The 72089-nt window shown below is 43.8% G+C and overlaps 1 protein-coding gene across 1 annotated transcript; it reads right to left on the reverse strand.

Annotated features, from left to right (window-relative positions):
* Positions 1-14600: 14600 nt before the first annotated feature.
* Positions 14601-55266, reverse strand: LOC145403322 (uncharacterized). Its single transcript, XM_080275116.1, has 2 exons — positions 55071-55266; positions 14601-15220 (listed from the first exon to the last, which is right to left on the reverse strand). The coding sequence occupies exons 1-2, from the start codon at positions 55264-55266 to the stop codon at positions 14601-14603; spliced, it is 816 nt and encodes a 271-aa protein (XP_080131242.1).
* Between the last annotated feature and the right edge of the window lie 16823 nt (positions 55267-72089).

The following is a 72089-nucleotide window of genomic DNA, read 5'->3' on the forward strand; positions in this document are numbered from 1 at the left end:
CAACAGTGGTAGTGTGATTGCAATTTTTTGTTGGTCATTTTCAAAGCCAATATCCTGTAAGGGTAGCCAGATATGGGTGTATATCATACTGGTCGGGGTCAAACTTGGGTAACTGAACGTGCGGTTTAGTTGCCATTTCGCCAAATATTTCCTGATTACCTCTCTTCTACGCCCGGGTCTAGAACCACCGCTGGCCACCAGTGTAATGCTAGGTGAAATTAGGCTCGACTTCTCGTTCCTATTTCACCTAACGTGGAGCGGGGTCCTCTTTCGAGACCGGAGCTAGTGCAATAAAGAGAGGCAGGACACAAAAACTCTAGGCAACAACCTTTACACGTATATTACCACAGTCAGACACAGGACAAATCAGCAGATATTACAGCACAATATATAGCAATATAAAACCTTATCTAGGATATGTGTATCTCGCAGGATACAATGCTTCTCTGATAGTAATGACAACACAAACAATCCTAGTGTATCAGAAGAGCAGTAAATATAGGCACGCGCGGGGGCGCGGGAGGGGGGTTGAGTCTCACTAGGAGGAGAGAGGGGAGGTGTGGGGAGTGACTTGTGGCGGCTAAGGGAAAGTTATGGTAATACTGGAGGGCGGCAGATATTAGCCGTGAAGTTTATGTGGTTTCCACTAGCCAAAAGACTTTGGTAATTGATTTTATTCTTGATTTACACTTACTCGAGATATTGGAGTGAGAGAGGGTGGTAGACAAGATTTATGAGTAGTGTGGGGGAGGGAGAGAATACCATTAATACTTCCTTTCACAATATTCCTTCACAGTAATGGGGGTATGTCTTTATAGGGGAATCTCTCAGCGGCACAGGCTTATTAATTGTATAACAGGGATGTCACTCACACGTACAGTCAATCAGATCTTGTTCCACACTCTCGTCCTTTAACTTCGCACTGTGATCTGATTTACCCCGATATTCACTATATGAAACCACTGCACAATACTTACATTAGGGGAAATCACACTTAACCTAAATCACTCGTGTTACAATATCACACGTATTTATCAGGGGGATAGGCAGGAACATGTCGTCAGTGATCCTGCTGGGCTAGGGGCACCGCCAATGCGAGGCGTGCCGAGAGGGCACGGGATAACTCGTAAGGGCGTCCTCTCGATTCCTGGGCTTCCCGTGGCTTCCGGGCTTGGCTCAGGCGTGTGGCCCTCGGGACTGGGGCTGAATAGCTCCAGGAACCTCTGTGATAAGTCCCGGCGTCGTGGGGGCATAGAGAGATCATGCCCGGGTGTCCTGGGGAGAACCGAGAGAGACTGTGGGCTGCGGTCTCCAGCGTCTAGGGGCGCCGACAGGGGAGGGCTGCGGCAGCGACTTCCGCTGAGGTCCGTCAGGTGCGTCTGCTCTAGAGCCCAGCGTAAGGAACAGAGACCAGGGGAGGCTGGGAGGCCTGTCTGCGTCACTCTGGGACAGGAAGCCTGGGCTCCAGTCTCCTGTCATGGGGACATCTCTCTACTCACCACTCTCTGGACACCCGCGGAGCGACCGTAGATCATCTCACAAGGATGGGAGCGACAATAGGTCGTCTCTACCAAGACACTCTCGGAGCGACCATAGATCGTCTCATGAGGATGGGAGCGACCATGGATTGTCTCTACCGGAGCACTTTCGGAGCAACCATAGATCGTCTCACGAGGATGGGAGCGACCATAGATCGTCTCTACCGGAGCACTTTCGGAGCGACCATAGATCGTCTCATGAGGATGGGAGCGACCATAGATCGTCTCTACCGGAGCACTTTCGGAGCAACCATAGATCGTCTCATGAGGATGGAAGCGACCTTAGATTGTCTCTACCGGAGCACTTTCGGAGCTACCATAGATCGTCTCATGAGGATGGGAGTGACCATAGATCGTCTCATGAGGATGGGAGTGACCATAGATCGTCTCTACTGGAGCACTTTCGGAGCGACCATAGATCGTCGCACGAGGATGGGAGCAACCATAGATCGTCTCTACCGGAACACTTTGGGAGCGACCATAGATCGTCTCTACCGGAACACTTTGGGAGCGACCATAGATCGTCTCTACCGGAACACTTTGGGAGGGACCATAGATCGTCTCTACCAGAAGGGCGCCGTCTGGAGTATATTTTCTAACTCCACCCCTAGCTGGCTCAGCATTTCTACTCCGCGAATGTAATGTCCTTCTCCTACGGTGGCGGCGGCGTGGTGGCTGCATGTCACAGGGGCGCACGGCCCAGGCTGACATGTGTTGCTGTTGCTGGGAGTGGTGGTGGCTGGTGGCGGCTAACCCGTGGGGTCCATGTGGGGGTGTCGGCGCATCTGTGGGCATACTAAGCTGTTTTTGGCTTCCCTGTCGTCGGGGGTACTATGGTATTCTTCGGGGGCTCTGTTTTTCAAGCCACGCATTTTAGTGACCATTTCCAACCCTCTAACTATCGTCCAATTGCTTTAACATCCTTTGTTTCAAAAGTTTTCGAGTCAATTCTTAATAGAAAAATTTTAAAGCATCTTTCCTATCACAAACTTCTTTCTGATCGTCAGTATGGGTTCCGTCAGGAACGCTCCACTGGCAATCATCTCACCTACCTTTCAGACTCCTGGTCATCCTCCTTTCAGGACTTTCGCGAATGCTTTGCCATTACACTTGACATCTCAAAGGCTATCAATCGAGTCTGGCATAAATCTACAATTTCCAAACAGCCTTCATACGGTTTCTATCGTTCTATCTGTGCCTTCAACTATAGCTTTCTTTCTGGTCATTCTATACCTGCTCTTGTAGACGGCCATCGTTCTTCTACTAGATCTATCAACAGTGGTGTTCCTCAGGGTTCTGTCCTATCACCAACTCTCTTCCTTTTATTCTTCAATGACATTCTAAACTGTGCATCTAATCCTATTCATTCGTACACTGATGTTTCCACCCTTCACCTTTCCATTCGGTTCCCGGAACGTCAATCTCAGCAGTTACTTCAGCAAACAAGGGATGATGCTATAGCACACCTAATGTCTGACTTGGCTCGTATCTCTGACTGAGGTAAAAATAATCTTGTTGTTTTTAAATGCATCAAAAACTCAGTTTATACACATATCAACCCGACACAATCTTCTGCAGTAGTACCCTCTAAGGTTTAATATTATCCAGCTCAATGCTGCATCATCCTTGAACATGCTAGGGGTTTCATTCACTCGGAATTTATCTTGGAAAATTCATATTGGATCTCTTGTAAAATCTGCTTCCAAGAGATTAAATGTGCTAAGCCGACTCCATTCCTTCTTTACCCCAGCACATTTGTAGACTCTATACACAAGTTTTATCTGCTACTTCAATGGTCACTGCTCCTCTGAACTGTCTGCTTGCATTCCTCCACCTCAACAGGCGCGTAGCACCCATCTAGTAGCAAACTCTCATCCCTTTTCTGTCCAACTCTCTAATGCAAGAGTTAACTATTACTCCCAGTCCTTCATTTATACAACAGGTAAACTCTGGAACTATCTCCCTCTGTCTGTATTTCCTGCTAGCCATGATCTCCTGTCTTTCAAACACAGTGTGTCCAGGCATCTTGAAATGATCAGATCTTGAATTTGGCTTTCTCTTATATTTTGTTTTTCTCTTGGAAGGAACAGTTATTGCGGGCTCATGGCCTTTGGTTCCTTCTTCCTAGCATTAAAAAAAGTATATAAGACATCGACAGAGGGGGTAGGCAGAGGGAGAGACAGGGCAGGGATGGGCTCACCCCCCACTCTGTTGGTTGGCTGGAGCCCTCCTCCCTCCCCCTCAACTCATAGCTGGAATGCTCTTAGAGTAGGTTACATCAAGAAGTGGGAAAATTTTAATGTAGTTTTCTATTGCATTTGCTCTACCAGGCTTTTAGGCCAGGGTGTCAAACAAATGCAAACCCCCACAGGGCCGTCTAGGACCTTAGGGGTTAAGCAACATCTTGTGGGTGTGTTCTTTGATCTTGAGAAGGCTTATGATGCAGTCTGGTGCCATGGCATCCTGCAACAACTTCATGCCTTTGGTTTACGTGGTCGCCTGCTTGTGTTGCTTGAAGACTTCCTGACTGATCCTGTGTTTCGTGTCCATGTGAGTTCTACCCTCTCTGCATCACTGTGCCAGGAGGAAGGTGTCCCACAGGGGAGTGTCCTAAGAGTTTCCCTGTTTGTGGTAGCTATCAATGGTGTTCTCGACACTGTGCCTGCCAGGGTATCTCATCCCTTTATGTTGATAACTTAGCTACATGGTTTTCTGGCTCCTGCATGTCTGCTATTGAGCAGCGCATGCAACTTGCCTTGGACAAGATACCTGCCTGGGCCACTTCCAAGGGTTTTCGGTTTTCCCCTTCTAAGACTGTGGCTATGCACTTTTGTAGGATGAGCGAGATACACCCGGACCCTGATCTCCAGCACTGTGGCAGGAGACTCCTTTGTGTGGCAGAGACAAAATACTTGGGCCTGACATTTGACTGCCATGTGACTTGGGTTTCACACTTGGCAGATCTTAAAGTATCTTGTATGAAGGCTCTCAGTCTATTGAGGGTTCTGACCATACCTCTTGGGGTGCCGATCGGAGGACACGCTTGCATTTGTTTCTGATTTTTGTAACCTCCAACCTGTCATATGGCTGCGAGGTCTATTCCTCTGCCACAGAGTCTAGACTAAAACTCTAGATGCCGTCTATCATGCTGGTCTTTGCCTCGCAACCGGGGCTTTTCGATCATCTCCAATTCCCAGCCTGTTGGTGGAAGCTGGTGTGCCTCCCTTAGATTTACTGCGTCAGTTTGTTGCAGCATGGTGCTGCCTTCGGATCTGTCGCCATCTAGACTCACTTGTCCGTGAGTGTGTGATGCAACGGTCTTGTTTATTGAAATATATTGTAAACACCCTCGCATGCCTCGTCCATTTGGCTATAGGGTTCGAGATATCATGGAGGAGTTTGGTTTGTCGGCTGTACCTGTCATTCCTGTTCAGATCCCGAGGGTTGTCCTGTGGATCTTGTCCAAGGTAACATTCTGCATTTTTTTGCAGACTCAAAGGATTCTGTCTCTCCTCAATCTCTTTTGCAGTTACTTTTAGAACATTCTTCTAGTCATGGTGGATCTGTCCATTAGTATACTGATGGCTCTAAATCTGCCTCTGGTGTTGATTTTTGGAGTGATGTTTCTCAGTTTTAGTCGTGGAGGTAGTCTTCCTTTGGCTGCCACAGTTTTTACTGCAGAGTTGTCAGCTATCGTTTTAATTCTGAAGTTGGTGTTAGTTCACCATGGCAATCATTTTACTATTTTTAGTGACTCTCAAGGGGCGCTTTTGGCCCTGGACTCTGTTAACTCTTCCCATCCTATAGTTTAATTATTTTCGAATGGATATTCCTCATTCGTCATCGGGGGAATAGAGTGGATTTCTTATGGGTTCCCACACATGTTGGTGTCATAGGTAATGAAAGGGTAGATGCACTAGCTAAGGCTACGGCTTTGCGACCTGTATGTGCTCCTTGTCCTCTACATGCTACTGATTTACACACTCCACTATTGTCTACTGTTCGTGCTTGTTGGCAGTTGTGGTGGGATAGCGTTCCTGTCAACAATCTAGAGGAATTCACGAAGTTGGTCTCTCAGAGAGTTTGCCCTACAGTGCCGCGTAAGATGGAGACCATTCTGGCTTGCCTTGGCATTGGACATACCAGGCTCACACATCAGTTTCTCATGTGTGGAGGCATAGAGCCATTCTGTGATGACTGTTTGGTTCCCCTTACTGTCAGGCACTTGCTGGTTGAATGTCCCAGTTTGATTGACTTATATCAGAGGCTGCTATCGAGGGGAGGGTGGTGTTTACTGTCTCTCTTCGATGCATGGGGGAGATCCTGGTAACCCTGGAGATCATGCGTTTTAATTTCTGAAGGAGGCTGGCCTCTGCACCTTTTATGATTCCATTGTTTTTACTTTGATCTCTAGTTTTTAATATGAAGCTTTGCTTTTTAATGTTTTTATGTTTCAACTGCCTATATTTTTGCTTATACAACACCATAAGACCTTGCCGTTGCAGTGCCATGTGTTCTATCAATCAGACAATCTATATCTTCACCACATGCATGGACAGACTGAACTGCTTCATCCAACAAGCCACCAAATGTCTGGATCTTGGTCTTGGCTTAAGAGACCTTTAATCTCAATTACTTCGTATTAGTGTGAAATTCCTCGAGGGCAATCAGTAGTGTCTCCAGCTCCTCCACTAGGATAACTGCGTCATCAGCATAGTCAAGGTCAGTAATCCTGAAATTGCCAGTCAATACCTCACAGTGGCTTCAACTCACAACCTGGTCCAGTACCCAATTCATGCATGTGTTGAATAATGCAGGGGAAAGGAACATCCCTGTCTTACACCAGAACTTCCTGGGAAGAAGTCGGACTTTTCCCTTTCTCACTTGACAGAACTCAGTGTCTGAGTACAAGGCAGCAGTCAGTTAGATTATCCCTGTGTTGATCCCATGGAGTCACAGGAATTCCCATAGTACCTCCCAATTTACTAGGTCAAACGCCTTCTTCAGATCCAAAGAGGCTGCTAGCAGACCTTGTCGAACCTCAAGACAGCATTCCACAAGAACCCAAAGAGCTAGAATATGGTCAACAGAAGTCTTCTTTGGCATGAATCCGGAATGCTCAGACCTCTGGAACTTTAGCAAATGGTCCCGTATGTGCATCAGAAGAATGAGAGCAAGGCAAATAAATTGTCCTGTATATGCATCAGGAGAATGTGAGCAAGAACTTTGTCTGGCACACTGAGCACTATTATCTACAGTAGGCTAGTTACTACAGTCATGCTGGTCTCCCTTTCCTTTCCAGGTAGGGGTGACCAAACACTTGTCCAGTCAGAAAGAATAATCCCAGTCTGCCAAACTGCTTCTGTGACTGCATGTAACCCACTGATCAAGGCTTTGCCCCCCAACTTTCATCAATTCTGCTGGAGTGTCACAAACACAAGCTGCTCTACAGCTTTTCAACATAGCCACTGGCTAATTGTTTTCATTCAGAGAAGACACGGGCCTATAAATGGTACCAGAGCCAACCTCTCCTGAACTACATCTTGTTTATCTTTCTGCCCTGAATCGTGCTAAGTCTGTTCTTCGCTCTGCTAAAAGTAATTTCATCCGTACTAAGTGCTCTCAACTGTCCAACTCGAATTCTTCCTGTTCCTTCTGGCACCTTGCCAAAAACCTTTTTAACAACTTTACCTCATCATCCTTCCCTCCTTTTTTCTATTCTGATGGCTCTGTAGCTATTTCTTCTACTGATAAAGCAGATCTCGTTGCTCAGACTTTCTCCTCCAATTCCACCTTAGACGATTCCGATGCTGTTCTTCTATCACTTCCCCCCTCTGACTTCCTCATGGCTGACATTAAAATTTCTTCGGCTGATGTATTATCTGCCATCACAGGCCTCAATTCTAGCAAGGCATATGGGCCTGATAGAGTTCCTCCTGTTGTCCTCAAGAACTGTGATTCAGTGCTTACACCCAGCCTAGGTAAACTCTTTTGCCTTTGTCTTTCAACTTGTACCTTTCCTTCTTGGTGGAAGTTTGCTCTCATTCAGCCAGTCCCAAAGAAGAGTGACCATTTCCAACCCTCTAACTATCGCCCAATTGCTTTAACATCCTTTGTTTCAAAAGTTTTCGAGTCAATTCCTAATAGAAAAATTTTAAAGCATCTTTTCTATAACAAACTTCTTTCTGATCGTCAGTATGGGTTCCGTCAGCAACGATCCACTGGCAATCATCTCACCTACCTTTCAGACTCCTGGTCATCCTCCTTTCGGGACTTTGGCAAATGCTTTGCCATTACACTTGACATCTCAAAGGCTATCAATCGAGTCTGGCATAAATCTTAATTTCCAAACTGCCCTCATACGGTTTCTATCGTTCTATCTGTGCCTTCATCTATAGCTTTCTTTCTGGTCGTTCTATAGCTGCTCTTGTAGACGGCCATCATTCTCCTCCTAGATCTATCAACAGTGGTGTTCCTCAGGGTTCTGTCCTATTACAAACTCTCTTCCTTTTATTCTTCAATGACATTCTAAGCTGTAAATCTAATCCCATTCATTCATACACTGATGTTTCCACCCTTAACCTTTCCATTCGGTTCCCGGAACGTCAATCTCAACTGTTACTTTAGCAAACAAGGGATGATGCTATGGCACACCTAATGTCTGACTTAGCTCGTATCTCTGACTGAGGTAAAAATAATCTTGTTGTTTATAAATGCATCAAAAACTCAGTTTATACACATATCAACCTGACACAATCTTCCGCAGGAGTACCCTCTAAGGTTTAATATTATCCAGCTCAATGCTGCATCATCCTTGAACATGCTAGGGGTTTCATTCACTCGGAATTTATCTGGAAAAATCATATTGCATCTCTTGTAAAATCTACTTCCAAGAGATTAGGTGTGCTAAGCCGTCTCCATTCCTTCTTTACCCCTGCACAGTTGTTGACTCTATACACAGGTTTTATCTGCTACTTCAATGGTCACTGCTCCTCTTAACTGTCTGCTTGCACTCCTCCACCTCTACGACGGGCGCGTAGCACCCATCTAGTAGCAAACACTCATCCCTTTTCAGTCCAATTCTCTATTGCAAGAGTTAACTATTACTCCCAGTCCTTCATTTATACAACAGGTAAACTCTGGAACTGTCTCCCTCTGTCTGTATTTCCTGCTAGCTATGATCTCCTGTCTTTCAAACACAATGTGTCCAGGCATCTTGAAATGATCGGATCTTGAATTTGGCTTTCTCTTGTATTTTGTTTTTCTCTTGGAGGGAACAGTTATTCCGGGCTCATGGCCTTTGGTTCCTTCTTCCTAGCATTAAAAAAAGTATATAATGCATCGACAGAGCTGGTAGCCAGAGGGAGAGACAGGGCAGGGGTGGGCTCACCCCCCACTCTGTTGCTTGGCTGGAGCCCTCCTCCCTCCCCCTCAACTCATAGCTGGAATGCTCTTGGAGTAGGTTACATCAAGTAAGAAGCGGGAAAATTTTAATGTGGTTTCATATTGCATTTTCTCTACCAGGCTTCTAGGCCAGGGTGTCAAAGTAATGCAAACCCCCACAGGGCCGTCTAGGACCTTAGGGGTTAAGCAACATCTTGTGGCTGTGTTCTTTGATCTTGAGAAGGTTTATGATGCAGTCTGGCGCCATGACATCCTCCAACAACTTCATGCCTTTGGTTTACGTGGTCGCCTGCTTGTGTTGCTTGAAGACTTCTTGACTGATCCTGTGTTTCGTGTCCATGTTAGTTTTACCCTCTCTGCATCACTGTGCCAGGAGGAAGGTGTCCCACAGGGGAGTGTCCTAAGAGTTTCCCTGTTTGTGGTAGCTATCAATGGTGTTCTCGACACTGTGCCTGCCAGGGTATCTCATCCCTTTATGTGGATAACTTAGCTACATGGTTTTCTGGCTCCTGCATGTCTGCTATTGAGCAGGGCATGCAACTTGCCTTGGACAAGATATCTGCCTGGGCCACTTCCAAGGGTTTTCAGTTTTCCCCTTCTAAGACTGTGGCTATGAACTTTTGTAGCATGAGAAGGATACACCCGGACCCTGATCTCCAGCACTGTGGTAAGAGACTCCGTTGTGTGGCAGAGACAAAATTGTTGGGCCTGACATTTGACTGCCTTGTGACTTGGGTTTCACACTTGGCAGATCTTAAAGTATCTTGTATGAAGGCTCTCAGTCTATTGAGGGTTCTGACCATACCTCTTGGGGTGCCGATCGGAGGACACACTTGCATTTGTTTCTGATTTTTGTAACCTCCAAGCTGTCGTATGGCTGCAAGGTCTATTCCTCTGCCACAGAGTCTAGATTAAAACTCTAGAGGTCGTCTATCATGCTGGTGATTGCCTCGCAACCGGGGCTTTTCGATCATCTCCAATTCCCAGCCTGTTGGTGGAAGCTGGTGTGTCTCCCTTAGATTTACTGCATAAGTTTGTTGCAGCATGGTGCTGGCTTCGGATCTGTCGCTTTCTAGACTCACCTGTCCGTGAGTGTGTGATGCAACGGTCTTGTTTATTGAAATATAGTAAACTCCCTCGCATGCCTCGTCCATTTGGCTATGGGGTTCGAGATATCATGGAGAAGTTTGGTTTGTCAGCTGTACCTGTCATTCCTGTTCAGATCCCGAGGGTTGTCCTGTGGATCTTGTCCAAGGTAACTTTCTGCAGGTTTTTGCGGGCTCAAAGGATTCTGTCTCTCCTCAGTCTCTTTTGCAGTTACTTTTAGAAAATTCTTCTGTTCATGGTGGGTCTGTCCATTGGTATACTGATGGCTCTAAATCTGCCTCTGGTGTTGGTTTTGGAGTGGTGTTTCCCAGTTTTAGTCGTGGAGGTAGTCTTCCTTTGGCTGCCACAGTTTTTACTGCAGAGTTGTCAGCTATCGTTTTAGTTCTGAAGTTGGTGTTAGTTCACCATGGCAATCATTTTACTATTTTTAGTGACTCTCAAGGGGCGCTTTTGGCCCTGGACTCTGTTAACTCTTCCCATCCTATAGTTTTAGTTATTTTGGAATGGCTATTTCTCATTCGTCATCGGGGGAATAGAGTGGATTTCTGTTGGGTTCCCACACATGTTGGTGTCATAGGTAATGAAAGCTAAGGCTACGGCTTTGCGACCTGTATGTGCTCCTTGTCCTCTACCTGCTACTGATTTACACACTCCACTATTGTCTACTGTTCGTGCTTGGTGGCAGTTGTGGTGGGATAGCGTTCCTGTCAACAAGCTAAAGGAACTCACCAAGTTGGTCTCTCAGAGACTTTGCCCTACAATGCCGTGTAAGATGGAGACCGTTCTGGCTTGCCTTGGCATTGGATATACCAGGCTCACACATGAGTTTCTCATGTGTGGAGGCATACAGCCATTCTGTGATGACTCTTTGGTTTCCCTTACTGTCAGGCACTTGCTGGTTGAATGTCCCAGTTTGACTGACTTACATCAGAGGCTGCTATCGAGGGGAGGGTGGTGTTTACTGTCTCTCTTCGATGCATGGGGGAAGATCCTGGTAATCCTGGAGATGATGTATTTTAATTTCTGAAGGAGGCTGGCCTCCTGCACCTTTTATGATTGCATTATTTTTACTTTGATGTCTAGTTTTTAATATGGAGCTTTGCTTTTAAATGTTTTAATGTTTCATTTGCCTATATTTTTGCTTTTACTGCACCATAAGACCTTGCCGTTGCAGTGCCATGTGTTCTATCAATCAGACAATCTATATCTTCACCACATGCATGGACAGACTGAACTGCTTCATCCAACAAGCCACCAAATGTCTGGATCTTGGTCTTGGCTCAAGAGACCTTTAATCTCAATTACTTCGTATTAGTGTGAAATTCCTCAAGGGCATTCAGTAGTGTCTCCAGCGCCTCCACCAGGATAACTGCATCAGCATATTCAAGGTCAGTAATCCTGAAATTGCCAGTCAATACCTCACAGTGGCTTTAACTCACAGCATGGTCCAGTACCCAATTCATGCATGTGTTTAATAATGCACGGGAAAGGAACATCCCTGTCTTACACCAGAACTTGCTGGGAAGGAGTCGGACGTTTCCCCTTCTCACTTGACAGAACTCAGTGTTTGAGTACAAGGCAGCAGTCAGTTAGATTATCCCTGTGTTGATCCCATGGAGTCACAGGAATTCCCATAGTACCTCCCAATTTACTAAGTGAAACGCCTTCTTCAGATCCAAAGAGGCTGCTAGCAGACCTTCTCGAAACTCAAGACAGCATTCCACAAGAACCCAAAGAGCTAGGATACAGTCAACAGAAGACTTCTTTGGCATGAATCCGGAATGCTCAGACCTCTGGAACTTTAGTAAATGGTCCCGTATGTGCATCAGAAGAATGAAAGCAAGGCAAATTGTCCTGTATATGCATCAGGAGAATGTGAGCAAGAACTCTGTCTGGCACATTGAGCACTATATTTTCCAATAGGCTAGTTACTACAGTCATGCTGGTCTCCCTTTCCTTTCCAGGTAGGGGTGACCAAACACCTGTCCAGTCAGAAGATATAAACCCAGTCTGCCAAACTGCTTCTGTGACTGCATGTAACCCACTGATCAAGGCTTTGCCCCCCAACTTTGATCAATTCTGCTGGAGTGTCACAAACACAAGCTGCTCTACAACTTTTCTACATAGCCACTTGCTTCTTGTTTTCATTTAGAGAAGGCACGGGCCTATAAATGGTACCAGAGCCAACCTCTCCTGAACTACATCTTGTTTATGTTTCTGCCTGGAATCGTGCTAAGTCTGTTCTTCGCTCAGCTAAAAGTAATTTCATCTGTACTAAGTGCTCTCAACTCTCCAACTCGAATTCTTCCCGCTCCTTCTGGCACCTTGCCAAAAACCTTTCTAACAACTTTAGCTCATCATCCTTCCTTCCTCTTTTCTACTCTGATGATTCTGTAGCTATATCTTCTACTGATAAAGCAGATCTCTTTGCTCAGACTTTCTCCTCCAATTCCACCTTAGACGATTCCAGTGCTGTTCTTCTATCACTTCCCCCCTCTGACTTCCGCATGGCTGACATTAAAATTTCTTCAGCTGATGTAATATCTGCCATCACAGGCCTCAATTCTAGCAAGGCATATGGGCCTGATGGAGTCCCTCCTGTTGTCCTCAAGAACTGTGCTTCAGTGCTTACACCTTGCCTAAGTAAACTCTTTTGCCTTTGTCTTTCAACTTGTACCTTTCCTTCTTGCTGGAAGTTTCCTCTCATTCAGCCAGTCCCAAAGAAGAGTGACCATTTCCAACCCTCTAACTATCGTCCAATTGCTTCAACATCCTTTGTTTCAAAAGTTTTCGAGTCAATTCTTAACAGAAAAATTTTAAAGCATCTTTCCTATCACAAACTTCTTTCTGATCGTCAGTATGGGTTCCGTCAGGAACGCTCCACTGGCAATCATCTCACCTACCTTTCAGACTCCTGGTCATCCTCCTTTCAGGACTTTGGCGAATGCTTTGCCATTACACTTGACATCTCAAAGGCTTTCGATCGAGTCTGGCATAAATCTTTAATTTCCAAACTGCCCTCATACGGTTTCTATCCTTCTATCTGTGCCTTCATCTATAGCTTTCTTTCTGGTCTTTCTATAGCCACTGTTGTAGACGGCCATCGTTCTTCTAGATCGATCAACAATGGTGTTCCTCAGGGTTCTGTCCTATCACCAACTCTCTTCCTTTCATTCTTCAGTGACATTCTGAGCTGTACATCTAATCCTATTCATTCGTACTCTGATGTTTGCACCCTTCACCTTTCCATTCGGTTCCTGCAACGTCCTTCTCTGCAGTTACTTTAGCAAACAAGGGATGATGCTACGGCACACCTAATATCTGATTTGGCTCCTATCTCTGACTGAGGTAGAAATAATCTTGTTGTTTTTAATGCATCAAAAACTCAGTTTTTACACATATCAACCCGACACAATCTTCCACAGGAGTACCCTCTAAGGTTTAATATTATCCAGCTCAGTGCTGCATCATCCTTGAACGTGCTAGGGGTTTCATTCACTTGGAACTTATCTTGGAAAAACCATATTGCATCTCTTGTAAAATCTGCTTCCTAGAGATTTGGTGTGCTAAGCCAACTCCGTACTGTCTTTACTCCTGCACAGTTGTTGACATTATACACGGGTTTTATTTTCCCCTGTTTAGAGTACAACTCTCATGTGTGGGGAGGCTCCCCACATACAGCTCTACTCAATAGGGTGAAGTCAAAGGCTTTTCATCTCATCAATTCTCCTCTTACTGGCTCCCTTCAACCTCTGTTCCTTCGCCGCACTGTTGCATCTTTATCTCTTTTCTATCGCTACTTCAATGGTCACTGCTCCTCTGAACTGTCTGCTTGCATCCCTCCACCTCTACTACAGATGCGTAGCACCCGTCTGGCAACAAATTCTCATCCCTTTTCTGCCCAACTCTGTAATGCAAGAGTTAACCATTACTCTCAGTCCTTCATTTATGCAACAGGTCAACTCTGGAACTGTCTCCCTTTGTCTGTATTTCCTACTTCCTATGATCTCCAGTCTTTCAAACGCAGTGTGTCCAGTCATCTCGAAATGAACGGATCTTGAATTTGGTTCTCTTTTGTATTGTTTTTGTTTTTTCTTGGAAGGAACGTTTTGTGGGCTCCTGGCCTTTGGTTTCTTCTTTCTTGCATAAAAAAAAATCAATTGGTGGGACAGCAGTCAATGGTTTTACACTGGGCGACGGAAGGTCTACACTGGGAGGTTCAGCCATATACAGCCGCTCAAAGTACGCAGGCCGACGAGCTCTCTACTCACCCCCGACACGAACCGTCCACCTGCTGTCTGAACAGAGTTAACCTAAGAGGTGGGTTTGAAGTGAAGCTTCTTCAGGGCTTGGTAGGTCATTTGCATGAAGATGTTCTTCCATTTCCCAGACATAACTCCCTTTGTCCCTTCTCAGCGAAACTCATGCCCATCGAGACAGAAGTCTCCACCGTTCTCGATCTCCAGCCAGTCTGGCAGTACGACTCTCTGCAGTTGTGGTCAGCATCCCCTGGGTGATGAGTCCCCTTATTGAACTTGGGCAGTCTCTAGTTCACTCATCGGCTGTTGCCAGGGTAGCACACTTAAAGGTATCCCATTGTTCAACATGATCCTCACTGGTACTGAGCACTTCAAACTGATTTGAGACTGCCACTGTATACTCATATGCACACTCCTCATCCCTGATTTTCTCAAGATTAAACCCTTTTTTGGTTTCATTTTGAGAATCTCTCAGTTTTGATTTATAGCTTTTGAGTTGCAACAACAAGTCTGAGATCAGTAACAAAGAACTCTGCACTCCTAAAAATCCTGCAGTTCTGAAGGATCCTTCATCGAGTACTAACAAGAATGTAATCAATCTCCTCAACAACCCTCCGGTATTGGGATACCAATTCCAGCAGTGAAAATTTGGCTGCTGGAACCAGGATCCAGCAGTTCTTAACTTACAGGATATTGCAAAATCCAGAAGGTAAGAACTATTGGAGTTCCTAGTTCCAGAGCCATGGGGACCTACACAGTCCCTGAGGCCCTCCTTGTTGGTCCCAGTAACTGCATTAAAGTCACTCAAGACCAGGAGTGTATCCTGCGAAAGGCACTGTTCCATAACAGAGTCAAGTTTGGTGTAGAATAGCTCTTTTTCTTCAAGTTTGTTTATCTTAGTTGGAGCATACACTGAAATAAGAGAGATGAAGCCCGAGGAGAGCTTCAGTCACACTAACATTATACTCTCATCAACCGGAGTAACCTTGTCGACACATGAGACAAAGTGAGCAGCAGTTGCCACAGCGACGCCCCTAAAATGGGCACCATCGTCACAGCCAGATCAGCAGTATGTGTAACTGTCGCTATTGATCTCACCATGCCTGGGTCGCCTCACATCAGAGAGCGCAGCTAAGCTGACCCCCAATCACCCCAATTCTCATGACAATGAAGGCATGTGATTATCCTTTGAAAACCTTAGAATATTCGAAGTACACACACACAGTGCCTTCTGAAGGTTAAACCCATCCTTGGGCCTCGGCCTCACGTGTCCTTTTCTCCACCACAATGTGAATCAAAGGAAGGGTATGGGCCAGAGGGTCCCATAGGCTTTAACCAGCAGCCATCACGGTGGATGCCAGCATGACAGGGCCCAAGAAAGCCTTGCCAAGCTGGCACCCGAGGGAGGACCCCCTGGAAAAACTGGGTCAGGGTCAGGCAACTCGCACTGATCCCTATCCCTCTTCCTTCGCTTGTTAAGCACGAGGATTTTTTTTTTTTTTTTTTTTTTTACAGGGAAGGGATACAAACACCACCCCAACCTCGCAAGTCAGGAAAGGGCTCACCAGTAGCCTATGGACAGGGACGTGGAATCCTTGACTATTGCTATCCAAGTTTTACATCAGAGTTTTCTTCTCTTAGGTGGATTGCCAACAAAGGCTAATGAGCTCCACCTACCCTTCTAGATGGCCGTTGGCATAAATTGCTCATCTGCTCATTGACAGGTCTTGTTATTTATCCCGCAGGGTGTCTAGTCACCCTCCTCACTGGCTTAGCAGTAGGGGGTGCCGGTTTATTCGCCAATTATCACACCATGAAACAGGTAGTACTGGATTATATGGTACCAGTAGGAGAACTATAATTGTTTTAAATAACCCTTACTATCACTCTATGTGCTCTGTTTTGTATCGTGCCCCAGAGCCATGTGGCAGCACCAAACACAGCCACACAAGGTGCAGGCCAGGTTAACCCCCCTCCAGAATATACCCGGGTATAAAGTGGCCAAGGCCAGTTTATACCCCAGGTATAAAATGACCAAGGCCAGAACGTACTCCAGGGTATATTTCAGCCTGGGCTATTTTAACCCTCCCAAGGCCAGATTATACCCTCTCTGTTTATTTCTCATAAAAATAAAGTATAGGCAATACTTTATTTTTAAATTTCTCACAAAAAAAAAAAAATTTATGCGAGCAAGAAGGAACCAAAGGCTGAGCCCACATAACAGTTCCTTCCAAGAAAACAAAATACAAAAGAGAGCGAAATTCAAGATTCGTTCATTTCGAGATGCCTGGACACACTGCGTTTGAAAGACTGGAGATTATGGGAAGTAGGAAATACAGACATAGGGAGACAGTTTCAGAGTTGACCTGTTGCATAAATGAAGGACTGGGAGAAAAGGTTAACTCTTGCATTAGAGAGTTGGACAGAAAAGGGATGAGAGTTTCTTGCTAGATGGGTGCTATGCACTCTTTCTGGAGGTGGAGGGATGCAAGCAGACTGTTCAGAGGAGCAGTGACCATTGAAGTATCGATAGAAAAGGAGGCAACAATGCGGTGAAGAGACAGAGGTTCAAGGGAACAAGTAAGAGGAGGAGAGTTGATGAGATGAAAATCCTTTCACTCCACCCTATTGAGAAGAGCTGTATGTGGGGAGCCACCCCACACATGAGAGTTGTACTCTAAACAGGGGCGAATAAAACCTGTGTATAAAGTCAACGACTGTGCAGGGATAAAGAAGGCACACAGTCGGCTTAGCACACCTAATCTCTTGGAAGCAGATGTTACAAGAGATGCAATATGATTTTTCCAAGATAAGTCCAGAGTGAATGAAACCCCAAGCAGGATCGAGCTGGATAATATTAAACTTTAGTGGGTACTCATGTGGAAGATTTTGACGGGTTGATATGTGTAAAAACTGAGTCTTGGATGCATTAAAAACAACAAGATTAGTCTTACCCCAGTCAGAGATACAAGCCAAGTCAGACATAGCCTCATCCCTTGTTTGTTGAAGTAACTGCTGAGATAGACGTTGTGGAAACCGAATGGAAAGGTGAAGGGAGGAATCATCAGCATACGAGTGGGTAGGATTACATGTACAGCTTAGAAGATCGTTGATGAATAAAAAGAAGAGAGTTGGTGATAGGGCAGAGCCCTGAGGAACACCGCTGTTGATAGATCTAGGAGAAGAACCATGGCCGCCCACAACAGCAGCTATAGAACGACCAGAAAGGAAGCTATAGATGAAGGCACAAATAGAAGGGTAGAAACCGTAAGAGGGCAGTTTGGAAATTAAAGATTTATGCCAGACTCGATCGAAAGCCTTTGAGATGTCAAGTGTAATGGCAAAGCTTTCGCCAAAGTCCCGAAAGGAGGTTGACCAGGAGTCTGAAAGGTAGGTGAGATTATCGCCAGTGGAGCATTCCTGATGGAGCCCATACTGACGATCAGAAAGAAGGTTGTGATAGGAAAGATGCTTTAAAATTTGTCTGTTAAGAATAGACTCGAAAACTTTTGAGACACAGGATGTTAAAGCAATTGGATGATAGTTAGATGGTTAGGAATGGTCACCATTCTTTGGGACTGTTGAATGTGAGCAAACTTCCAGCAAGAATCAAAGGTACAAGTTGAAAGACAAAGGCAAAAGAGTTTATCTAGGCAGGGTGTAAGCACAGAAGCACAGTTCTTGAGGACAACAGGAGGGACTCCATCAGGCCCATATGCCTTGTTAGTGTTGAGGCCAATGATGACAGAAAATACATCAGCTGAAGAAATTTTAATGTCAACCATAAGGAAGTCAGAGAGGGGAAGTGATGGAGGAACAGCACTGGAATCGTCTAAGGTCGAATTGGAGGAGAAAGTCAGAGTGAAGAGATCTCCCTTATCAGTAGAGGAAATAGCTACAGAACCATCAGAGTAGAAAAGAGGAGGGAAGGATGATGAGGTAAAGTTATTAGAAAGGTTTTTGGCAAAGTGCCAGAAGGAGAGAAAAATTCGAGTTGGAGAGTTCAGAGCATTTTGTAAGGATGAAATTATTTTTAGTAGAGCGAAGAACAGACTTAGCACGATTCTGGGCAGAAACATAAAAATGATGTGAATCAGGGGTGGGCTGGTTCCAGTACCTTTATAAGTCCTCTCCTAGTTGTGGACAGCATTAGATCAAGCGTGATTAAACCAAGACTTTCTTGCATTAGTCAAAGGTTATGAGAAAGGAATGTATGCTTCCATGCTCGAGAGAATAACCTCCGTAATGCGCAAGGCACACTCACATGGCTCCCGCCCATTGAAGCAATAATCATTCCAGGAAAAATCAAAGAAGTACTGCCTGAGGGCTTCCCAATCCACAGCTCCAAAGTGCCAATGATGACGTTTCTTTGGAGGGTCTGCAGGCTGTACCAGAGCAATAGGAAAGGCTAAGGTAATAAGGTTATGATCGGAGGAGCCCAGCGGAGAGAAAAGGTTGACAGCGTAAGCAGAAGGTTTAGTTGTAAGGAAGAGGTCAAGTATGTTGGAGCTCTCTCCAAGGCGGTCAGGGATACATGTAGGGTGCTGTACAAGCTGCTCTAGGTCATTAAGGAGAGAAAAGATGTAGGCTTGTTCGCCAGGTGGATCAGTGAAAGGAGAGGAGAGCCATAGGTGGTGGTGAACATTGAAATCTCCTAGAATGGAGATTTCAGAGAAAGGAGAAATGGATAGAATGCGTTCCAGCGTAGAAGTAAGATAGTCAAAGAGTTTTTGATAGTCCATAGAATTAGGAGATAAGTAAACAGCGCAGATGCAATTAGTCAGAGAATGACAGGAGAGCCGAAGCCAGAGAGTAGAGAATTCAGAAGAATCGAGTTCAGGAACACGAGAGCAAGATAGGTCGTTGCGTACGTATACACAACAGCCACCTTTGGCTTTGAAATGAGTATAGAGAAAGTAGGAGGATACAGAAAAGGGTTTGCTGTCAGTTGCCTCAGACAGCTGAGTCTCTGTTAAGAAGAGAAGGTGAGGTTTCGAGGAGAGGTGGTGTTCAACAGAGAGAAAGTTAGAGGAAAGGCCATGAATGTAGCAGAAATGAAGAAGTGAGTCAGACAGTGGTTCCAGGCATGTAGAGTCATCACCGGAAGAGGGGCGGATGGTGGGGGCATTTATGCCCCTTCCCCCTGGGGACTCCGAGGCATGGTTTGTTGTCGCCATTTTACATTTTTAATTTTGAAAAAGGTAGTGCAGTGTGCTGTGCTTGTAGACTGGTGTTGACAGGTAGAGAAACTTGTATTGGAGAGCATGCTGGCCTACTCTTTGTGTAACCGAAACACTGAAAAAGTTCAGCAAAAGGGGATGGTCAGGAACTAGTCCCGAGGGCTGATGAAACGGGAGCTCAAACTCTCCCTGTCATCATCTTTCCATCCACCTTGGGAGTACTGCCCTGCTCAACTGGTGCTACAGTCTACTCATGCATGACAAAGGACAAATGACATGCATGACAAATTATGAATTATACAAAAAAAAAAAAAATCCAGTCTATATAGCAATCTAGAGTAAGGTAAAAATTGTGCATAAACAATGGCATGTACTGTACTGTTCTTTCGCTCCAAAGCTATCAATGCACTGTAATTGACAAACCTATATACCAATTTGCAAGAAAGTTCTTTGTATCAATTTGTAAATTTTCCGACACGTGGAGCTAATATCCTAGATCTTGTCTTAGCTACATCAGAAAATGTAGTGAGTAATGTTATTGTAGGAGAAGAATTTAGTACAAGTGATCATCGCATAGTTACATTTAACATTAAATTCAGTGAAGACAGTGTCAAGGCCAGTTGTGAGAAAGTGCCCGGCTTTAAGAGAGCAAATTTTAAGAAATTAAAGGCAATTGCAGGTGCAGCTGACTGGCATCCCATCGTCGAAACTTTAGATATCAATGACGCGTGGAGTTACTTTACAGAAACTCTCAACAGTGCCATCAAATTATGTATTCCTATGTGCAACAGAAGGCCCGCCAAAAATTCTAAATCCAAATGGTGGAACTCCAACATTAAACATTGTCTAGAAGCAAAAAATCATGCATATAAGAATTATAATACCACAAAGAGTCAAAGTGATAAAAATGAATACGATGCCCTTCAACGAAAAGCCAAAAAATTAATTAAATGCAGTAAGAAAAACCTTGAGACACATGTTGCAAGTATCAGTAAATCAAATCCCAAAGAATTTTTCAGTTACATAAGAAGCAAAAAGGTATTAACTCCATCAATCGGTCCCTTAGTCACAGATAACAGAGAGCACACTGATGATGAAACTATGATGGCGAAAATTCTTAACACTTTCTTCGCGTCAGTATTTACAACAGAAAATATACATACAATTCCTACTGTTTCCCCCACTCCTATAGAAGAGGGCAACATAATCACTGACATTATAGTCAGCGATCGCGACGTACTGCTTGCAATAAACAGATTAAAAGAGAATAAAGCACCAGGACCAGACAAAATATCGCCACGTGTATTGAAGGAACTACAGAATGAAATATCAAAGCCTTTAGCTGAACTTTTTAGCTTATCACCTAAGAGCAGTAAGGTGCCACATGAATGGAAGCTTGCTAACGTAACCCCAATATTATAAAAGGGCAACAGTGCCCAACCAGAAAACTACCGCCCAATTAGTTTAACATCGGTGGTTTGCAAATTGCTTGAAACTATTATCAGAGACAAGTTTGTAAAACACTTAGAAACAAACAGTCTCATAAAAGATTCGCAACATGGTTTTCGTAATAATCGCTCTTGCCTCACGAATCTGCTGGACGTTTTCAATGATATACTGAAAATGTATGACGAGACTAAATCTGTTGATGTGGTCTACCTCGATTTTCAAAAGGCTTTTGACAAAGTTCCACACAAAAGACTCCTTCAGAAGCTAAAGGCACATGGTTTCAGTGGCAGTGTTCTCGGATGGGTAGAAGATTGGCTCACCAGACGAAAGCAAAGAGTTGTAATAAATGGAAAAAAGTCAGACTGGATAAACGTTACAAGTGGAGTGCCGTAGGGTTCAGTGTTAGGTCCTATTCTTTTCTTAGTATATGTGAATGATATTGACGAAGGATTGTGTTGTAAGATTTCAAAATTTGCTGCTGATACTAAAATAGGTAAACAGAGCAGATACAGAACTGCAAAGACAGATAATTCAGAGAGATCTTGATCAACTGTTTAACTGGGCCCAAGTCTGGCAAACGGATTTCAATAGTAATAAACGCAAAGTGTTAAACATTGGCAGTAAAAATGTAAGAGCAAGTTATAGCATGAAAAATGTCCAGCTTGATAGGGTAAACCATGAAAAAAATTTAGGAGTTATAATAACAAATGATTTGAAACCAAGTAAACAATGGACAGAAGCTGTGAAAAAAGCCAACAAATTGATTGGGTTCATAGGCAGAATATTTGAATATAAATCCGATAATATCGTCCTCACTTTGTATAATTCCTTAGTACGCCTGCACTTGGAGTATTGCGTTCAGTTTTGGTCACCATATTGTAAAAAGGATATGGAAGAGCTTGAAAGGGTGCAGCGAAGGATGACAAAGATGATACCTAGATTGAGAAATAAACCGTACGAGGAACGTTTAGAAGCCCTGAATCTCTTTACCCTAACAAAATGGAGGATACGAGGAGATTTAATTCAAGTATTCAAGATATTCAAATGTCATGATAACATGGCTGTCGATAAATACTTCACAGTTGATCACTCGAACTACACTAGAGGCAATGGGCATAAAATAATTGACAAACGATTCCAGTCGCATGAAGCTAAGCATATCTTCTTCAACAGAGTTGTAAATATATGGAATAAATTGCCCTCTAATGTAATAGATTGTAATACAGTACAAACCTTTGAAGGTCGCCTGGATAAGTATTTGCCATCCAACCCCCAGCTTAATATGTTTACTCCTGAATAAAACACTTGTGTATGTATAATTTTCTGTTTTATTTTATTTTAGCTTTTTAGAGCCTGGATCAATTTATTAAATGCAAATATAGTATACGCACAGACTAAGATATGCACAGATAGCCCTGAGTTAACGGTCACTACTCATACTTTTGACCTGTGATGGGCTGTGGATCACTGAGGGTCCCTGTTAGTTAACGTGGCCATCCTCGGGATTTTTTTAATGTACCAGGGGTCACTGCTTCAGGAGGTGACTTGTTTGCTTGTCCCGCATGGGAAACTTCCTAGTCTCAGTGGAATGAATGGAGCTGGGGCCTGATTGACTGCTGCCTACCTTAATAGCGCCAGGCAAGGCTGCCACACCACCCCTGAATATCCACACTGTGCACTGTGCAATTTCCACACTGTGTCCGCAGATGCCCCGTCAACTTAACATCGCACAGTGACATGCATTAGTTATTTATTTAGCCTATTCGATTACTCATTGTACTTTACTACTTTCTCTTTCAGGTTACTCATACTGGTAGCTCATAGTGTATTATAGAATGTAGCTTTTCCTTTTCAGTCTTTCCTATGAAATTTCCATGTCAGTTTTTCCATGCTGAATGGTGGTTTTTCTTACTTTTTCTTGCCAGTTTTGGCTGGAGGGTTTGGAGGTGGGGAAAGCCTTCTTGTTTTACTATCCTTATCCTTCAGCATGTAAAGATAGATCTTATAGTCATAGTCTACTATGTACCAAACAGCCTCGAAAGGACCATAAGGTCTGTTGCTGTTTGCTTTCCTTTGTACTCCTTTGTACTCCTTTGTACATAACTTCAAACGGGATTAAATTTTAAAGTTTTATATATATTTCACTTGTGATCTCTATTATTATTTATAGAAAAGGTGGGTATATTTTGGCCCAAGGAGGGCTAAAGTAGCCTAGGCTAAAATATACCCAAGGGTATATTCTGGCACAGGCTATATTGTACCCAGGGTATAACCTGGCCAGGGAATATAAAACGGCCTGTTTCAACGGTAGGTGTGTGGCAGTGACCGTAGGATTATCACCACTCCACTGACAATGATACAACAGGAACAGTTTAACCCGTTCCGGCCTGACACGTATTGTAATTTCATTCATGCTACTTAGACTTTTTTCTTTTCACTGAGAGGAATTTTTTGTACTGAAGGGGTAAATGGAATTTTTTTTTATAAAACCTCCAGTTCGGAATATGCTTCTTAAGCTTGATAAAACTATTTGATGACAGCAAGTATAAAATACAAAATATGCCGTCGGAATAAACAGGATAAGATGTTATTTACATTTTAAGGAAAAGAGGAATAGGGCGAGAAGGGCTGTGCGAGATGCTAGAGTGGCAGCAGATGAGAGGTGGGGTGGACAGTTGACTGAGAATTTTCAACAGAATAAGAAAATGTTTTGGAAGGAGGTGAAAAGGTGCGAAATGGAGAGTCTGGAAAGGAAGAGCAAGTAAAAGCAGAGGATGGATGGATGTTAATTGAGATGGACGCAGTAAGGAAGAGATGGGCACAATATTATGAAAGACTGTTAAATGTAGAGGAGGAAACGAAGGCTGAGACTGGGACAGATGGAAGGATCCAAGGAATAAATGTGTTAGAAGAATTGAATGATTCTTTGATCACGATGGAGGAAGTGCAGGAGGCAGTAAATGAAAACAGGGAAAGCTGCAGGTATGGATGGGTGTGATGTGGAATGGTTGAAAGGTGGTGGAGTGACTATTGCTGGGTGGCTAGTAAGATTGTTGAATGTGTGTTTTGTGAGAGGTATGGTGCCAGTTGACTGGGCAAGTGCTTGTGTGGTTCCGTTGTATAAAGGTAAGAATTTTAAGTATGAATATACTAGCTTTAGGGGTATAAGTCTGTTAAGTGTTGTAAGTAAGGTGTATGGTAGAGTGTTAATTACGAGAGTTAGAGAGGGTACAGAGGGAGTGATTCATTATTAGCAATGTGGCTTTAGGAGAGGGAGGGAATGCATGGATCAGGTGTTTGTTGTGAGACAGGTGTGTGAAAAATATTTAACAAAAGGTAAGGATGTCTTTTGGACGTTCATGGACTTAGAGAAAGTATATGATACAGCAGATAGGGAGGATCTGTGGACTTTTAAGATTGTATAGACTTGATGGTAGGTTGCTAAAAGGAGTGACATGTTTTTATGCAAATAGTAGAGCGTGTGTAAGAGTGGAAACTACTGTGAGTGATTGGTTTCCCGTGAGAGTAGGGCTGCGGCGGGGATGTGTGATGTCGCCTTGGTTGTTTAATATTTAAATGGATGGTGTTGTAAGGGAGGTGAATGCAAGAGTGTTAGGTGGAGATTTGAGTCTGGTGAATGCAAAAGGTAGAGAGTGGAATCTGAATCAGCTGCTGTTTGCGAATGATACTGCACTAGTGGTTGATTCAGAGGAGAGACTGAGACAGCTGGTAGAGGAGTTTGGAATGGTGTGTGAAAGAACTAAATTGAGAGTAAATGAGAATAAGAGTAAAGTGATGAAGTGTACGAGGTTTGTAAATGGTAGGAGGATGAATATTAGTTTTGAATGGTGAGTTGTTTGAGGAGGTAGAGTGTTTTAAGTATATAGTGTCACATGTTGCTGTGCATGGAAGAATAGATGCAGAAACGAAGTTCAGAATGAATGAAGTTGGAAAGGAACTGGGAGGAGTGAAAAAGTGTTTAGATGTCTTTCGCTTAGAATGGATGTAAAAAGAAGGCTGTATGAGGGTGTTGTGGTAGCGACTGCGTTATATGGGGCTGAAACGTGGAATATGGGTGTAGCAGAGAGGAAAAGTTTGAATGTAATGGAGATGAGGTGTCTGAGGAGTATGTGTGGAGTGACACGTATGGATTGATTGAGAAATGATGAAGCGAGAAGGAGAACTGGAGTTGTGGGGGAGATGGCTGATCGAGTTGAGCAGAGGGTGTTGCGATGGTTTGGGCATATGGAGAGAATGGATCATGAGCGATTGGTGAAAAAAGATAACTGGATCGGATGTGAGAGGTGTAGGCTAAGAGGAAGACAAAGAATAGGATGGATGGACAGTGTGAAGAGATCTCTGGATGCGAAAGAGATGTCCGTTGAGCAAGGAAAAGCGGCTGCACATGATAGAAATGACTGGAGAGAAATTATGACTGAATAAATGATGATGCAGCCCTGAGGAGATATTCTCCTGCGTTTGGTCTGATCAATTGATCAGGTCAGGTGCGTGTAAGGGGATGGGTCCATTATGATGTGGCAGGGGTAAACCAGCTGTGCTTTCGGGCCCTGCAGTGGATGTCGCTGATTGCACTGCACAGTTGTCCCTCGAGCGGTGTGGTGCAGTGAGGATCTGTCCTTTCTCCTCTTGGGGCTACGATGCGAATGAATGTGTGTGTGTGTGGATGAGGAAATTGGGAGTGTGTCGTCCTGTCTTGGCAATCTCCCTTTATTTGGGGGAAGCAGCCTAGGTATATAGATAGACAGAGAGAACATTTTAGAGATTATGATCTGCCAATTATTTCTTGAATATAATTAGGAAAGTCTTGAAAATTTCATACCGTAATGATAAACTTCTTTTGATATGAAATTATAAATTACAATTTGCTACTAAGCAGGAAGAAATATATATACGATTTTTTGTACCGCACCACGTGCTTCACCTTTAGAATATTTATTGTTTATCAACAAATTACAGACATGTATTCCTTTTGTAATATGCAAGGACTGAAAACTTTATCATTTAATCCTATCTGAATCAGGGAGTAGCAAGATATCTTCCTTGTGTGCAGCTGCAAAAAAGCTTTTTCTTGTAAGTTATAGCATAATGTTCAATCATTTCATTTTTATTCGTCACACACACACACACACACACACACACACACACACACACACACACACACACACACACACACACACACACACAGGAAAAGCAAATGGTCCTGATGAAATTTCATGTTGAGTGCTACGACAATGTACAAAGGAGTTAAGTAAACCATTATCTTTAATTTTCAAGAAATCCTTGAGTCAAGGTAAACTACCTGATATTTGGAAGAAAGTAAATAGTGTCCCCTTATTCAAGAAAGGGAATAGACAAAATCCACTCAACTACCGACCAGTATCACTAACCAGTGTTGTAAACAAGGTATTAGAAAAGCTTATAAGAAAAGCTTGGGTAAATCATCTAGAAGAACACAATATGATAACAGAAAGACAGTTTGGTTTCAGAAAAGGAAAATCATGTGTTACTACTATGACAGAGTAACAGACACAATACAGGAAAGAGAAGGATGGGTGGACAGTATCTATTTAGATTTCAAGACAGCATTTGACACAGTATCACACCAAAGACTTTTATGGAAACTGTACCATCAAGGAGGAATTCGAGGCAAACTGTTTTGTTGGATGCAAGATTTTCTCAAAAAAAGAGAAATGAGAACAGTACTAAGGGGAAACTACTCATCATGGAAAGAAGTGACTAGTGGAGTACCACAGGGCTCAGTGCTGGCACCAATCATGTTTTTAGTGTATATAAATGATACAGACAGTAACACTGGAAATGAAAGCTATCTAAATATGTTTGCAGATGATGTAAAAATATAAAGGAGAATTACTAACACAGACTCTTGTAAAGAGCTACAAGAAGAATTAAATAAACTTCATGAATGGAGTAATACAAGGCAAATGGAATTCATTGTGGACAAGTGTCATGTAATCAAGTTTGGTAAAAGTGGAAAAAGACCTGATTGGAATTATGCGTTACGAAATAAAACCCTACACACATCAGAAAGAGAGAAGGACCTAGGTGTGATTATCAATAGCAGACTATCTCCGGCTGACCACACCAGTGAGTAAGGTACGGAACATGTATACACTGCTTGCAAATATGAGAATAGCATTCACATACATAAATGAACACATGCTAAGAAGGATAATAACATCATTCATCAGACCAACCCTGGAGTATGCATCAGTAGTCTGGAGTCCTCATCTCAAAAAACACAGACAAGATTGAAAAAGTTCAAAGGGTCGCTACAAGATGGATACCAAGCTTAAGGGATCTAAGCTACGAAGAAAGACTAAATAAACTGAATCTACCAACACTACAGGAGAGAAGGAAAGAGGTGACATGATAATGCTGTATAAATGCATATCAGGGAAGGAGAAAATAGACATAAATGATTACTTAACATATGGGGAAGCATCAGCAAGAGGACACTGCAAAAAACTGCATAAGAATAGAGGTGATAAAGACGTGAGGAAATTCAGTTTCCCAAACAGAGCAATTGATTAGTGGAATGCACTACCGAATGAAATAGTGTGTGCCAAAACAATTTAGAAATTTAAGGATATGTACGATAAATATGCTTTAAGACACGGGACAGTACGAGCTTGACTCATTCCTGTAAAGATACAATTAGGTAAGAACAATTAGGTAAGAACACACACACACACACACACACACACACACACACTACCCCATGCAAACTTTTACTTAACAGTACAGATCAATGACAAACACCATATTCATTCCAATCGGAAAACCACAATTTTGTTTGTTTGTGTCTTGAATTGTTCTTTATTTGTTGTCCTCAGTACTTGCCTTCATAACACAAATAGATGGTAGTCGAGTGGTTACAGGAGTGCGTTGGGAATAGTAGGTTTCCTGATTCAGATCTTGGTTGTTGCAGTGAACAGTTTTTGTTCAGATTAGAAAACAGTTTTCAAACTTCAGGAGTTAGGTACCACATTAATACAAAAGCCTATATCTAAATTGAATAAAATCGTCTTGTAGTGGCAACAGTTCACAATAAGACGCCATCATACTGATGAGGTGAACATGGTCTTAACTCCTCATGCGTAAATGGTTGATCGAAATTAAGGGTTGCTAGTTTATAGAATTTAGAGAGCCCGGGTATGATTTTAGAATATAAAAAAGTTTATCATTTAATTCTATCTAAATCCGGGAGTAGCAAGATATCTTTCCTTTTTTAACAGAAAGAAAAATACACAGCATAGTGAGTGTGTAACCTATTCGTATATCGGTGTTTTGCACAATATATTAATTATAACACAGCGCACGTCAACAGTGATGGCACAGTGCAAAGATTGCTTGGTCTTCAACAGTGTTGTTATAAAGGGTGCTATTGTTACATCTTGGCATATTTATTATACTGTATTTCTCTTGCATTGTTCGCCTTTGACTCTTGCGACAATTTTAGTAGAAAGTGATAGACTTTATTACAAAATGGTATTTCGGTAGTTAGCTTATCAACTTCTGATTGTCGTTTGCAAAAGGAGGGTCCTAAGAAAAAAATGACCGAAATGTGAACGTACTTGGTTCAGTGCGAAAATTTTCTCCTCCACCCATCACCTCATTGTCATCATCACTCCCCTGCGTTCAGTATCTTCTGCTGTTAAACGACAATACTACAAAAAAAAAAAAAGTTCTAGCATATTCTCGTTAATGCTCTGATAATTCATAGAAAAATCCTGCATTTCTTAAAGTTAAGCAGAATTCCTTGATACTTAAAATATGTGATGTTTAATTATAATCCTTGTTTTGCAGTGTGTCTAATATCAAGATAAGAAATGATTTGGTATAGGCCTACGTAGGCCCCTCCCCGTAGCATCCCAGTGTAGAGAGGCACATGGATCTGGAGTAATAGTTTTTAAGATACCGGGTCTGTGAGGTCTGTGGGTGTACTGCACAGTTCTTGTTAGGTTACACGGAACGGTGATTAACCAGTACGATATTAGGAAAGAAGGCGCCAGGTAATAAAAATTCCTACAAAACAACGGATGACATTCATTTGGAAAAGCCATTTACGTCTAACTCATATGACGAATATGACAAGCTAACTAGGAAGACCCACTGTCACGGGGTTTTTATAATATCACGGTGTTTTTTAAAAATAAATGCTTAAATATTATTTAAATTGATAATAATATTCAATAATATTGAAGAGCAGAGACGATGATTGTCTTGCTGCATCAAGCAACGATTACTTTACGCTGGCTTAGCACGATTCTCTGAGAACGAGAATTTATAAACTTTCTCAACAGTACACAGCAGAGACTAATTACTCACAATTGCTGAATTACTGTACTGTTAGCCTCTGGAGAAAGTTACATCACCCCTGACAATAAATAACTAATACTAATAATAATAACATCAGGTTCTTGCTGATGCATTAACTCCTGGCACAACGGATTTTAAGTTAATACAACAAGACTGGTCTAAGTACCAGTTATGAGTAGTAAAACGTCTATGCAAGCTAGGAGCTATACGGAAAATAAGCTTAATTTGGATTAAATGAAACAAGATTTTACTTTACATTGAGCTCAAGGAAAAGAACTGTTAAATTTATTAATCACAAAAAATAAATTTAACGTTACAATTCAAATCAAATTAAATGAGACGCACTCACTCACTCACACGAAAAGCTAAATACTTACGCCTAGGAAAAAACACCTTAACTAAACTCTTATGACTACAAAATACAAAAAGGAAATACTAGTCAATGAATGCTGCGTATCACCCAAGCTGAACTAGGATGGAAGTACTGAAGAACTGTGGAGTTTGGGTACTAGCTGACCTCACACTGCTGGCACAGGACCTCTCTCCGTCTCAACAACAATTGGACTGAATTCAAATACATTGTATGGGCAGGACGCAAGGCGTGGCTAACGGTTGAGGGAAGCAGAGGCGAACGATAAAGAAACAATAGTATCGCTCAGTAGTGCACTTAGTGACGTGCATTAAATCGGTCACTTTTGAAAGTGACGAATGTTTTGAAAAGTATACTCCGAAAGGGAGGGAGAAACGGTTAGCTGAGCGATACACAGTGAGTTTTCCACTAATAGTTCGTGGCTTCTCACAAAAGGGAAATGTCGCGAATTGATTCGTGACATTACGCCCTTACAAAATTAAATTTTTTCCTTATGGGAAAAAATTTGTGGATATATATATATATATGTACACATCCTAAGTCATTCGCACAAGATTCACACTGTGGTGTGTGTGCTATCCTGCTACAGGAGAAAGTCGCAGTCGTCAGTGAGCGAAAAAAAACTCGTATTTACGTTAATAGAAGCAAGCTTGAGGGAAAAACTCCGTGACGACGGTGAAAATCCTGTACTCAGGTCAAACTGAGTGAAAAGACGCTACATTTACACTGACAACTAATTGTTGTGTAGCGTGGTGTATGTAATACACAGTGTAGGTGTGACAGTTGTAGTGTAACTGTACCTACGTGTAAAATGACACAGTAAATAATAATATGGCGACGACGAAGGCAGAGGAGAAGAGGCGGCAGCGTGCGGCAGACGATCAGCTGGTCCGCACAGCAAAACTGCTACACCCATTGCTGAACCTGCAAAACCAATTGAGATGGAGCATCAAAAGTGTCAATGAGACAAAATTTTATTATGTTACAATTACTCTCTCTGCCTAGCAGTCAGTGCTACGACGTACATTCGAGGTCGCCATTAATTATAGCACACGATTATGGTCGGCAAGTTGAGAATCCTTGTGCAAACTCGGGTCTTCCATAGCCTCGAACCGCACACGGGTCCTCAACCTGTGCCTTAACCTACAGTTCTTATATTAATATCGGAGAGCTGAGAATCCTTGTGCAAACTTGGGTCTTCCATAGCCTCAAGTCGCCTCTGCAGAGTTCTCACTTCCCCCTTAACCTACAATACAATACTTATATTAGTACCGGGAAGCTGAGAATCCTTGTGCAAACTTGGGTCTTCCATAGCCTCAAGTCGCCTCTGCGGAGTTCTCTCTCGAACTTCCCCTTAACCTACAGTACTTATATTAGTATCGGGGAGCTGAGAATCCTTATGCAAACTTGGGTCTTCCATAGCCTCAAGTCGCCTCTCAACTTCCCCCTTAACCTACAGTACTTCTATTAGTACCGGGAAGCTGAGAATCCTTATGCAAACTTGGGTCTTCCATAGCCTCAAGTCGCCACTGCGGAGTTCTCTCTCGAACTTCCCCCTTAACCTACAGTACTTCTATTAGTACCGGGAAGCTGAGAATCCTTATGCAAACTTGGGTCTTCCATAGCCTCAAGTCGCCTCTCAACATCCCCTTAACTTACGGTACATAATATGTATGTACAGGCCCTGGACATAATGTGTCCTGTGGGGCCAATGGGCGAGACGTCAGGTCTGCACCCACTTCACCACTACCCTGTCTCTCAACTGACTCAGAGATTACAGGTGTGGTTACAAATGGCACAGGAAGGGCATGTCCCTGATTAGTGGTGATACTTTGGCACACACTGCAGGAACGGACAAAACTATCTATGTCTCGTCCCATCCCTGGCCAGAAAAAGTCAGCTCGGATACGGCCCTGGGTCTTCCTTTTGCCCAGGTGACCTCCTGAGGCTGGACAATGACCCCATTGTAACACTGCTGGGCGGTACTTGGCGGGAACGACAAACTGCAGTCGAACCTCGCCCTCGGGTGTTCGTGACTCACGGTAGAGCCGTCCTTGTTTGCAAAGGAACTTGGCTCGACCTCCCCGTGAAATACTTAATCACTCGACCCTTTTGTTTATTCCGCACGGCAGCAAGTGTCGGGTCAGAATGTTGTTCTTGTACAAGTTGACTACACATCAGATCTTGCGGCGATTCAATGATCACTGGGGTGACACAGTCTGGAGCCTCAGTCATGGCTCGTGTTACCGCAGCAGCCGAAGTCTGAGTAGCGTCATCATCGGAGCAACTATCCTTGGCTCCTTTAATATTGCCTACTATAAAGTCAAATAGAGGCTCTGGCATGACAACTGCAAGTGTCGTACCAGTATAAAATGGAGATGCCACCTGGATACATGCCTCAGGGAACAATCTCACTGATCCATCAATAAGGTTTGCATGGATCTGTCGACCTGTATACTGCTCAGGCCGAACTAGACTCTGCTTGACAGAGCAACCTGAGGAACCATTGTCTCTCAGGACCTTCACAGGAATGTCTCCCGCAAACCCTTGCTGAACAAGGAAGGTACTGTCACCTGTGGGAGGGCCTGTGGAGGAAGCAGCTAGCCACTCATGAGGCTGCTGAATTGATGTGGCAAACATTGTGCCTTGAGGGTTATATTGGGAAGATGGAATATTGGCCATCAGTGGATGGGGGTTCACTGTCACTGTGGGACTAGTGAACTGTGGGGAAGTACCCACACTGGTAAGGACGTGACCACCATGCTGCTGCTGAGGAATGAAGGCTGCATTCGCTTCCTGCCTCTTTTGAGCTGGTGGTGAAAAAGCTTGTCCCGACGGTCGGTTGCGTGGCTGATATTGCTGCTGGTTAGGGTACTTGTTGTACCTCTTCCACTCAGGTTTCTGAGTGTTTTGCCCCTGGTCCTTCCACTGCGGTTTTGGACCTTGGCCATTATTCTGAGAATGGCCTTGTTGCTGGGATTCAGTCTGAGACGGCTTCCCAGACTTGGCAGTATCTTTTCTGCTCCAGGTGTTTTGCTTACGAGCTTGATACCCGTATGCAGTAAAGAATGCGTCAGCCTTCTCTGCCATTTGGCCGGCATCTTTCACCTGGCAGATCTTAAGCTGTGCTATGAGCTCAGCAGGCCACGACCTCTCTAGCTGTGTACGCAGCATAAGGTCAATTATCCCCTCACGCGTGGAAGGAGTTTCATCTTTCTCCATCCACTCATTTAAGTAAGCAATAAGACGGTCAAGGAACTGAACAGCTGTCTCCTTGTCTTGGAGACGAGCTCGCATGAACTGAGCTTTGGCGTCGTCTACTGTGAGACCATACGCCTTAATGAGTGCAGCTTTCATCACTTCATACGTGAGATTGTCTCCACGAATTCTGTGGAGAATATTGAGGGCAGGGCCCTCAAACAGGCTAAGAAACTGAAGCCGCTTAGCTGCATCATCGAGCTGGTAAAGCTGAGCCATGTCTTCAAATCGAGCTATGTATGGCTCGATTCGCTCGCCATCTTTGTATGGGGGAAGCTTGATGTGTGGGGTCGCCATAACATGTGCAGGGAGAGCGCTCGTGCAGCTTGAACCAACTGCACCAGATGTGTCTGAAGCCAAGGAATCTCGCTTGAGCTTCAGCACTTCAAGTTCATGTTTCTCGCGTGCTTCTCGCTCGGCACGTTCGTGTTCTCGTTCTTTGTCTCGCTGTTCACGCTCGTATTCGCGCTGTTCTCGCTCTTGTACTAGCTCGTGTTCGCGCTGTTGTCGCTCGTATTCACGCTGTTCTCACTCGTATTCGCGTTGTTCTCGCTCACGTTCACGAGCGTCTTTCTCACGTTCTTGCTCGTAATTAAACCGTGAGAGAACGTAACTCTGTATTTTCTCTGGGTCAGTGAGACCCATATCTTTAGCTTCCTGTACATAAGCACTGGCTGCCATGGCGCTAATTTATTAAGCAAACGAAACTGAGCACTGACTGCTTCGCAAACGAATGCCAATAATACAAATAAAGAATACAGACACAAGCTAGTGGTGACCAGTCTTATCTAGTTAACTGGCAAAGAATAAATCAAAAATGTAAATGACTGGGAAGACTCAATAATAAACACAATGGGTACGCCGACTTCCCAGGAGTGAATAAAATCGTCTGGCGTTACCAAAAATAAACTAGAGTTAAGTACTCTATTGATTAATAAAGCAAAAATTCACTTGCTAAATCAACGGTAACCACCAGTAAACTTGTGCCTATAAACTTTAATTATAAATACCTAAATATGAGTGAGTGAGCACTATCTCGTGAATAGCTTTAGAGCTAGGAGTTAATATCCTGGCAAGGTCGCCAATTGTCAGGGGGGTTTTATAATATCACGGTGTTTTTTAAAAATAAATGCTTAAATATTATTTAAATTGATAATAATATTCAATAATATTGAAGAGCAGAGATGATGATTGTCTTGCTGCATCAAGCAACGATTACTTTACGCTGGCTTAGCACGATTCTCTGAGAACGAGAATTTATAAACTTTCTCAACAGTACACAGCAGAGACTAATTACTCACAATTGCTGAATTACTGTACTGTTAGCCTCTGGAGAAAGTTACATCACCCCTGACAATAAATAACTAATACTAATAATAATAACATCAGGTTCTTGCTGATGCATTAACTCCTGGCACAACGGATTTTAAGTTAATACAACAAGACTGGTCTAAGTACCAGTTATGAGTAGTAAAACGTCTATGCAAGCTAGGAGCTATACGGAAAATAAGCTTAATTTGGATTAAATGAAACAAGATTTTACTTTACATTGAGCTCAAGGAAAAGAACTGTTAAATTTATTAATCACAAAAAATAAATTTAACGTTACAATTCAAATCAAATTAAATGAGACGCACTCACTCACTCACACGAAAGCTAAATACTTACGCCTAGGAAAAACACCTTAACTAAACTCTTATGACTACAAAATACAAAAAGGAAATACTAGTCAATGAATGCTGCGTATCACCCAAGCTGAACTAGGATGGAAGTACTGAAGAACTGTGGAGTTTGGGTACTAGCTGACCTCACACTGCTGGCACAGGACCTCTCTCCGTCTCAACAACAATTGGACTGAATTCAAATACATTGTATGGGCAGGACGCAAGGCGTGGCTAACGGTTGAGGGAAGCAGAGGCGAACGATAAAGAAACAATAGTATCGCTCAGTAGTGCACTTAGTGACGTGCATTAAATCGGTCACTTTTGAAAGTGACGAATGTTTTGAAAAGTATACTCCGAAAGGGAGGGAGAAACGGTTAGCTGAGCGATACACAGTGAGTTTTCCACTAATAGTTCGTGGCTTCTCACAAAAGGGAAATGTCGCGAATTGATTCGTGACATTACGCCCTTACAAAATTAAATTTTTTCCTTATGGGAAAAAATTTGTGGATATATATATATATATGTACACATCCTAAGTCATTCGCACAAGATTCACACTGTGGTGTGTGTGCTATCCTGCTACAGGAGAAAGTCGCAGTCGTCAGTGAGCGAAAAAAAACTCGTATTTACGTTAATAGAAGCAAGCTTGAGGGAAAAACTCCGTGACGACGGTGAAAATCCTGTACTCAGGTCAAACTGAGTGAAAAGACGCTACATTTACACTGACAACTAATTGTTGTGTAGCGTGGTGTATGTAATACACAGTGTAGGTGTGACAGTTGTAGTGTAACTGTACCTACGTGTAAAATGACACAGTAAATAATAATATGGCGACGACGAAGGCAGAGGAGAAGAGGCGGCAGCGTGCGGCAGACGATCAGCTGGTCCGCACAGCAAAACTGCTACACCCATTGCTGAACCTGCAAAACCAATTGAGATGGAGCATCAAAAGTGTCAATGAGACAAAATTTTATCATGTTACAATTACTCTCTCTGCCTAGCAGTCAGTGCTACGACGTACATTCGAGGTCGCCATTAATTATAGCACACGATTATGGTCGGCAAGTTGAGAATCCTTGTGCAAACTCGGGTCTTCCATAGCCTCGAACCGCACACGGGTCCTCAACCTGTGCCTTAACCTACAGTTCTTATATTAATATCGGAGAGCTGAGAATCCTTGTGCAAACTTGGGTCTTCCATAGCCTCAAGTCGCCTCTGCAGAGTTCTCACTTCCCCCTTAACCTACAATACAATACTTATATTAGTACCGGGAAGCTGAGAATCCTTGTGCAAACTTGGGTCTTCCATAGCCTCAAGTCGCCTCTGCGGAGTTCTCTCTCGAACTTCCCCCTTAACCTACAGTACTTATATTAGTATCGGAAGCTGAGAATCCTTATGCAAACTTGGGTCTTCCATAGCCTCAAGTCGCCTCTCAACTTCCCCCTTAACCTACAGTACTTCTATTAGTACCGGGAAGCTGAGAATCCTTATGCAAACTTGGGTCTTCCATAGCCTCAAGTCGCCACTGCGGAGTTCTCTCTCGAACTTCCCCTTAACCTACAGTACTTCTATTAGTACCGGGAAGCTGAGAATCCTTATGCAAACTTGGGTCTTCCATAGCCTCAAGTCGCCTCTCAACTTCCCCCTTAACTTACGGTACATAATATGTATGTACAGGCCCTGGACATAATGTGTCCTGTGGGGCCAATGGGCGAGACGTCAGGTCTGCACCCACTTCACCACTACCCTGTCTCTCAACTGACTCAGAGATTACAGGTGTGGTTACAAATGGCACAGGAAGGGCATGTCCCTGATTAGTGGTGATACTTTGGCACACACTGCAGGAACGGACAAAACTATCTATGTCTCGTCCCATCCCTGGCCAGAAAAAGTCAGCTCGGATACGGCCCTGGGTCTTCCTTTTGCCCAGGTGACCTCCTGAGGCTGGACAATGACCCCATTGTAACACTGCTGGGCGGTACTTGGCGGGAACGACAAACTGCAGTCGAACCTCGCCCTCGGGTGTTCGTGACTCACGGTAGAGCCGTCCTTGTTTGCAAAGGAACTTGGCTCGACCTCCCCGTGAATACTTAATCACTCGACCCTTTTGTTTATTCCGCACGGCAGCAAGTGTCGGGTCAGAATGTTGTTCTTGTACAAGTTGACTACACATCAGATCTTGCGGCGATTCAATGATCACTGGGGTGACACAGTCTGGAGCCTCAGTCATGGCTCGTGTTACCGCAGCAGCCGAAGTCTGAGTAGCGTCATCATCGGAGCAACTATCCTTGGCTCCTTTAATATTGCCTACTATAAAGTCAAATAGAGGCTCTGGCATGACAACTGCAAGTGTCGTACCAGTATAAAATGGAGATGCCACCTGGATACATGCCTCAGGGAACAATCTCACTGATCCATCAATAAGGTTTGCATGGATCTGTCGACCTGTATACTGCTCAGGCCGAACTAGACTCTGCTTGACAGAGCAACCTGAGGAACCATTGTCTCTCAGGACCTTCACAGGAATGTCTCCCGCAAACCCTTGCTGAACAAGGAAGGTACTGTCACCTGTGGGAGGGCCTGTGGAGGAAGCAGCTAGCCACTCATGAGGCTGCTGAATTGATGTGGCAAACATTGTGCCTTGAGGGTTATATTGGGAAGATGGAATATTGGCCATCAGTGGATGGGGGTTCACTGTCACTGTGGGACTAGTGAACTGTGGGGAAGTACCCACACTGGTAAGGACGTGACCACCATGCTGCTGCTGAGGAATGAAGGCTGCATTCGCTTCCTGCCTCTTTTGAGCTGGTGGTGAAAAAGCTTGTCCCGACGGTCGGTTGCGTGGCTGATATTGCTGCTGGTTAGGGTACTTGTTGTACCTCTTCCACTCAGGTTTCTGAGTGTTTTGCCCCTGGTCCTTCCACTGCGGTTTTGGACCTTGGCCATTATTCTGAGAATGGCCTTGTTGCTGGGATTCAGTCTGAGACGGCTTCCCAGACTTGGCAGTATCTTTTCTGCTCCAGGTGTTTTGCTTACGAGCTTGATACCCGTATGCAGTAAAGAATGCGTCAGCCTTCTCTGCCATTTGGCCGGCATCTTTCACCTGGCAGATCTTAAGCTGTGCTATGAGCTCAGCAGGCCACGACCTCTCTAGCTGTGTACGCAGCATAAGGTCAATTATCCCCTCACGCGTGGAAGGAGTTTCATCTTTCTCCATCCACTCATTTAAGTAAGCAATAAGACGGTCAAGGAACTGAACAGCTGTCTCCTTGTCTTGGAGACGAGCTCGCATGAACTGAGCTTTGGCGTCGTCTACTGTGAGACCATACGCCTTAATGAGTGCAGCTTTCATCACTTCATACGTGAGATTGTCTCCACGAATTCTGTGGAGAATATTGAGGGCAGGGCCCTCAAACAGGCTAAGAAACTGAAGCCGCTTAGCTGCATCATCGAGCTGGTAAAGCTGAGCCATGTCTTCAAATCGAGCTATGTATGGCTCGATTCGCTCGCCATCTTTGTATGGGGGAAGCTTGATGTGTGGGGTCGCCATAACATGTGCAGGGAGAGCGCTCGTGCAGCTTGAACCAACTGCACCAGATGTGTCTGAAGCCAAGGAATCTCGCTTGAGCTTCAGCACTTCAAGTTCATGTTTCTCGCGTGCTTCTCGCTCGGCACGTTCGTGTTCTCGTTCTTTGTCTCGCTGTTCACGCTCGTATTCGCGCTGTTCTCGCTCTTGTACTAGCTCGTGTTCGCGCTGTTGTCGCTCGTATTCACGCTGTTCTCACTCGTATTCGCGTTGTTCTCGCTCACGTTCACGAGCGTCTTTCTCACGTTCTTGCTCGTAATTAAACCGTGAGAGAACGTAACTCTGTATTTTCTCTGGGTCAGTGAGACCCATATCTTTAGCTTCCTGTACATAAGCACTGGCTGCCATGGCGCTAATTTATTAAGCAAACGAAACTGAGCACTGACTGCTTCGCAAACGAATGCCAATAATACAAATAAAGAATACAGACACAAGCTAGTGGTGACCAGTCTTATCTAGTTAACTGGCAAAGAATAAATCAAAAATGTAAATGACTGGGAAGACTCAATAATAAACACAATGGGTACGCCGACTTCCCAGGAGTGAATAAAATCGTCTGGCGTTACCAAAAATAAACTAGAGTTAAGTACTCTATTGATTAATAAAGCAAAAATTCACTTGCTAAATCAACGGTAACCACCAGTAAACTTGTGCCTATAAACTTTAATTATAAATACCTAAATATGAGTGAGTGAGCACTATCTCGTGAATAGCTTTAGAGCTAGGAGTTAATATCCTGGCAAGGTCGCCAATTGTCAGGGGGGTTTTATAATATCACGGTGTTTTTTAAAAATAAATGCTTAAATATTATTTAAATTGATAATAATATTCAATAATATTGAAGAGCAGAGACGATGATTGTCTTGCTGCATCAAGCAACGATTACTTTACGCTGGCTTAGCACGATTCTCTGAGAACGAGAATTTATAAACTTTCTCAACAGTACACAGCAGAGACTAATTACTCACAATTGCTGAATTACTGTACTGTTAGCCTCTGGAGAAAGTTACATCACCCCTGACAATAAATAACTAATACTAATAATAATAACATCAGGTTCTTGCTGATGCATTAACTCCTGGCACAACGGATTTTAAGTTAATACAACAAGACTGGTCTAAGTACCAGTTATGAGTAGTAAAACGTCTATGCAAGCTAGGAGCTATACGGAAAATAAGCTTAATTTGGATTAAATGAAACAAGATTTTACTTTACATTGAGCTCAAGGAAAAGAACTGTTAAATTTATTAATCACAAAAAATAAATTTAACGTTACAATTCAAATCAAATTAAATGAGACGCACTCACTCACTCACACGAAAGCTAAATACTTACGCCTAGGAAAAAACACCTTAACTAAACTCTTATGACTACAAAATACAAAAAGGAAATACTAGTCAATGAATGCTGCGTATCACCCAAGCTGAACTAGGATGGAAGTACTGAAGAACTGTGGAGTTTGGGTACTAGCTGACCTCACACTGCTGGCACAGGACCTCTCTCCGTCTCAACAACAATTGGACTGAATTCAAATACATTGTATGGGCAGGACGCAAGGCGTGGCTAACGGTTGAGGGAAGCAGAGGCGAACGATAAAGAAACAATAGTATCGCTCAGTAGTGCACTTAGTGACGTGCATTAAATCGGTCACTTTTGAAAGTGACGAATGTTTTGAAAAGTATACTCCGAAAGGGAGGGAGAAACGGTTAGCTGAGCGATACACAGTGAGTTTTCCACTAATAGTTCGTGGCTTCTCACAAAAGGGAAATGTCGCGAATTGATTCGTGACATTACGCCCTTACAAAATTAAATTTTTTCCTTATGGGAAAAAATTTGTGGATATATATATATATATGTACACATCCTAAGTCATTCGCACAAGATTCACACTGTGGTGTGTGTGCTATCCTGCTACAGGAGAAAGTCGCAGTCGTCAGTGAGCGAAAAACTCGTATTTACGTTAATAGAAGCAAGCTTGAGGGAAAAACTCCGTGACGACGGTGAAAATCCTGTACTCAGGTCAAACTGAGTGAAAAGACGCTACATTTACACTGACAACTAATTGTTGTGTAGCGTGGTGTATGTAATACACAGTGTAGGTGTGACAGTTGTAGTGTAACTGTACCTACGTGTAAAATGACACAGTAAATAATAATATGGCGACGACGAAGGCAGAGGAGAAGAGGCGGCAGCGTGCGGCAGACGATCAGCTGGTCCGCACAGCAAAACTGCTACACCCATTGCTGAACCTGCAAAACCAATTGAGATGGAGCATCAAAAGTGTCAATGAGACAAAATTTTATCATGTTACAATTACTCTCTCTGCCTAGCAGTCAGTGCTACGACGTACATTCGAGGTCGCCATTAATTATAGCACACGATTATGGTCGGCAAGTTGAGAATCCTTGTGCAAACTTGGGTCTTCCATAGCCTCGAACCGCACACGGGTCCTCAACCTGTGCCTTAACCTACAGTTCTTATATTAATATCGGAGAGCTGAGAATCCTTGTGCAAACTTGGGTCTTCCATAGCCTCAAGTCGCCTCTGCGGAGTTCTCTCTCGAACTTCCCCCTTAACCTACAGTACAATACTTATATTAGTATCGGGGAGCTGAGAATCCTTGTGCAAACTCGGGTCTTCCATAGCCTCAAGTCGCCTCTGCGGAGTTCTCTCTCGAACTCCCCCTTAACCTACAGTACTTATATTAGTATCGGGGAGCTGAGAATCCTTATGCAAACTTGGGTCTTCCATAGCCTCAAGTCGCCACTGCGGAGTTCTCTCTCGAACTTCCCCCTTAACCTACAGTACTTCTATTAGTACCGGGAAGCTGAGAATCCTTATGCAAACTTGGGTCTTCCATAGCCTCAAGTCGCCTCTCAACTTCCCCCTTAATTTACGGTACATAATATGTATGTACAGGCCCTGGACATAATGTGTCCTGTGGGGCCAATGGGCGAGACGTCAGGTCTGCACCCACTTCACCACTACCCTGTCTCTCAACTGACTCAGAGATTACAGGTGTGGTTACAAATGGCACAGGAAGGGCATGTCCCTGATTAGTGGTGATACTTTGGCACACACTGCAGGAACGGACAAAACTATCTATGTCTCGTCCCATCCCTGGCCAGAAAAAGTCAGCTCGGATACGGCCCTGGGTCTTCCTTTTGCCCAGGTGACCTCCTGAGGCTGGACAATGACCCCATTGTAACACTGCTGGGCGGTACTTGGCGGGAACGACAAACTGCAGTCGAACCTCGCCCTCGGGTGTTCGTGACTCACGGTAGAGCCGTCCTTGTTTGCAAAGGAACTTGGCTCGACCTCCCCGTGAAATACTTAATCACTCGACCCTTTTGTTTATTCCGCACGGCAGCAAGTGTCGGGTCAGAATGTTGTTCTTGTACAAGTTGACTACACATCAGATCTTGCGGCGATTCAATGATCACTGGGGTGACACAGTCTGGAGCCTCAGTCATGGCTCGTGTTACCGCAGCAGCCGAAGTCTGAGTAGCGTCATCATCGGAGCAACTATCCTTGGCTCCTTTAATATTGCCTACTATAAAGTCAAATAGAGGCTCTGGCATGACAACTGCAAGTGTCGTACCAGTATAAAATGGAGATGCCACCTGGATACATGCCTCAGGGAACAATCTCACTGATCCATCAATAAGGTTTGCATGGATCTGTCGACCTGTATACTGCTCAGGCCGAACTAGACTCTGCTTGACAGAGCAACCTGAGGAACCATTGTCTCTCAGGACCTTCACAGGAATGTTCTCCCCTGCAAACCCTTGCTGAACAAGGAAGGTACTGTCACCTGTGGGAGGGCCTGTGGAGGAAGCAGCTAGCCACTCATGAGGCTGCTGAATTGATGTGGCAAACATTGTGCCTTGAGGGTTATATTGGGAAGATGGAATATTGGCCATCAGTGGATGGGGGTTCACTGTCACTGTGGGACTAGTGAACTGTGGGGAAGTACCCACACTGGTAAGGACGTGACCACCATGCTGCTGCTGAGGAATGAAGGCTGCATTCGCTTCCTGCCTCTTTTGAGCTGGTGGTGAAAAAGCTTGTCCCGACGGTCGGTTGCGTGGCTGATATTGCTGCTGGTTAGGGTACTTGTTGTACCTCTTCCACTCAGGTTTCTGAGTGTTTTGCCCCTGGTCCTTCCACTGCGGTTTTGGACCTTGGCCATTATTCTGAGAATGGCCTTGTTGCTGGGATTCAGTCTGAGACGGCTTCCCAGACTTGGCAGTATCTTTTCTGCTCCAGGTGTTTTGCTTACGAGCTTGATACCCGTATGCAGTAAAGAATGCGTCAGCCTTCTCTGCCATTTGGCCGGCATCTTTCACCTGGCAGATCTTAAGCTGTGCTATGAGCTCAGCAGGCCACGACCTCTCTAGCTGTGTACGCAGCATAAGGTCAATTATCCCTCACGCGTGGAAGGAGTTTCATCTTTCTCCATCCACTCATTTAAGTAAGCAATAAGACGGTCAAGGAACTGAACAGCTGTCTCCTTGTCTTGGAGACGAGCTCGCATGAACTGAGCTTTGGCGTCGTCTACTGTGAGACCATACGCCTTAATGAGTGCAGCTTTCATCACTTCATACGTGAGATTGTCTCCACGAATTCTGTGGAGAATATTGAGGGCAGGGCCCTCAAACAGGCTAAGAAACTGAAGCCGCTTAGCTGCATCATCGAGCTGGTAAAGCTGAGCCATGTCTTCAAATCGAGCTATGTATGGCTCGATTCGCTCGCCATCTTTGTATGGGGGAAGCTTGATGTGTGGGGTCGCCATAACATGTGCAGGGAGAGCGCTCGTGCAGCTTGAACCAACTGCACCAGATGTGTCTGAAGCCAAGGAATCTCGCTTGAGCTTCAGCACTTCAAGTTCATGTTTCTCGCGTGCTTCTCGCTCGGCACGTTCGTGTTCTCGTTCTTTGTCTCGCTGTTCACGCTCGTATTCGCGCTGTTCTCGCTCTTGTACTAGCTCGTGTTCGCGCTGTTGTCGCTCGTATTCACGCTGTTCTCACTCGTATTCGCGTTGTTCTCGCTCACGTTCACGAGCGTCTTTCTCACGTTCTTGCTCGTAATTAAACCATGAGAGAACGTAACTCTGTATTTTCTCTGGGTCAGTGAGACCCATATCTTTAGCTTCCTGTACATAAGCACTGGCTGCCATGGCGCTAATTTATTAAGCAAACGAAACTGAGCACTGACTGCTTCGCAAACGAATGCCAATAATACAAATAAAGAATACAGACACAAGCTAGTGGTGACCAGTCTTATCTAGTTAACTGGCAAAGAATAAATCAAAATGTAAATGACTGGGAAGACTCAATAATAAACACAATGGGTACGCCGACTTCCCAGGAGTGAATAAAATCGTCTGGCGTTACCAAAAATAAACTAGAGTTAAGTACTCTATTGATTAATAAAGCAAAAATTCACTTGCTAAATCAACGGTAACCACCAGTAAACTTGTGCCTATAAACTTTAATTATAAATACCTAAATATGAGTGAGTGAGCACTATCTCGTGAATAGCTTTAGAGCTAGGAGTTAATATCCTGGCAAGGTCGCCAATTGTCAGGGGGGTTTTATAATATCACGGTGTTTTTTAAAAATAAATGCTTAAATATTATTTAAATTGATAATAATATTCAATAATATTGAAGAGCAGAGACGATGATTGTCTTGCTGCATCAAGCAACGATTACTTTACGCTGGCTTAGCACGATTCTCTGAGAACGAGAATTTATAAACTTTCTCAACAGTACACAGCAGAGACTAATTACTCACAATTGCTGAATTACTGTACTGTTAGCCTCTGGAGAAAGTTACATCACCCCTGACAATAAATAACTAATACTAATAATAATAACATCAGGTTCTTGCTGATGCATTAACTCCTGGCACAACGGATTTTAAGTTAATACAACAAGACTGGTCTAAGTACCAGTTATGAGTAGTAAAACGTCTATGCAAGCTAGGAGCTATACGGAAAATAAGCTTAATTTGGATTAAATGAAACAAGATTTTACTTTACATTGAGCTCAAGGAAAAGAACTGTTAAATTTATTAATCACAAAAAATAAATTTAACGTTACAATTCAAATCAAATTAAATGAGACGCACTCACTCACTCACACGAAAGCTAAATACTTACGCCTAGGAAAAAACACCTTAACTAAACTCTTATGACTACAAAATACAAAAAGGAAATACTAGTCAATGAATGCTGCGTATCACCCAAGCTGAACTAGGATGGAAGTACTGAAGAACTGTGGAGTTTGGGTACTAGCTGACCTCACACTGCTGGCACAGGACCTCTCTCCGTCTCAACAACAATTGGACTGAATTCAAATACATTGTATGGGCAGGACGCAAGGCGTGGCTAACGGTTGAGGGAAGCAGAGGCGAACGATAAAGAAACAATAGTATCGCTCAGTAGTGCACTTAGTGACGTGCATTAAATCGGTCACTTTTGAAAGTGACGAATGTTTTGAAAAGTATACTCCGAAAGGGAGGGAGAAACGGTTAGCTGAGCGATACACAGTGAGTTTTCCACTAATAGTTCGTGGCTTCTCACAAAGGGAAATGTCGCGAATTGATTCGTGACATTACGCCCTTACAAAATTAAATTTTTTCCTTATGGGAAAAAATTTGTGGATATATATATATATATGTACACATCCTAAGTCATTCGCACAAGATTCACACTGTGGTGTGTGTGCTATCCTGCTACAGGAGAAAGTCGCAGTCGTCAGTGAGCGAAAAAAAACTCGTATTTACGTTAATAGAAGCAAGCTTGAGGGAAAAACTCCGTGACGACGGTGAAAATCCTGTACTCAGGTCAAACTGAGTGAAAAGACGCTACATTTACACTGACAACTAATTGTTGTGTAGCGTGGTGTATGTAATACACAGTGTAGGTGTGACAGTTGTAGTGTAACTGTACCTACGTGTAAAATGACACAGTAAATAATAATATGGCGACGACGAAGGCAGAGGAGAAGAGGCGGCAGCGTGCGGCAGACGATCAGCTGGTCCGCACAGCAAAACTGCTACACCCATTGCTGAACCTGCAAAACCAATTGAGATGGAGCATCAAAAGTGTCAATGAGACAAAATTTTATCATGTTACAATTACTCTCTCTGCCTAGCAGTCAGTGCTACGACGTACATTCGAGGTCGCCATTAATTATAGCACACGATTATGGTCGGCAAGTTGAGAATCCTTGTGCAAACTCGGGTCTTCCATAGCCTCGAACCGCACACGGGTCCTCAACCTGTGCCTTAACCTACAGTTCTTATATTAATATCGGAGAGCTGAGAATCCTTGTGCAAACTTGGGTCTTCCATAGCCTCAAGTCGCCTCTGCAGAGTTCTCACTTCCCCCTTAACCTACAATACAATACTTATATTAGTACCGGGAAGCTGAGAATCCTTGTGCAAACTTGGGTCTTCCATAGCCTCAAGTCGCCTCTGCGGAGTTCTCTCTCGAACTTCCCCCTTAACCTACAGTACTTATATTAGTATCGGGCAGCTGAGAATCCTTATGCAAACTTGGGTCTTCCATAGCCTCAAGTCGCCTCTCAACTTCCCCCTTAACCTACAGTACTTCTATTAGTACCGGGAAGCTGAGAATCCTTATGCAAACTTGGGTCTTCCATAGCCTCAAGTCGCCACTGCGGAGTTCTCTCTCGAACTTCCCCTTAACCTACAGTACTTCTATTAGTACCGGGAAGCTGAGAATCCTTATGCAAACTTGGGTCTTCCATAGCCTCAAGTCGCCTCTCAACTTCCCCCTTAACTTACGGTACATAATATGTATGTACAGGCCCTGGACATAATGTGTCCTGTGGGGCCAATGGGCGAGACGTCAGGTCTGCACCCACTTCACCACTACCCTGTCTCTCAACTGACTCAGAGATTACAGGTGTGGTTACAAATGGCACAGGAAGGGCATGTCCCTGATTAGTGGTGATACTTTGGCACACACTGCAGGAACGGACAAAACTATCTATGTCTCGTCCCATCCCTGGCCAGAAAAAGTCAGCTCGGATACGGCCCTGGGTCTTCCTTTTGCCCAGGTGACCTCCTGAGGCTGGACAATGACCCCATTGTAACACTGCTGGGCGGTACTTGGCGGGAACGACAAACTGCAGTCGAACCTCGCCCTCGGGTGTTCGTGACTCACGGTAGAGCCGTCCTTGTTTGCAAAGGAACTTGGCTCGACCTCCCCGTGAAATACTTAATCACTCGACCCTTTTGTTTATTCCGCACGGCAGCAAGTGTCGGGTCAGAATGTTGTTCTTGTACAAGTTGACTACACATCAGATCTTGCGGCGATTCAATGATCACTGGGGTGACACAGTCTGGAGCCTCAGTCATGGCTCGTGTTACCGCAGCAGCCGAAGTCTGAGTAGCGTCATCATCGGAGCAACTATCCTTGGCTCCTTTAATATTGCCTACTATAAAGTCAAATAGAGGCTCTGGCATGACAACTGCAAGTGTCGTACCAGTATAAAATGGAGATGCCACCTGGATACATGCCTCAGGGAACAATCTCACTGATCCATCAATAAGGTTTGCATGGATCTGTCGACCTGTATACTGCTCAGGCCGAACTAGACTCTGCTTGACAGAGCAACCTGAGGAACCATTGTCTCTCAGGACCTTCACAGGAATGTCTCCCGCAAACCCTTGCTGAACAAGGAAGGTACTGTCACCTGTGGGAGGGCCTGTGGAGGAAGCAGCTAGCCACTCATGAGGCTGCTGAATTGATGTGGCAAACATTGTGCCTTGAGGGTTATATTGGGAAGATGGAATATTGGCCATCAGTGGATGGGGGTTCACTGTCACTGTGGGACTAGTGAACTGTGGGGAAGTACCCACACTGGTAAGGACGTGACCACCATGCTGCTGCTGAGGAATGAAGGCTGCATTCGCTTCCTGCCTCTTTTGAGCTGGTGGTGAAAAAGCTTGTCCCGACGGTCGGTTGCGTGGCTGATATTGCTGCTGGTTAGGGTACTTGTTGTACCTCTTCCACTCAGGTTTCTGAGTGTTTTGCCCCTGGTCCTTCCACTGCGGTTTTGGACCTTGGCCATTATTCTGAGAATGGCCTTGTTGCTGGGATTCAGTCTGAGACGGCTTCCCAGACTTGGCAGTATCTTTTCTGCTCCAGGTGTTTTGCTTACGAGCTTGATACCCGTATGCAGTAAAGAATGCGTCAGCCTTCTCTGCCATTTGGCCGGCATCTTTCACCTGGCAGATCTTAAGCTGTGCTATGAGCTCAGCAGGCCACGACCTCTCTAGCTGTGTACGCAGCATAAGGTCAATTATCCCATCATGCGTGGAAGGAGTTTCATCTTTCTCCATCCACTCATTTAAGTAAGCAATAAGACGGTCAAGGAACTGAACAGCTGTCTCCTTGTCTTGGAGACGAGCTCGCATGAACTGAGCTTTGGCGTCGTCTACTGTGAGACCATACGCCTTAATGAGTGCAGCTTTCATCACTTCATACGTGAGATTGTCTCCACGAATTCTGTGGAGAATATTGAGGGCAGGGCCCTCAAACAGGCTAAGAAACTGAAGCCGCTTAGCTGCATCATCGAGCTGGTAAAGCTGAGCCATGTCTTCAAATCGAGCTATGTATGGCTCGATTCGCTCGCCATCTTTGTATGGGGGAAGCTTGATGTGTGGGGTCGCCATAACATGTGCAGGGAGAGCGCTCGTGCAGCTTGAACCAACTGCACCAGATGTGTCTGAAGCCAAGGAATCTCGCTTGAGCTTCAGCACTTCAAGTTCATGTTTCTCGCGTGCTTCTCGCTCGGCACGTTCGTGTTCTCGTTCTTTGTCTCGCTGTTCACGCTCGTATTCGCGCTGTTCTCGCTCTTGTACTAGCTCGTGTTCGCGCTGTTGTCGCTCGTATTCACGCTGTTCTCACTCGTATTCGCGTTGTTCTCGCTCACGTTCACGAGCGTCTTTCTCACGTTCTTGCTCGTAATTAAACCATGAGAGAACGTAACTCTGTATTTTCTCTGGGTCAGTGAGACCCATATCTTTAGCTTCCTGTACATAAGCACTGGCTGCCATGGCGCTAATTTATTAAGCAAACGAAACTGAGCACTGACTGCTTCGCAAACGAATGCCAATAATACAAATAAAGAATACAGACACAAGCTAGTGGTGACCAGTCTTATCTAGTTAACTGGCAAAGAATAAATCAAAAATGTAAATGACTGGGAAGACTCAATAATAAACACAATGGGTACGCCGACTTCCCAGGAGTGAATAAAATCGTCTGGCGTTACCAAAAATAAACTAGAGTTAAGTACTCTATTGATTAATAAAGCAAAAATTCACTTGCTAAATCAACGGTAACCACCAGTAAACTTGTGCCTATAAACTTTAATTATAAATACCTAAATATGAGTGAGTGAGCACTATCTCGTGAATAGCTTTAGAGCTAGGAGTTAATATCCTGGCAAGGTCGCCAATTGTCAGGGGGGTTTTATAATATCACGGTGTTTTTTAAAAATAAATGCTTAAATATTATTTAAATTGATAATAATATTCAATAATATTGAAGAGCAGAGACGATGATTGTCTTGCTGCATCAAGCAACGATTACTTTACGCTGGCTTAGCACGATTCTCTGAGAACGAGAATTTATAAACTTTCTCAACAGTACACAGCAGAGACTAATTACTCACAATTGCTGAATTACTGTACTGTTAGCCTCTGGAGAAAGTTACATCACCCCTGACAATAAATAACTAATACTAATAATAATAACATCAGGTTCTTGCTGATGCATTAACTCCTGGCACAACGGATTTTAAGTTAATACAACAAGACTGGTCTAAGTACCAGTTATGAGTAGTAAAACGTCTATGCAAGCTAGGAGCTATACGGAAAATAAGCTTAATTTGGATTAAATGAAACAAGATTTTACTTTACATTGAGCTCAAGGAAAAGAACTGTTAAATTTATTAATCACAAAAAATAAATTTAACGTTACAATTCAAATCAAATTAAATGAGACGCACTCACTCACTCACACGAAAGCTAAATACTTACGCCTAGGAAAAAACACCTTAACTAAACTCTTATGACTACAAAATACAAAAAGGAAATACTAGTCAATGAATGCTGCGTATCACCCAAGCTGAACTAGGATGGAAGTACTGAAGAACTGTGGAGTTTGGGTACTAGCTGACCTCACACTGCTGGCACAGGACCTCTCTCCGTCTCAACAACAATTGGACTGAATTCAAATACATTGTATGGGCAGGACGCAAGGCGTGGCTAACGGTTGAGGGAAGCAGAGGCGAACGATAAAGAAACAATAGTATCGCTCAGTAGTGCACTTAGTGACGTGCATTAAATCGGTCACTTTTGAAAGTGACGAATGTTTTGAAAAGTATACTCCGAAAGGGAGGGAGAAACGGTTAGCTGAGCGATACACAGTGAGTTTTCCACTAATAGTTCGTGGCTTCTCACAAAAGGGAAATGTCGCGAATTGATTCGTGACATTACGCCCTTACAAAATTAAATTTTTTCCTTATGGGAAAAAATTTGTGGATATATATATATATATGTACACATCCTAAGTCATTCGCACAAGATTCACACTGTGGTGTGTGTGCTATCCTGCTACAGGAGAAAGTCGCAGTCGTCAGTGAGCGAAAAACTCGTATTTACGTTAATAGAAGCAAGCTTGAGGGAAAAACTCCGTGACGACGGTGAAAATCCTGTACTCAGGTCAAACTGAGTGAAAAGACGCTACATTTACACTGACAACTAATTGTTGTGTAGCGTGGTGTATGTAATACACAGTGTAGGTGTGACAGTTGTAGTGTAACTGTACCTACGTGTAAAATGACACAGTAAATAATAATATGGCGACGACGAAGGCAGAGGAGAAGAGGCGGCAGCGTGCGGCAGACGATCAGCTGGTCCGCACAGCAAAACTGCTACACCCATTGCTGAACCTGCAAAACCAATTGAGATGGAGCATCAAAAGTGTCAATGAGACAAAATTTTATCATGTTACAATTACTCTCTCTGCCTAGCAGTCAGTGCTACGACGTACATTCGAGGTCGCCATTAATTATAGCACACGATTATGGTCGGCAAGTTGAGAATCCTTGTGCAAACTCGGGTCTTCCATAGCCTCGAACCGCACACGGGTCCTCAACCTGTGCCTTAACCTACAGTTCTTATATTAATATCGGAGAGCTGAGAATCCTTGTGCAAACTTGGGTCTTCCATAGCCTCAAGTCGCCTCTGCAGAGTTCTCACTTCCCCCTTAACCTACAATACAATACTTATATTAGTACCGGGAAGCTGAGAATCCTTGTGCAAACTTGGGTCTTCCATAGCCTCAAGTCGCCTCTGCGGAGTTCTCTCTCGAACTTCCCCCTTAACCTACAGTACTTATATTAGTATCGGGGAGCTGAGAATCCTTATGCAAACTTGGGTCTTCCATAGCCTCAAGTCGCCTCTCAACTTCCCCCTTAACCTACAGTACTTCTATTAGTACCGGGAAGCTGAGAATCCTTATGCAAACTTGGGTCTTCCATAGCCTCAAGTCGCCACTGCGGAGTTCTCTCTCGAACTTCCCCCTTAACCTACAGTACTTCTATTAGTACCGGGAAGCTGAGAATCCTTATGCAAACTTGGGTCTTCCATAGCCTCAAGTCGCCTCTCAACTTCCCCCTTAACTTACGGTACATAATATGTATGTACAGGCCCTGGACATAATGTGTCCTGTGGGGCCAATGGGCGAGACGTCAGGTCTGCACCCACTTCACCACTACCCTGTCTCTCAACTGACTCAGAGATTACAGGTGTGGTTACAAATGGCACAGGAAGGGCATGTCCCTGATTAGTGGTGATACTTTGGCACACACTGCAGGAACGGACAAAACTATCTATGTCTCGTCCCATCCCTGGCCAGAAAAAGTCAGCTCGGATACGGCCCTGGGTCTTCCTTTTGCCCAGGTGACCTCCTGAGGCTGGACAATGACCCCATTGTAACACTGCTGGGCGGTACTTGGCGGGAACGACAAACTGCAGTCGAACCTCGCCCTCGGGTGTTCGTGACTCACGGTAGAGCCGTCCTTGTTTGCAAAGGAACTTGGCTCGACCTCCCCGTGAATACTTAATCACTCGACCCTTTTGTTTATTCCGCACGGCAGCAAGTGTCGGGTCAGAATGTTGTTCTTGTACAAGTTGACTACACATCAGATCTTGCGGCGATTCAATGATCACTGGGGTGACACAGTCTGGAGCCTCAGTCATGGCTCGTGTTACCGCAGCAGCCGAAGTCTGAGTAGCGTCATCATCGGAGCAACTATCCTTGGCTCCTTTAATATTGCCTACTATAAAGTCAAATAGAGGCTCTGGCATGACAACTGCAAGTGTCGTACCAGTATAAAATGGAGATGCCACCTGGATACATGCCTCAGGGAACAATCTCACTGATCCATCAATAAGGTTTGCATGGATCTGTCGACCTGTATACTGCTCAGGCCGAACTAGACTCTGCTTGACAGAGCAACCTGAGGAACCATTGTCTCTCAGGACCTTCACAGGAATGTCTCCCGCAAACCCTTGCTGAACAAGGAAGGTACTGTCACCTGTGGGAGGGCCTGTGGAGGAAGCAGCTAGCCACTCATGAGGCTGCTGAATTGATGTGGCAAACATTGTGCCTTGAGGGTTATATTGGGAAGATGGAATATTGGCCATCAGTGGATGGGGGTTCACTGTCACTGTGGGACTAGTGAACTGTGGGGAAGTACCCACACTGGTAAGGACGTGACCACCATGCTGCTGCTGAGGAATGAAGGCTGCATTCGCTTCCTGCCTCTTTTGAGCTGGTGGTGAAAAAGCTTGTCCCGACGGTCGGTTGCGTGGCTGATATTGCTGCTGGTTAGGGTACTTGTTGTACCTCTTCCACTCAGGTTTCTGAGTGTTTTGCCCCTGGTCCTTCCACTGCGGTTTTGGACCTTGGCCATTATTCTGAGAATGGCCTTGTTGCTGGGATTCAGTCTGAGACGGCTTCCCAGACTTGGCAGTATCTTTTCTGCTCCAGGTGTTTTGCTTACGAGCTTGATACCCGTATGCAGTAAAGAATGCGTCAGCCTTCTCTGCCATTTGGCCGGCATCTTTCACCTGGCAGATCTTAAGCTGTGCTATGAGCTCAGCAGGCCACGACCTCTCTAGCTGTGTACGCAGCATAAGGTCAATTATCCCCTCACGCGTGGAAGGAGTTTCATCTTTCTCCATCCACTCATTTAAGTAAGCAATAAGACGGTCAAGGAACTGAACAGCTGTCTCCTTGTCTTGGAGACGAGCTCGCATGAACTGAGCTTTGGCGTCGTCTACTGTGAGACCATACGCCTTAATGAGTGCAGCTTTCATCACTTCATACGTGAGATTGTCTCCACGAATTCTGTGGAGAATATTGAGGGCAGGGCCCTCAAACAGGCTAAGAAACTGAAGCCGCTTAGCTGCATCATCGAGCTGGTAAAGCTGAGCCATGTCTTCAAATCGAGCTATGTATGGCTTGATTCGCTCGCCATCTTTGTATGGGGGAAGCTTGATGTGTGGGGTCGCCATAACATGTGCAGGGAGAGCGCTCGTGCAGCTTGAACCAACTGCACCAGATGTGTCTGAAGCCAAGGAATCTCGCTTGAGCTTCAGCACTTCAAGTTCATGTTTCTCGCGTGCTTCTCGCTCGGCACGTTCGTGTTCTCGTTCTTTGTCTCGCTGTTCACGCTCGTATTCGCGCTGTTCTCGCTCTTGTACTAGCTCGTGTTCGCGCTGTTGTCGCTCGTATTCACGCTGTTCTCACTCGTATTCGCGTTGTTCTCGCTCACGTTCACGAGCGTCTTTCTCACGTTCTTGCTCGTAATTAAACCATGAGAGAACGTAACTCTGTATTTTCTCTGGGTCAGTGAGACCCATATCTTTAGCTTCCTGTACATAAGCACTGGCTGCCATGGCGCTAATTTATTAAGCAAACGAAACTGAGCACTGACTGCTTCGCAAACGAATGCCAATAATACAAATAAAGAATACAGACACAAGCTAGTGGTGACCAGTCTTATCTAGTTAACTGGCAAAGAATAAATCAAAAATGTAAATGACTGGGAAGACTCAATAATAAACACAATGGGTACGCCGACTTCCCAGGAGTGAATAAAATCGTCTGGCGTTACCAAAAATAAACTAGAGTTAAGTACTCTATTGATTAATAAAGCAAAAATTCACTTGCTAAATCAACGGTAACCACCAGTAAACTTGTGCCTATAAACTTTAATTATAAATACCTAAATATGAGTGAGTGAGCACTATCTCGTGAATAGCTTTAGAGCTAGGAGTTAATATCCTGGCAAGGTCGCCAATTGTCAGGGGGGTTTTATAATATCACGGTGTTTTTTAAAAATAAATGCTTAAATATTATTTAAATTGATAATAATATTCAATAATATTGAAGAGCAGAGACGATGATTGTCTTGCTGCATCAAGCAACGATTACTTTACGCTGGCTTAGCACGATTCTCTGAGAACGAGAATTTATAAACTTTCTCAACAGTACACAGCAGAGACTAATTACTCACAATTGCTGAATTACTGTACTGTTAGCCTCTGGAGAAAGTTACATCACCCCTGACAATAAATAACTAATACTAATAATAATAACATCAGGTTCTTGCTGATGCATTAACTCCTGGCACAACGGATTTTAAGTTAATACAACAAGACTGGTCTAAGTACCAGTTATGAGTAGTAAAACGTCTATGCAAGCTAGGAGCTATACGGAAAATAAGCTTAATTTGGATTAAATGAAACAAGATTTTACTTTACATTGAGCTCAAGGAAAAGAACTGTTAAATTTATTAATCACAAAAAATAAATTTAACGTTACAATTCAAATCAAATTAAATGAGACGCACTCACTCACTCACACAAAAGCTAAATACTTACGCCTAGGAAAAAACACCTTAACTAAACTCTTATGACTACAAAATACAAAAAGGAAATACTAGTCAATGAATGCTGCGTATCACCCAAGCTGAACTAGGATGGAAGTACTGAAGAACTGTGGAGTTTGGGTACTAGCTGACCTCACACTGCTGGCACAGGACCTCTCTCCGTCGCAACAACAATTGGACTGAATTCAAATACATTGTATGGGCAGGACGCAAGGCGTGGCTAACGGTTGAGGGAAGCAGAGGCGAACGATAAAGAAACAATAGTATCGCTCAGTAGTGCACTTAGTGACGTGCATTAAATTGGTCACTTTTGAAAGTGACGAATGTTTTGAAAAGTATACTCCGAAAGGGAGGGAGAAACGGTTAGCTGAGCGATACACAGTGAGTTTTCCACTAATAGTTCGTGGCTTCTCACAAAAGGGAAATGTCGCGAATTGATTCGTGACACCCACCCTACCGTCCAGACTGATCAACCGTCCAAGTGTGGGAAATACCAGAGGAATTCACAAGCTGTGCATTCACTTGATTTACCTTTAACAAGATACAGTACATAACCAACCAGTTCGGTCTGTGCTTGCAAGTGCTTACACACGGTACTGAAAGACCATGAAAGAGAACAAACGTTTGCAAACCAAGCATTCATCCCATGCTGATAAATCAACAGACTCTCGCGCACGATCGAGTGTGTGTGTGTGTGTGTGTGTGTGTGTGTGTGTGTGTGTGTGTATGTGTGGTGAGTCCGTGTGCGCTTGTGTCTAGTAATCTTAATTTTATGTGTTGAGTGCATATGCACCTGTGAGTGATAATCTTAATAATTTTCATCTATATCTTAGTAACAGGGGTCAGTAGCTGATAACACACACGCCTTTTATCTTGTATCCTAACCTAAAGGGGTCAACAGGATGACCCTGGCTGCTCCTGAGGAACGCCGACAACTACCAAGCCTCCACGAGGCTGGAGTGCGGCGCAGGCACAAGCAGACAGACTTCCTGATCTTTACCCAGTCGAATTTCAAACCCTTGCCAGCCTTGAGCCTCCACCACAGCGAGCCTTGAGCGACACTTGACGGGGGAACACTCATCTCCCCAACACCAACAACGCGGTCAGGGCAGGGCTCGAACTCGGGTTAAACTGGGTGTCAAGAGCTCTATGGACCGCGCCATGTACAGTACATCTGCTGTTCCCCAACTTACATTCATGTTCACTTGTCCTTCATCATCTTTCATAACAGATCCATTTTATAGTCTTCTTTCTCACTTGAAAATCACAATTCTTTCACAGTGCGGCACAGAAGATAGGGATAAGATTAGGCCATGTTAGAGTAAAAGGTGTGTGTGTGTGTGTGTGTGTGTGGGTGTGGGTGTGGGTGTGTGTGTGTGTGTGTGTATGTGTATGTGTGTGTGTGTGTGTGTGTGTGTGTGTGTGTGTGTGTGTGACAGACAGACAGGCAGGCAGACAGAATTATGTATGCCTGTATTTATGTATATACCTAAGTACATATGTTTGTATGAATACATGTGTAGGTGTATGTACGTGTGCGCGTATGTAACATATGTGTGTGTTCGTGTATGTGTGTGTGTGCACGCGTGTATAGTATATATGTGTGTTTATCTATGTGTATGTGACAGTCATGAGTATATGTTTGAGTAAATGTATGTCATACGTGTGTATGCACGTATGTTTATATGTATGTATTTATGTATGTGTATGTTTGTGTGTGAATGTTTGTATGTATGTGTATGCATGTGTATGTGTATGTATATGCGTGTGGTTGCAAGGCCACCTGAGCTGTGCGATATTGATCATTTCTTCGCTCCCCATCACATGGTGATGATACAACATTAGCCCCTTCAGTACGACAACATTCTCTCTCTCTCTCACTAATCTTGGCGGTGTTGGAGGGACATTGTCGTGTGGTTACACTGATATAAGTGAGGATCAACTGCCTGGTTCTTCAAGCGTCCCTCAGCTCCCTCCCTATTCCCCAAAAGCAGGATGGTGGTAGACTGTTGGAGGAGGGCACCTTCAGCCTGCAGTCCACTGGGTTCACATTCAGATGAACGTGAGGCTGAAACTATTGCTACACTACTACTACTACTACTGCTACTGCTACTGCTACCACCGCTACTGCTAACCTTTTCATTCCCAATACATTATTATTATTATTATTATTATTATTATTATTGTTATTATTATTATTATTATTTTTATAACTCACTACACCCATGGTGTGTTACATTGTTCTCATTGTTATCATTAGTGGTAGTAGTAGTAATAGTAGTAGTAGTAGCAGTAGTAGTAGTAGTAGTTATTATTATTATTATTATTATTATTATTATTGTTATTATTATTATTATTATTACTCCTTACAAAGAAGTTAATTGCTCTTATCCCGCCCAGTTTCAAAGTTGCAGTCATCATATTTGGCCATGTGTATCCCCCCGCTGGCAGCTTCATATGCCCCAGTATTGTTCAGTTCCCAGTACACGTTTTCCAGTAACATCCAAAAACCTATAAAAACAGTCTATTCGCTGATTCTCAGGAACCGCTAAAGGGACAGACTTGAAATTTTTGTGGGACATAGCCAAGGTAGGGGAGCATGTCTGAAATGACTATGGGCCCATTTGGGCAAGTAGTTTCTGAGATCACCCATGGGTCAAGGGAAAATAATTTGGACTCACTATTTTTCCTCTGCAAGGATTTTGTTGCTTTCACTTTCACCCAACGTGTTTGACATTCTTCTAGGGGGGTCCTACTACACCAGCTATTCTCTTTGAAGTGCTCACTATATGAAGGGAGTTGAAATCACCAGGTACAGCTGTTTGATTTGTGAGGATTTTGCTGCTTTCACCTTCGGCCAGCGTGTTTGACACTTCTGGGGGGGGGGGAGGGGGACACAGCTACATTAGCTCTTCACTTCGAAGTTCTCACTATATGAAGGGCATTGAAATCACCAGGTACAGCTTTTTTTTTTTTTTTTTTTTTTGTGCGAGAAGGATTTTGCTCCTTTCACATTCGCCCAGCGTGTTTGACACTCTTCAGGTGGAGAGGAGGGGACACTACTATACCAGCTCTTCACCCTTTCATTCATGGTAAGTTTCAATAAGTTTCACATTCCACAACACATCGGCTTTCTCCCCTCCCCCCCACCACCCACTGCACACTCCAAAAAAGTGTATTCTCTGCTTATTTTGCCACAAAACCTACATATTCCTATTTGTCGATGTTTGTTCTACACGATAAACAAGAATAACACAATAAAACACACTATACATATGTTACAGCAGTGTGAATAAACATTTGGGAACATTCATCTCACTTCCCAACATCATAGCTCAAATGTTTACTAACCCCTTAACTGCAGGGAGTCACTTTCGTGACGTTCTGGAGCAAGGGATCATACTTGGGGGCGTCACTTTTGTGATTCTGTGTTATTTTGAATTCGCCCAGGCTTTCAAGTAGTGGCTTGTATCATCTATCAGTACCACCAGTGTCCAGTTATACTCAGTTCTGCTAATGTCATCTGCACTCCCATCCACTGTTGACAATTTAACCATTTTTTCCCCTGTCCTTCACTCCCCTCCTTACCTCCCCTCCATTACCCTCTCCTCGCGTCTGCCCAGCTGTGCTGCGCTACACAAATCCTGGACGGATTTTTCCACTCATTTTATCCATTGAAATGTGCCCTATGCCCTATTCTTATACAAAATATTTTATAAAAGAAAGAGAAAAGGTAATTGATACTGCCATACATCTGGAATGGGCTAATTATCACCTGGCAACACCTCACATGCACTCGTTCGCTAATTTTCCCTGTTTATTTCCCCTTGAACTATGTCGTATGACCTATTCTTGTAACAAAAATATATATAAGAAAGGTAGGGAGAAGCCTTAGTGATATTTACATTCACCTGGAACTACCTAATTTATTATGTATTGTCTACATTTCCTGCCAATCATTTCATAGTATATAAATTAGCAGCTGTCACCACTCTGACATTATCAACCCTTCCCTGCCCCTAAGCCACATCATTCAGTTTACTGTCATCTTTCAAGGTGAAGCCATGTCGGATTCGCACCTGTCCAATTCCGCCACTATTTAGCCCCCTGCAAAGGGCCCTGTGACCTCTACCTTTACTAAACCTCGTGTGGGAAGGGGTATAGGCCTAAGTGACTGCTGTGGAACGTGAACTGGTTAATTTATCAATGATAATGATGGACAGTGACTTCGATCTTTTTGGTGACTCTAAAACAGTGCAAATGGAAATGGAAATAATGAGTAAATAGCAAGTGAAAGCAATGAATGTAAATATAATTTAACAGTGGAAAATAGTTTTATAAGTTACTGCAAGTGACAGTGCATAACATAGTGTAAATAAAATAGAAATGTAAATAATTTAAATAAAAGAGAGAATGTAAACAGAAATGTAAGTAATTAGTAATATAAGAATACGAGTATAAATACTTGGAGTACTGAAACTGAAAGTGAAAGCTTCGCTCTACCGTGTATAAATACTTGGAGTAATGAAAGTGAAAGTGAAAGCTTCGTTCTCTACACTAGTTTACTGAACGAGAAAGTGAATGCCTGAAGTGCAAATAAACTACTAGTACTGAAAGAAACTTATGGATAAATACTTTATATAAAAATAAGTGTAATAAAGTACTAGGAATATAAAGTGTGAATATGTTTATAAATAATAATTGACAGCTTCGCCTCAGAATACCATTAGGGAACGAGCGCAGGTGGAAAGCTTGTATGCGCTCGTAATTTACATTGCTTTCACAGTGTTTTTTGGGGGAAGAAAATGGATTCCAAACTACTTGAAATTCATAGAATAGTGTTTGTAGCGATAATATTAGGCAGTGGTAACCATATTATGGGGTATCGGGAAGTATAAAGTGGAAACTTTGTTACCCAACTTCAGAAGTCTCCACAAGTCCTATGGTAGTCGACGAAGGCTCAACAAACATCCCAGGAGTCTGCTGAAGATTTTTTTTTTTTTCATGCGAGGAAGAAGGAACCAAAGGCCATGAGCCCGCAGTAACAGTTCCCTCCAAGAGAAAAACAAAATACAACAGAGAGCCAAATTCAAGATCCGATCATTTCGAGATGCCTGGACACACTGCGTTTGAAAGATTGGAGATCATAGGCAGCAGGAAATACAGACAGAGAGAGACAGTTCCAGAGTTGGCCTGTTGCATAAATGAAAGACTGGGAGTAACAGTTAACTCTTGCATTAGAGAGATGGACAGAAAAGGGATGAGAGTTTGCTGCCAGACGGGTGCTACGCGCCCGTCATAGAGGTGGAGGAATGCAAGCAGACAGTTCAGAGGAGCAGTGACCATTAAAGTAGCAATAGAAAAGACAAAAAGTGGCAACAGTGCGGTGAAGAGACAAAGGTTGAAGGGAGTCAGTAAGAGGAGGAGAGTTAATGAGACGAAAAGCCTTTGACTCCACCCTATTGAGAAGAGCTGTATGTGGGGAGCCTCCCCACACATGAGAGTCGTACTCCACACAGGGGCGGATAAAACCACTGTATAGAGTCAACAATTGTGCAGGGGTAAAGAAAGAGTGGAGTCGGCTTAGCACACCCAATCTCTTGGAAGCAGATTTTACAAGAGATGTAATATGATCTTTTCAAGATAAGTCCCGAGTAAATGAAACCCCAAGCATGTTCAAGGATGATCCAGGATTAAGCTGAATATTATTAAACATTAGTGGGTATACCTGTGGAAGATTTTGTCGGGTTGATAGTGTAAGAACTGAGTCTTAGGTGCATTAAAAACAACCATATTATTTTTACCCCAGTCAGAGATACGAGCCAAGTCAGACATTAGGTGTGCCATAACGTCATCCCTTGTTTGTTGAAGTAACTGTTGAGATGGGCGTTGTGGGAACCGAATGGAAAGGTGAAGGGTGGAGTCATCAGCGTATGAGTGGATAGGGTTAGATGTACAGATTAGAAGATCACTGATGAATAAAAGGAAGAGAGTTGGTGATAGGACAGAGCCCTGAGGAACACCACTGTTGATAGATCTAGTAGAAGAACGATGGCCGTCTACAACAGTGGCTATAGAACGACCAGAAAGGAAGCTAGTGATGAAGGCACAGATAGAAGGATAGAAACCGTAGGAGGGCAGTTTGGAAATTAAGGATTTATGCCTGACTCGATCGAAAACCTTTGAGATGTCAAGTGCAATGGCAAAGCTTTCGCCAAAGTCCCGAAAGGAGGATGACCAGGAGTCTGAAAGGTAGGTGAGAAGATCGCTAGTGGAGCGTCCCTGACGGAACCTGTACTGACGATCGGAAAGAAGGTTGTGGAAGGAAAGATGCCTTAAAATTTTTCTATTGAGAATTGGCTCAAAAACTTTTGAAATACAGGACGTTAAAGCAATTGGACGATAGTTGGAGGGTTGGGAGTGGTCACCCTTCTTTGGGACTGGCTGAATGAGAGCAAACTTCCAGCAAGAAGGAAAGGTACAAGTTGACAGACAAAGGCGAAATAGTTTGCCTAGGCAGCACAGTTCTTGAGAACAACAGGAGGGACCCCATCAGGCCCATATGCCTTGTTAGTACTGAGGCCAGTGATGGCAGAAAATGCATCAGCTGAAGAAATTTTAATGTCAGCAATGAGGAAGTCAGAGGGGGGAAGTGATGGAGGAACAGCACCGGATTTGTCTAAGGTAGAACTGGAGGAGAAAGTCTGTGCATAGAGATCTGCTTTATCAGTAGAAGAAATAGCTACAGAACCATCAGAGTAGAAAAGAGGAGGGAAGGATGATGAGGTAAAGTTGTTAGAAAGGTTTTTGGCAAGGTGTCAGAAGGAGCGGGAAGAATTCGAGTTGGAGAGTTGAGAGCATTTAGTATGGATGAAATTCTTTTTAGCAGAGCGAAGAACAGACTTAGCACGATTCCGGGCAGAAACGTAAAGATGATGTGATTCAGGGGTGAGTTGTAATATTCTAGGACTAATTACTGATTTTTGGCAAATATTTGTACAAAGTCAGTCAAATCGCAATTATCCCCGCGGGACGCGCACGACAAACTCCCGACATGCCCGCTGTTAAGGGGCTAATCTATCTCAAATGTTACACATCATTTGAAAGAGAAGTTGACTAGCTTTCTAATGGGTTTGTCAGCAGTTTGATACGAGGTATGGTGTTCGAGTAATTAACGAAAAGTAAACCTATTTCCAACAGACAATAGAGTTTTTATTTGGGGAGCTCTAGTGAAAAACTTTTCTTGGCAGTGTTTTTTTTTTATCATGCAATGTTGGGTCTGGTTAGTACTTGGATGGGTGACCGCCGGGGAACACCAGATGCTGTTGGCATCCCTACGTGTCAAGTGGGGTTGGTGGAGGATTAGTGCCCCTCCCTGTAAAACAATTAACTCTAAGCCATTGGCCACCCCGTCTGGGATACATGGCGTCTGGCAATGAATGAATGAATAAAACAATTTCGTGGGCTTTCATTTGATATCAGAACGGTTCTCCTATGCCTCATAGTTTTTGAGAAAAATGCAAAAAACTACAGTGTGCCAACACTGTGTCGTGACTGTAGGGTGGTTTCCCGCCTCCTTCTAAGCTCCTGCATGTGTTTCACAGTTCCTTGTACACTAGATATACACACTATATTCACATGATTCACTGTCACTATATTTATAGTTGAATACTCACATTTGGTGCAGGGTAGAGGCAGTGTAGTTGATTAGAAACAGTAGCACAATCTTCGTTGGGCTGATGGCTGATAACGGCCTGAAATGCTTCACAAACACCTAATTTCCTATTGCAAACACCAAATCTAATGACAATAGATAATAATTAGACGTCATCGTACCTGAGGGTGTGAAGTCTTAATACATGTGTAAGGAACTAATGGCTTCAACCTCCACCAAACAGAGGCTGGGATTTTAGATGCAGAAAACAACGAAAACTGAGCAGCAGCGAAGAGCATCATTTTACTGCAAAGAAGAATATGAGTGGATATTGTGTGTATGTGGGAGGGGAAGGCCTATGTCTGGGTGTCAGTGGGGGGGTGAGTGGATATGAAAGGAGGGGTTGGTCAAAGCCGGATGCAGCACTCTAGAAAACCACGGCATAATTCTTTGTGGATTTACAAGTACGAACTCTCGATAATCCATTGTCAAACCCTCCACAGTTTATCACCAAATACCTCTTTTCACGAAAATGAGTCCATGCAAGTATTTATGCAAGATATTTAATACTTCTATTTTGCTGTCATAATTCATTTATTGTAAATATTCATTGGTCTGCCGAAAATACGGGAACATACACCCCCCACGCCACTCCCTACCCAGAACCTGTGCCTGGTGTGTGTGTGTGTGTGTGTGTGTGTGTGTGTGTGTGTGTGTGTGTGTGTGTGTGTGTGTGTAAACGCGCACTCACGTGCAAACTACTGGGCTCATTACCACCAAAAGTAGGACGTGGGGCAAACTGAACCAGCACACGAATATGTCCTCCGTTGTCTTGAGCTTAATCCTTCTGAAATTCGAATGTGCACGACTACGGTAACTCCTCGACCTTCTATGTGACAGAGATGTGACCAGGAGGACCACTGGGCCTTGGGATAGGCCACTGCTCCCGAGAATTTGGCAGTGAAGCCTTTACCCAGAGTCGGACAAAAAAAAAAAAAAAAAAAAAAAAAGATAAAGGAGTAATCAGGCACTATCCCTTTCCCTCCTCTATGCATAGGCTATGTGGCAGAGATATGGCAGATTAGCACGTGATTTTGCACTGACACGCCCCTTCACCCATGCACATGTGATAGAGATGTGGCCAGGCTAGCTGTCGCTCTGGCTGTGAGACATCCCCTCAATCCACGCAAATGCAGTAGAGATGTGGCCAGGCTAGCGTTCGCTTTGGCACTGACACATCACAATCCACGCATATGTGGTAGAGATGTGGCCAGGTCAGCGTTCGCACTTCGCCCAGGCATATGTTGTGAGATGTGGACACGCTAGCGTTTACTCTGGCACTGACACAACCCCTTACTCACAGCTATGTGTTAGGCTAGAGATAAGAAATTACCAATATGGGTACTAATCTAGACAAGGTCAGTTCTTGAGCTTCAAGCTTTGGGATCACAGTTCGCGAGGGAGATTGCAGCCTCCGAATTCATTAAAATTACAGTGTATCGTGAAGGACAAGCATAATCTATGAAATTCGGGGATTCTGATGATCAAGGTAGTATTTGCATTAGAATGCAACTTGCCCACTGACACGTAACCTATCTACGGTAAAAACTCTTCTTGTACTGAATGATCATTATGGCAACAACAGTGATGTGCAAAAATTTAGTTAAGATATTCAGATAATGCTTTACCTAAGATTTATTGCTCAAAAACGGAACATTGATGTAGTTACACATTCTCGTGTTATATTATTTTTGTGGAGAAACATGAAATAACTAACCATAAACGTAGGAAACAATCAATTAACGAAGAATAATGCAGACAATCATATTTTGTGAATATGTCACGAGGCACTTAATTCAGTATTTCTACAGAAATGACCTGGAACTCTTAGACTTATAGAAGTATGACTTTCATCTTTATTTTACTAGTAAACTGCGGTTTTAGTTATAACAGTACCATTCCCACGGTAGTATATTTTATCCAGTAATACGTCATAAAATCGGGAGATCATGCATCAACGAAAATTTTTCTTCTGACGAGGTCATCGAGATTACAGTTATTTTACAAGCCTTCTCAAAACAATGAAACCATAATAATGTCAGAAAGGTGTCCCTCTTTCACCATGATGTTGTAGCCTACCCCGAAATTACACATCATGAAGACATGCCGACTTTAGACTTTTTTTTTTCTTTTTTTTTTAGCTTCAAGATCTGTATGAAGTGCAGGTCAGTACAATAATTGATTTTTCCGGAATGTGTACTGAAGTATCGTCACAGGTTAGGCTACGAATGAAAGTTATAATAATCACTTCAAGTTAATGCTTTGTACTGTGTGGGGAATAGATGGAAATCATTGGCAGATACGACATCGTAATTGTTTCTGTGCATCCACTCATCATGTTTTAATGTGAATGATAGATGCTGCATTATGAAAGTGTTAAATATTAGATTATCTACTGAGGACAAAGGACTTGCCACTTGCACTATGATGCGATTATTTAATATATAAAGCAATATTATGAGGAGCATTTTCGCACACCTAAGATCTTTTCCACGTGACGTCACGGGTCATATGACTTTTGTTTATGACGCCATACTTAACGGCAAATTGTCGGACATCTAGAGAGAGAGAATTGCAGATTCCATAATTGTATTCCACTGTTGTGCCTTCGGCTGTAAGACATGGCAGAAAAGTGGACGTGGGGTAAACCTCTGCCGGTTTCCAGCCAATGAGGAAAGGCAACAGAAGTCGATAGCTGCCGTGAAGAGGGAGAATTGGCAGCCGATGGCCTCACCCGACTCTGTAGCAGGCATTTCATATCAGATGAGCCACCCACCCACCCCTTCCAACTCCTCCCCATACCCCCCACCGCCACCCAACCACCATACACAACCCCACTCCACCTACACACCCTCACCACCCTCCCACTGCCACCCCAACTCCGCCAAAGCCACCTCGACCCTCCCCAGCCTCCCCCATCCCACCACCGTCCCCCACCACCCCTCACTCCCATCCCCCACCACCCCTCACTCCCATCCTCCAACAATCCCCCGCCCCCCACTTTCGAACCCCCCCCCACCCCACGTGCCCCAACATTCCTTTCTCTTATCCTTTGACTAATGCAAGAAAGCCTTGGTTTAATCACGCTTATTCTAATGCTGTCCGCAACGAGGAGAGGGCCTATAAAAGCTACCAGAGCCAATCCACCCCTGAATTACATCTTTCTTATGTTTCCGCCCGGAATCGTGCTAAGTCTGTTCTTCGCTCTGCTAAAAATAATTTCATCCGTATTAAATGCTCTCAGCTCTCCGACTCGAATTCTTCTCGCTCTTTCTGGTACCATGCCAAACCCCTTTCTAACAACTTTACCTTATCATCCTTCCCTCCTCTTTTCTACTGTGATGGCTCTGTAGCTATTTCTTCTACTGATAAAGCAGATATCTTAGCTCAGACACTCTCCTCCAATTCCACTTTAGACGATTCCGGTGCAGTTCCTCCATCACTTCCCCTTTCTGACTTCCTCATGGCTGACATTAAAATTTCTTCAGGTGATGTATTTTCTGCCATCACTGGCCTCAGTAGTAACAAAGAATATGAGCTTGATGGAGTTCCTCCTGTTGTCCTCAAGAACTATACTTCTGTGCTTACAAATCTGCCTGGGTAAACTCTTTCGCCTTTGTCTTGCAACTTGTACCTTTCCTTCTTGCTGGAAGTTTGCCCTCATTCAGCCAGTCCCAAAAAAGGGTGACCATTCCCAACCCTCTAACTATTGTTCAATTGCTTTAACATCCTGTGTCTCAAACGTTTTTAAGTCAATTTTTAATAGAAAAATTTCAAAGCATCTTTCCTATCACAACCTTCTTTCTAATCGTCAGTATGGGTTCCGTCAAGGATGCTCCACTGGCGATCTTCTCACCCACCTTTCAGACTCCTGGTCATCCTCCTTTCGGGACTTTGGCGAAAGCTTTGCCATTGCACTTGACATCTCAAAGACTTTCGATCGAGTCTGGCATAAGTCTTTAATTTCCAAACTACCCTCTTACTGTTTCTATCTTTCTATCCGTGCCTTCATCTATAGCTTCCTTTCTGGTCGTTCTATACCTGCTGTTGTGGATGGCCATCGTTCTTCTCCTAGATCTATCAACAGTGGTGTTCCTCAGGGCTCTGTCCTATCACTAACTTTCTTCCTTTTACTCATCAATGATCTTCTAAGCTGTACAGTCATGCGTACTAATTTCTGCTCAGGGGTTACCCCTTCCTTCCCCCCTCTACCCTGGACAGATGGAAGGGGGGAATCGCAAACAAGTCTACTCCGCCTTCTGCCCCCAACTCCCCCACCCTCCACCTCCAGCTGCCAGTTACTGATTAGACGCAAATTTTCTCATGTCTTGTAAACATGACTAAATTGTCATCGCACATTCTTTCAACGGCCAAGATTTGGACTATATTTTTAGAATAAATTAGTACCGTATTGAACTGCATTCTCAAATTGAAAATATTCACCATCATTGTAATCCAGTGTCGTCCGCTGCACAATTCTGGGTTCCAGTGCTTACCTTTTCACTTCCCCCAGCTGTCTCTCTCTCTCTCTCTCTCTCTCTCTCTCTCTCTCTCTCTGAATTTACTTTCCCACTCACTCTTTCTTTTTAAATTTATGCAACTTTCTCTTTGCTTCTCTCCCCCTCTCCCCCTTCTCTCGTTCTTTGTCTTAAGTCTTCCCCTCCTCTCACCCCTCCCCTCCCCCAACAATAGGCCTGATCAGCAGTCAGTTATACCGTCACCTCTCCTTCGTATATCGTGTGCAGGCAACATTTATCACACACACTTAGGGCAGATGTATGGAAAGCTAATCTTTTTTTTATATATAATTGTATTTCTCATTATGTGCCAAGTTCAAATAGAGAACGCCAGACCAATATTCGTAATTTTTATTAGAGTGACCGTTCCACTTCACATAGCTGGGTAGCTGGGCTTATAAACTGCACACACACACACACACACACACACACACACACACACACACACACACACACACGACTTAAATTTTGCACTGACAGCTTGGCGACTACAAATATAGTCTTTCTAACAACTGGATCTGCTGGCTCCAAACATTCCCTGTCCCAGTCAAACTCCTCATTCAATAACCGGTATTGAATGAGGAGTTTGACTGGGACAGGGAAGGTTTGAAGCCAGCAGATCCAGTTGTTAGAAACACTATATTTGTAGTCGCCACGCTGTCAGTGCATAATAAGTCGTGTGTGTGTGTGTGTGTGTGTGTGTGTGTGTGTGCAGTTTATAAGCCCAGCTACCCAGCTATGTGAAGTGGAACGGTCACTCTAATAAAAATTACGAATATTGGTCTGGTGTTCTCTATTTGAACTTGGCACATAATGAGAAATACAATTATATATATAAAAAAAAATAGCTTTCCATACATCTGCCCTAAGTGTGTGTGATAAATGTTGCCTGCACACGATATACGAAGGAGAGGTGACGGTATAACTGACTGCTGATCAGGCTTAAGGTGGGGGGAGGGGAGGGGTGAGAGGCGGGGAAGACTTAAGACAAAGAACGAGAGAGAAGGGGGAGAGGGGGAGAGAAGCAAAGAGAAAGTTATATAAATTTAAAAAGAAAGAGTGAGTGGGAAAAGTAAATTCAGAGAGAGAGAGAGAGAGAGAGAGAGAGAGAGAGAGAGAGACAGCTGGGGGAAGTGAAAAGGTAAGCACTGGAACCCAGAATTGTGCAGCGGACAACACTGGATTACAATGATGGTGAATATTTACAATTTGAGAATGCAGTTCAATACGGTAATAATTTATTCTAAAAATATAGTCCAAATCTTGGCCGTTGAAAGTGTGTGCCACGACACTTTAGTCATGTTTACAGGACATGAGAATATCTGCGTCTAATCAGTAACTGCCAGCTGGAGGTGCAGGGTGGGGGAGTTGGGGGCAGAAGGCGGGGTAGACTCGTTCGCGATTCCACCCTTCCCTCTGTCCAGGGTAGAGGGGGGAAGGAAGGGGTAACCCCTGAGCAGAAATTAGTACGCGTGACTGTACCTGTAACTCTATCCATTCGTATGCTGATGATTCCACCCTTCACCTTTCCATTCGGTTTCCGCAACGTCCATCTCAGCAGTTACTTCAACAAACAAGGGATGAGGCTATGGCACACCAAATGTCTGACTTGGCTCGTATCTCTGACTGGGGTAAGACTAATCTTGTTGTTTTTTAATGCATCAAAGACTCAGTTTTTACACCTATCAACCCGTCAAAAACTTCCACAGGTGTACCCACTGATGTTTAATAATAACCAGCTCAGTCCTGCATCATCCTTGAACATGCTTTGGATTTTATTCACTCGGGACTCATCTTGGAAAGATCATATTGCATCTCTTGTAAAATCTCCTTCCAAGAAATTAGGTGTGCTATGCCGACTCTGTGCCTTCTTTACCCCTGCCCAGTTGTTGACTTTATACACGGGTTTTATTCGCCCCTGTTTAGAGTACAACTCTCATGTGTGGGGAGGTTCCCCACATACAGCTCTTCTCAATAGAGTGGAGTCAAAGGCTATTCGTTTCATCAACTCTCCTTCTCTTACTGGCTCCCTTCAACCTTTGTCTCTTTGCCATACTGTTGCCACTTTTTGTCTTTTCTATCGATACGTCAATGGTCACTGCTCCTCTGAACTGTCTGTTTGCATCCCTCCATATTTACGACTGGTGTGTAGCACCCATCTAGCAACAAACTCTCATCCCTTCTCTGTCCAACTCTCTAATGCAAGAGTTAACCGTTACTCCCAGTCCTTCATTTATGCAACAGATCAACTCTGGAACTGTCTCCCTCTGTCTGTATTTCCTACTTCCTTCTATCTCCAGTCTTTCAAACGCAGTGTGTTCAGGCATCTTGAAATGAATGGATCTTGAATTTGGCTCTCTTTTGTATTGATTTCTTTTTTTCTTGGATGGAACTGTTTTGTAGGCTCAGCCTTTGGTTCCTTCTTCCTCGCATAAAAAAAATCCACAAGCCCCCCAGCCCTCCACGTCAATAATCTACTGATTACCAATACGATTTACATGTACGATATGTCAATTCCAGCTATACATATTACACATCTTTACCTTGAGGGATACCCCGGTGAACTTTGACGGGGTGTTCACCAAAAAGTGATAGAGATCGCCATTTCTGAGATCTGGCTTGGTGGCGTTGATCCAGATTGCTTATTATATCAGACACTTCAGTCTCGGACAGCCCTGGCTGGACAGCCATTACTGCAAGGAGTTTGCCGTCCAATACGGAGTCACAAACAAAACCATGTGATTTCTGTGATGTTACTGGAAAAGATCTATAGCTACGTTAGTTCATCGAGAAGTGAAACTAAATTCGAATCGGGGTTCACTCAGGCATATTATCTCAAAGCCCAATTCGAATCACCTGAAGTTGTAGTTACAGTGATACCACACGAAACGCGGAGGGGTTGGCTAGCGAGCTACCATTCTATTATGAGTAACTGTACATGTGTGTATGGACGTGTGTAGTGTGTATGTATCTTTGTGTATATATGTATGTGACTAATATGATGGGTATATGTGTGTGTGTTTATGTGTGTGTATACGTGTGTATATGGATACACACGTTTACACACACACATATGTATATATGTATGTATATATGTGTATGTATGTGTGTGTATGTATATGTGCATATGCATGTATGTATGTATGTGTGTATGTGTATCTATGTGTATGTATGCGTATGTATATGCATGCAGTTCCAAGACCACCTGTGCTGTGCAGATCTGCTCATTTTACTCTCCACACGGGGTAGTAATGATACAGCATTACACCCTTCAGCACGCAGACTCTCACTCTCACTCTCACTCTCTCTCTCTCTCTCTCTTTATATCTGCCTGTGTGTGTGTTTTGGTGTATGTTTTGATGTGTGTGTGTGTGTGTGTGTGTGTGTGTGTGTGTGTGTGTGTGTGTGTGTGTGTGTGTGTGTGTGTGTGTGTGTGTGTGTGTGTGTGTGTGTTTTGGTGTGGTGTGTGTGTGTGTGTGTGAGAGTGTGTGTGTGTGTGTGTGTTTTTTAATGCGAGGAAGAAGGAACCAAAGGCCATGAGCCCGCAGTAACGGTTCCCTCCAAGAGAAAAACAAAATACAACAGAGAGCCAAATTCAAGATCAGATCATTTTGAGATGCCTGGACACACTGCGTTTGAAAGACTGGAGATCATAGGCAGCAGGAAATACAGACAGAGGGAGACAGTTCCAGAGTTGACCTGTTGCATAAATGAAAGATTGACAGTAACGGTTAACTCTTGCATTAGAGAGTTGGACAGAAGAGGGATGAGAGTTTGCTGCCAGACGGGTGCTACGCGCCCGTCGTAGAGGTGGAGGAATGCAAGCAGACAGTTTAGTGGAGCAGTGACCATTAAAGTAGCGACAGAAAAGAGATAAAGATGCAACAGTGCGGTGAAGAGACAGAGGTTGAAGGGAGTCAGTAAGAGGAGGAGAGTTAATGAGACGAAAAGCCTTTGACTCCACCCTATTGAGAAGAGCTGTATGTGGGGAGCCTCCCGACACATGAGAGTTGTACCCCACACAGGGGCGGATAAAACCCCGGTATAGAGTCAACAATTGTGCAGGGGTAAAGAAAGAGCGGAGTCGGCTTAGCACACCCAATCTCTTGGAAGCAGATTTCACAAGAGATGTAATATGATCTTTCCAAGATAAGTCCCGAGTAAATGAAACCCCAAGCATGTTCAAGGATGATGCAGGATTAAGCTGAATATTATTAAACATTAGTGGGTATACCTGTGGAAGATTTTGTCGGGTTGATAGGTGTAAGAACTGAGTCTTAGATGCATTAAAAACAACCTTATTATTTTTACCCCAGTCAGAGATACGAGCCAAGTCAGACATTAGGTGTGCCATAGCATCATCCCTTGTTTTTGAAGTAACTGTTGAGATGGGCGTTGCGGGAACCGAATGGAAAGGTGAAGGGTGGAGTCATCAGCCTATGAGTGGATAGGGTTAGATGTACAGCGTAGAAGATCATTGATGAATAAAAGGAAGAGAGTTGGTGATAGGACAGAGCCCTGAGGAACACCACTGTTGATAGATCTAGGAGAAGAACGATGGCCGTCTACAACAGTGGCTATAGAACGACCAGAAAGGAAGCTAGCGATGAAGGCACAGATAGAAGGATAGAAACCGTAAGAGGGCAATTTGGAAATTAAAGATTTATGCCAGACTCGATCGAAAGCCTTTGAGATGTCAAGTGCAATGGCAAAGCTTTCGCCAAAGTTCCGAAAGGAGGATGACCAGGAGTCCGAAAGGAAGGTGAGAAGATTGCCAGTGGGGCGTCCCTGACAGAACCCGTACTGACGATCGGAAAGAAGGTTGTGATAGGAAAGATGCCTTAAAATTTTTCTATTGAGAATTGACTCGAAAACTTTTGAAATACAGGACGTTAAAGCAATTGGACGATAGTTGGAGGGTTGGGAGTGGTCACCCTTCTTTGGGACTGGCTGAATAAGAGCAAACTTCCAGCAAGAAGGAAAGGTACAAGTTGACAGACAAAGGCGAAAGAGTTTGCCTAGGCAGGGTGTAAGCACAGAAGCACAGTTGTTGAGAACAACAGGAGGGACCCCATCAGGCCCATATGCCTTGTTAGTACTGAGGCCAGTGATGGCAGAAAATACATCAACTGAAGAAATTTTAATGTCAGCTATGAGGAAGTCAGAGGGAGGAAGTGATGGAGGAACAGCACCAGAATCGTCTAAGGTGGAATTGGAGGAGAAAGTCTGTGCGAAGAGATCTGCTTTATCAGTAGAAGAAATAGCTACAGAACCATCAGAGTAGAAAAGAGGAGGGAAGGATGATGAGGTAAAGTTGTTAGAAAGATTTTTGGCAAGGTGCCAGAAGGAGCGGGAAGAATTCGAGTTGGAGAGTTGAGAGCATTTAGTATGGATGAAATTATTTTTAGTAGAGCGAAGAACAGACTTAACACGATTCCGGGCAGAAACGTAAAGATGATGTGATTCAGGGGTGGGTTGGCTCCGGTACCTTTTGTAGGCCCTCTCCTTGTTGTGGACAGCATTAGAACAAGCGTGATTAAACCAAGGCTTTCTTGCGTTAGTCAAAGGATATGAGAAAGGAATGTATGCTTCCATGCCCGAGAGAATAACCTCCGTAATGCGCAAGGCACACTCAGATGGCTCCCGGCCATGGAAGCAATAATCATTCCAGGG

Source organism: Coenobita brevimanus, chromosome 60, assembly GCF_032717465.1.
Source record: "Coenobita brevimanus isolate Jiangsu-jjx chromosome 60, ASM3271746v2, whole genome shotgun sequence".
In the NCBI taxonomy this organism is placed as follows: Eukaryota; Metazoa; Arthropoda; class Malacostraca; order Decapoda; family Coenobitidae; genus Coenobita; species Coenobita brevimanus.

Excerpts from the sequence above, each read along its gene's own strand:
- LOC145403322 (XM_080275116.1), bottom strand. The coding sequence starts at position 55,266 with ATGAGTGTTCCCCCGTCAAGTGTCGCTCAAGGCTCGCTGTGGTGGAGG. Across the intron at positions 15,221-55,070 it reads CATCCTGTTGACCCCTTTAG|TGTATGCTCCAACTAAGATA; the intron begins GTTAGGATACAA and ends CTCTTATTTCAG.